This window comes from Monodelphis domestica, chromosome 1 (assembly GCF_027887165.1).
Source record: "Monodelphis domestica isolate mMonDom1 chromosome 1, mMonDom1.pri, whole genome shotgun sequence".
NCBI classification, from domain to species: Eukaryota; Metazoa; Chordata; class Mammalia; order Didelphimorphia; family Didelphidae; genus Monodelphis; species Monodelphis domestica.
Window position 1 is genome coordinate 119,720,717 of NC_077227.1, and position 72,089 is coordinate 119,792,805.

General features: G+C 38.5%; 1 long non-coding RNA gene across 1 annotated transcript; it reads left to right on the plus strand.

The window, feature by feature from the left end:
• Positions 1-25,837: 25,837 nt before the first annotated feature.
• On the plus strand, positions 25,838-33,969 carry LOC130455541 (uncharacterized). The gene is made up of 2 exons (XR_008913587.1): positions 25,838-26,172; positions 33,726-33,969. It is a non-coding gene; the product is annotated as an uncharacterized LOC130455541 (long non-coding RNA).
• The last annotated feature ends 38,120 nt before the right edge of the window (positions 33,970-72,089 follow it).

Below are 72,089 nucleotides of genomic sequence, written 5' to 3' on the forward strand. Positions count from 1 at the left end.
GCAGATTCAAATGATTTTGTCTATTGAAGCTTGTGGACAAACTTCAAACAGAAAATATTCAAAATAGTCCCAAATTAGCAAGACTTTGAACATATCAATTCATCAATTTCCATTTTCAGAAAGGGAGAGGGTAATATTTCCAGGCACTGATTTTGGTTGTTATAGAGTGAAGAGGCAGATTGATGTAATGAAAAAGAATGTTAAGATGAAGGTAAGGAATTCTAGACCCTCTCTTCTATCATTTATTATATGAGGTTAGATAAATCACAGCTTCTGATCTTTGTCTTCCCATCTGTAAAAAGAGGGAATTGTGCTAGATAGGCTTAGCTCTCTGTTTTGGCTCTAACATCATTTTTGTTCAATGGTTCATCAAATGGGGCTGGAACTGATTATTCATTGTTCACTTTTTGTTTTCAAATAGGACCAAGGACATTATAGGGTGATATTTTGACTTGTGCATGAAATGGACTTAAGTGAGGCAGAGCTGCAAAAGTAGTTAGCCTCATTTTCACTTTCAGAGAATTAAAGTCCTGTGGCAAGATAAAAATCAGAATGACTAGCCGTGGTTCCGCTTACAAGAGATGATTTTGGCTTTTTTGATATCTGACCAAGCTCTAAGCCAGTGGTTGGCAAAGTATTAGCACTCATGTTGCCCCCAGCACAGGTTGCTGCTCCATTGCCCCTTTTCCCAGTGCCCGAGGACATTTTTTGCATGCCCTGCCCCTCTACCCAGCCACCCAAAGCAAGCACTTCATCCCTCAGCTCTCTCCGTTAATGGAGGGGGCTCAATGACAGCTTCAGTTTGCCCTTTGGGCACTCAAACTCAAAAACCTTCACCAATGCTGCCCTAAGCACTCCTCAGTGCCTGCTTCAGCCACCTTCCTGGACATTTGGAACAAATTGTGCTCCTCTCCTCCTTCCCCTTGGGCAAGTCTTCACAAGCTTGGGACAGACACTGGTCTCTCCAAAAGGTTTGAAGCCACTGATTACCCTCAACCTGGTTTGGCTCATCTGCCCAGATGGTTTTACTGGGGTGTGGCAGCTGCCATACTTCGGCTTCTTGGGGTCATTGGTGAGAATTGCCATGTAATGGACGGACTAGCAGTCCTGAAAAGGGCTGTCATCCCAGAGATGACAGTCTTCTCTGAATAGCTCATATACCCCAGCAGTAAGGGATTAGAGACTACTTAAAGGAACATTCTTCCCTTTTCTCTTCCTTTCTGGTTTGGTTCTCCATCCCCATTTCCCCCCAACCCATTCTGCTTATGGTTAGCTGCTGGGACCATATATGACTTTTGTAGTTTCTCAGTTAATCAAATGGAAAGAAATGCCCCACATGCCACTTTTCCCTCTGAAAGACGATGTCTAAATGAACATCATCCTTTAACCTCTGATTTGTTTCCCTCCCCACTTGTCCTCCTCCAACTCTAAATCTGCTTTCCAAGCTTGCAAGAACCTCCCACAAGGACTTACCATGCCGCTTCTGCCTTAGTCAGGAGAAAACTGTGTAGAGATATTGGTGACTTGCTGATAAACCCAATCCTATCAACTCACAAGAAGGAAGACAAAGAGGAAAGAACTTCTACTCTCGGGTAGAGTGTACTTAATGACCACCAGCCTGCTATTATCACTTGTCCAGATCTTTGAAGTCTAATTGATTCTTTTAATCCATCAACCAAAAAATATTTATTAAGCAGTTGTGCTAGGTTCTGGGGATAGGAGCACAAAAAGTGAAACGTTCTTTTTTATTATGAGCTTATATTTGAACAGAGACAAGTTCATCTAACTATAACTGTATATGTTTATATAATTTGGGGATATAGACTTCTGGGTCATATGATGAACAAGACGAAGGATTAGGCATTTTCTCTAATTTCTCAAACCTCTCCAAAACAAAAAATTATTCACCAAAGATAAAGACATGACTTTGGAATCCAAAAAAGCAAAGGCAAAAAACTGAAACATGAAATGAAGTCTGAGTTCATTCAGCACCCCTCCTCCACACTTTCCAGGAATGATAGTGAAGCTTCACAAGCTGATCCAGAACCATCTGGAATTACAACAAACTCCAAACCTATCCCTGGGTCTCCCCTCCTTCTTTCCAGGCTGTGGACATTGATTCTAGAACTGGACAGCCAGCCAGCTCAGGAGCCAATGACTTTCTAGCACCAAAGTAACAGCTTTTTCCAGAAATGGACCAGAAAACTGAGGAACTGAGGAGTAGGATAGTACATCACAGGACACCGTGGTGTGGTGGTGGTGGTGGTGGTGGTGGTGGTGGTGGTGGTGGTGGTGTGTGTGTGTGTGTGTGTGTGTGTTTTGGGGGAGGAGTGGGACTAAGCTAAGTCTGAGAGACAGTACTCAGTATCTGGCTGGGGACAATCCTCTCCACCCCAGTAACTCGGAGCAGAAACCTCAGCTGGTGAACCATGAATGGCCCCGTATTGGAGAAGGTTGAGATGCTTTGAGATCAAGTCCCTGAGAAAATTACTGTCAGAGGAGATAGTCTCAAAAAAAAAAAATAAGCAATTGGTGAAAATCAGGAAGGAAAAACCCAAAATTATCTATGATTTTGGGAAGAAAACTCAAAGACTTTGAATATAGGTACATAAGTCAATAGGGAAAATATTAATAATAGAAGAAAATAAGGATTCTAGAGCTAGTAAATGAATTCAGGAACCTGTGAGTAAATATTGCAAAACAAGGGAAAATAATATGACATTTGATGAGAAAGAAGACCCTGTGAAATGTGAGGAGAATATAGAACTATAGCACCCAGGTCCCGGGTGGTTCAAAAGAAAGAAGAGAATGATGAAAATAGAATTTATAGCCTGCAGAGCAGAAATAATGAGCAGAATAGAAAAAATAAAATCTGCAATGTTGTTTTACCAAAGAAACAAAAAAGGAAATTGATTAGGAATGTAAGTAGGTAGAAATGAAGGGCAATTTGGAAGAAGAGAAGTAAAAAACAATATTAAGTAGTAAGGGTTGTCCTCTCTGTGTAGCATGGGAGTAGCATTGTATGACTTTAAGGGAGATAGAATAGAAGTCTCTTGCTGTTTTTAATCTCTACTCTTTTCCAAGGAGACTTTCATTCATACCAAGATGAGGAGACAGGAGTTTGGGACCAGAATCTAGGCTCCTCTTCTCTCCTCAGAGTTGGGAGTATTTGGCTAGAATTATATGTATCTACTCCCTTAAATATTGTTAGTCTAGGGGATATGATTTTCAGGTTCAAGTTAAGCATCTGGTTCATTAATCGGGAGACCAGGAAGACTCCAAGTTGTATATCCAAGTTTTGACTTCCTTCCCATCAAATACTGGTTCCACAATGAACACACATAGCAAATAGCAAAGAAACTCATATTTCCCTGTCAACCGGAAAGTCATATCAGAGAAGGTATACATATGAGAATATATACCATGCAATACAGAGAGAAGGAGCTTTCCCATTTGGAGTAAGATAGCTCAGCTTAACCAAGAGAGAAAGGATCTCAGATTTCTCCTCAAGGGGAAGTATCCCCAAATCTCTAGGGTAGCAAGCTGGACATAAGGACCCAATAGAGACTGCCAACTCCTCCAACTCCAACTCCAAAGCTTCTTCCCAGAGTAATTTCTTTTGGCAACCAGAAGTGAAGTTGGCATCTTTCATTTTCTTTCTTGAAGCTGGAAACCAGAAGTGCCCAAAGTGATTGCAGACGAAAGAGCCCAAAGAGACTCAATGAGAATTGAAGAGCCTGGCACTCTCCCCTCTCCTGCTCTTGCCAAATCTGCCCTGCCTCTCATTGAGGTGGAAGGCATTGATTGCTACCAGCAAGGAGAGAATTCCATACCAATGGGCTTTAGATGGGACACTGGTTACAATGAAAAGAAAATATGCTCAGTATGCAAGCAAAACCTACTGATTTTTTAAGACAAGTTGTATAGAGACGTTTATAGATCTCCCAGAAGAGTGTGATGGGACAAAAAATCCTTAACACCATAATGCAGGAAATAGAGAACTGCCCAGAACCTTTTAACATAAAAAAATTAAATATCCATTGAAAAATTGACTCCAGAAAAGGACCCATGGCTGAAGATTCCATGACACATGGTGGTTAAATTGAACAATTCAGTTCAGAAACACATTCTGTCATTGTACACAATAACAGCAATACTGTGGAATGATCAACTGTGATAGACTTAGTTACTCTAAGAATTATAAAAATCTGGGACAATTCTGAGGTACCTATGACATAGAATGCTATCCACCTCCAGAGAAAGAGCTCTTGGAGACTTAGTGTAGATAAAAGCATATGATTTTTCATTTTAGTTTATTTGGATTTTTATTTGGGGGTTTTAGTTTTTATGATTATTCTCTTACAAAAATTAATAGTATGAAAATATGTTTTGCATGATAACACATGTACAACCCAGTTTGAATTGCTTGCCAGCTCCAGGAAGAGGGAGGGAGGTGATTTGGATAATGCAACTTTAGAAAACTTATGTAGAAATTTGTTATTACATGTAATTTGTAAAATAAAATATCTTTATAAAAAAGAAACAAGTTCTCTAAGTGATCAAGAGAAAGACCTTCAAGGACAAACGAAAGGAAATTCAAATAATGCAAGACTATTCTTCACCCACCAGAAAATATAGGGGTAAATGGAATAATGTTTTCCAAAGAGTAATAGACCTCAAAATGCAGCTCAGGTTGACATCCTGTAAATGTGATTTTTAAACATAAGAGAAAAAAGATGGTCATTCAATAACAAAGAGACATTTAAAACATTTTTATTAAAAAAACAGCAACAAAGAGATTATTTATTTCTCAAACACTATAAAAAACACAAATAAATGCAGGAGGGATGAATAAGTGCCATATCCAAGGATAGTCACAGCAAAGAAATCAGTAAGAGACCACTTTCTAAATGTAAAAAAGGAGAAAGGGATCAAGGTGGAAATCTGATGGATATAATAATGAAGAAGCTGGCATTCTGAGTAGAACCTGGCAACATCTTGGCTCCAGGAGAGCCAATGTTTTTTTTTTCTTGTTTTTTAACTTAATTACAACATGAGAGGGTATATGAAAGTGGGGAAATGAGGAAAAAAGAAGAATGTGTGATGTGCCTGAGTCACATCAAGGACTAGCAATGAGGGAAGATGACCTCAGCAGTTTCAGTAAGAGAAGAGCCTACAATGGAATAGGTGAGAAGGAGAGGGGAAGTAGGGGTAAAGGAAGGAGACCTTGCTTTGGTTGTGGAAGAGGGTTCCACTGATGAATATTCTTATGGGTAAAGAAAGATAGTCTGTGAAGGGAGATAAAAATATTGCATTGTGAGTGGTCTGACTGATTTGGTACTGGAGAAGTCTAGTCATTCTATCTGGGCATGGATGGAGTTCGAACTCCTGGCAAAAACTGGCATCTGATAGGGGTGGGTATAGATAAGTGTTGGGTTGCATCTTCAAAGAAGTGGTGGCATAGAGAACATGGAACATTGTTCTCTCTGAGACCCACCTGCAAGAACTGGAATTTTTCAGAGTGAGGTACCATGGAAAAGGGGAATCTGAGGCAAGTTCTACAAGGTAGTTACAGAAACTGCCTAAAGGAGAGAATCTAGAATGGATACCTTAAGAGTTTTGGTTTGCAGGAGGAATACAGAGCAGAAAGAAAGAAAAGACAGATAATAAAGAGAGAAAGGGGTACAAAAATGAAATTTAAAAAATTAACAGACAAGACTTTAGCTGAAGGGAAGGAAAGGGATGAACTATTTGCTAACAGGGGGAAAGAGGAGAAGAAATCAAATTAGATAAACGTATGAGAGTAAAAAAAAACCCCAATAAGCAAAACTCCAAGATGAAAAGAGTAATAAACAAAAGGACAGTATCAGGGGTGAGAAGAAGAGAGCTAGTAGGAATAGTGCCACCTTAAAAAAAGATTAGGGTACAGTAACTGAAGGAACATAGTATTGTGTTTGTAGCAGAAGAGAGAAAGTATCATAACTTAAAAATCTAATATCAGAGACATAGAGAAAAATGTAAACTTAACTCTTATAACTTTAGATGAGATTGGATTAACAATCCAATAAAATGAAAAAAGTGACAAATTGGATAAGAAAACAAAGCTCTATAACAAGTTGCTTATATGGTATGTTAAAAAAGCAGACATACAAAATAAAACTGAGAAGATGGAAAAAACTTACTACATATAGACTGAATCAAAAAAACTAGAAATGCAATTATACTATCTGATTAAGGGAAAATGAATAGTTAAAAAATAAAAAGGGATAACTAAGGAAATTAAATTCTACTGAAAGGAATCATAGACAACAGTAATAAACTTATAAAGAGAGGCAGAGTCAAGATGGTGGCTTAGAAGCAGCAGAAGTTCAGACCTCTGGAAACCCTTCCTTACTGATTACAAACTGAATGCAACTAGGGGACTAAAAATCAAACTTAACAACAAGTCAGAGCCAAGGAACCCTCTTGCTGGACTTAATTCAAAAGGTATGCCCCCCGAAAAGCCAAAATCCGAGAACACTCGGGGTTAAGGGGAAGGCAGAAGGAAGATCCCAGGACCCCTTCCCCTCTACCCCCCCCCCCAAGAGCACTAAGCCTCCAGTGGCAGCGGGAACCTCTGGGAGGGCAAAGGCATTAGTCTGGAGGGTGTACTTTAAGGGCAGGACTGTGCTAGGCTCAGAGCAGGTGGTGGGGCAGGAGCTGAAGAGGGAGCTTAGAGCAGGCAGCTTGGTCAGAGGGGCAGAGACCCTCCATATTGCTCTAGCCTTCCAGGCGGTTTTGGCCTCAGGACACATCCAGCCCAACCCAGCTGAACTTAATCCCATCAAAAGTCTTCAGAAGTCAGGGAAGCCCAAACTCCAACAACCCACCCTCACAGAGTTCTGGATGTTAATTTAATCCAACAAAAAGCCTCCAGAGGACAGGGAAGCTCAAACTACAACACCCCTCCCCCACAGACTGCAGGGAGAGACCTTCTGTTAAAGCTCCAAGAGGGGAGACTGACAGAAACCCCCAAAATCAAAAAAATGAGAGGAGCAAGAGCACAGACAAATATGGGGAGCAAAGTAGGGGTAAACATGAGCAAACAACAGAAAAAGAAGAAAGAAATTACTATAGACAACTTCTGTACAGATAACTAGCAAAGAGTGAATGAAACAGAGGGGGAGGGATCAGCAAAGGAAAAATCAGAAATTCCAACAAATTGGATACAGGCTTTGGAAGAACTCAAAATGCAACTCAAAACACAGTTAAGAGAGGCTGAAAACAATTGGGAAAAGAACTTAAAAACTAAGATAAGTCATCTGGAAACAGAAAATGGTGTCTTGAAAGCCAAAATCAACCAGTTTGAGAATGAGGCAAAGGAGATGAAAGATGAGGCAAAGGAGATGAGAGATGAGGCAAAGAGGATGAAAGATGACCTCCAAAGAAAATCAGACCAGAAGTAGAAGGATGACCAAAAAGCCAGGATGAATTCCAGTCTTTAAGAACCAGAAAATAACAACTAGAATTAAGTGACCTTACAAGGCAGCAGGAGACCATAAAACAAAACCAAAAGAATGAAAAAATTGAGGAAAATATGAAGCATCTCATTCACAAAACAGAAGATTTAGAAAATCATTTGAGGAGAGACAGTTGAAGAATCATTGGTCTACCAGAAGACCATGGCAAAAGAAAAAGCCTGGACATAATACTATAGGAAATTATTCAAGAAAACTGCCCCGACATTCTAGAACAAGAGGGAAAAATGGAGATTGAAAGAATCCACAGATCACTTCCTGTACTTAATCCCCAACTGATAATACCCAGGAATGTTATAGCCACATTCAAGAACTATCAGACCAAAGAAAAAATATTACAAGCTGCCAAGAAAAAGTCATTCATATACCACGGTGAGTATAACACAGGATCTGACTGCATCTACAGTGAAGGATCAAAAGGCATGGAATATGATGTTCCAGAAAGCAAGGAAACTAGGTCTACAACCAAGAATCAACTACCCAGCAAAACTGACTATATTCTTACAGGGGAAAGTATAGTCATTCAACAAAATAGAAGAATTCCAACAATTTGTAAAGAAAAGACCAGACCTGAACAGAAAATTTGATATCCAAGTACAGAACTCAAGAGAATCATCAAAAGGTAATTAAAAAAGGGGAAAAAAGAAAAACAAAACAAAGCCAACAAAAAAACAAAAAATTTTAAAGAGACTCAATAACTTAAAATGATATGTATCCCCATAAGAAAAAAGGTCATTGGTAACTCTTAAAAACTATTGTTATCACCTGGGCAGCTAGAAGAATTACACTTAATGGGAACAGTGACAAACTGAGGATGAAATAATAAGACATAAATAGTTATATAGATATATGTATGCATAAATACATATACATGTGTGTCTATATATACATATATACAACTAGAGCTAAAAATAGAGGTTAATAGTAAAAGAAATGGGAAAAGAAACAAAAGGGGGTAAATTTATGTCACAAAGTAGCTCATGGCAGGAGGGAGGAGAACATCAATACACTGGAAGGGTAAAGAGGTTGGAGATAGGAAATACTCAACTCTTACATGTGTTGAAATTGACCCAAACAGGGAAAAACAATCCAAGTTGGGACATTAATACATTGCTGGTGGAGTTGTGAATTGATCCAACCATTCTGGAGGGCAATTTGGAACTATGCCCAAAGGGCACTAAAAGACTGTCTGCCCTATGAATCATCCATAGTACTGCTGGATTTGTACCCTAAAGAGATAATAAGGAAAAAGACATGTACAAAAATATTAATAGCTGAGCTCTTTGTGGTGGCAAAAAGTTGGAAAATGAGGGGATGCCCTTCAATTGGGGAATGACTGAACAAATTGTGGTATATGTTGGTGATGGAATACTATTGTGCTCAAAGGAATAATAAAGTGGAGGAATTCCATGGGGACTGGAACAACCTCCAGGAATTGATGCAGAGTGAGAGGACCAGAACCAGGAAAATGTACACAGAGACTGATACACTGTGGTACAATAAAATTTAATGGACTTTTCACAGGCCACACTTGCCCTGGCCACCCACATCTCCAGTAAGTCTCTGCTGCCTGCTGATGCTGGAGGCCAGTGCCTCCAGGACCCAGGTGGGCTCTAAGGCTCTGGGCTGACTGCTTGCCTTGCACCGTGGGCATGTCCATGGGACTCCCGCTTCCTGCCAGCTCCGAAGGACACACTCTCTGCAGAAGCTGTGCCCGCAGTCAAGGGTCACTGGCTGGGTGAAGAGATCCAAGCAAATGGAACAGGTCAGTTCTGACCTGAGGTTCTCAGTCATCTCACTGACATCCATCTCTCTGGGACTTGATTTCTCCATGTCTTAGCAAGACGATCTCTCTCTCCAGAGGCTCCAGCTCCTAAGTGAGTAGCTCTCAGGTAAGTAGTACCTTGTCCTTCATCCCTTTTTATAGCCCCCAAGTTCACACCAAGAGGGGCTTTGACACCTGGGTTCACACCAAGAAGGGCTTGACACCTGGGTTCACACCAAGAGGGGCTTTGACACCTGGGTTCACACCAAAGGGGGCTTGACACCTGGGTTCACACCAAGAGGGGCTTGACACCTGGGTTCACACCAAAGGGGGCTTGACACCTGGGTTCACACCTTTGGTCCCCTGGCCCTGCTCTGTGGTTGGTGTCAGGGCATCATTCCCAGGAGGCTGAGAGGGCCTGGCCCCTGCTAGTGCCCTACCCTGATCCCTCCCCCACCCCCTGGCATTGGGTGTCTACCTGCCTTCCTTTCTCTGTGCCCTGAAACAAGGAGAAGGGTTCCTTTGGTACCTGCTTTCTTTGGGGGCCTGAAAAAGTTGGCAGTGGGGCTGAGGTCCAGAGGAGTCTGGGGCCTTGGGTCTATAGATGCAATTTTCAGAGCATGGGTGCTTTTCCTCAGGAGCACTTTATCTTTTTACCTTCAGGCATTAGGATGGTTTTGGGCATGGGTCTTTGGTGCTCCACATCCTTTCCCTGCCACCCCTGGCTCCCCCTGAATCAGGAAGCTCTTTGGTATCCCTTATGCAGGTGCTCTGGGAGAAATCACATGTTCATATTCCTAATGCCGTGGAAGAAGAGAGGTGAAGAAAATCCCGGGATGGAAATCAGGTGGCCAATGCTAGGCTTCCCTCTGTATTCCAATGCCATCAGTCCTCTCTCTCTCTCATGATGGAAAGCCTTTCCTACCCTGAAGTCCATGGGGATGGCCTTGCTTGACTGTCTTGCCAGGGAAGAGCCCTGTCGTTGCTTAGAGAGTATATGCTGGTTCCCTGCTCATGGCTTTCCTTGCTCTTCTGACTTCACTCTGCAGCAGTTTGTGTCAGTCTTTCAAGGTTTTCCACAAATGTTCTGGGTCTCCATGTCTTCGAGCTCAATTCCCATCCTGGCACAATGTCATGGCACCACTCAGTTCCACCATTCTCCAAAGTGGCTCTCCATTTCCAATTGTCGTTTTCCTATCAGCACCAGAAATGCTCCTCAAGTTTCTAAAGAAATAGATGCTGAGAGAGGCAGAGTCATGATGGTGGCTTAGAAGCAGAAAAAGTTCAGACCTCTGAAAACCCTTCCTTACAGATCACCAACTGAATGCTCCTAGGAGACTGAAAATCAAATCTAACAGGAAGACAGAGCCAAGGAACCCTCCTGCTGGACTCAATCCAAAAAAAAAAAAGCCAAAATTTGAGAACACTCAGGTTTAAGGGGAAGGCAGAAGGAAGGTCCCAGGACCTCTCTACCACACCCCCACTTAAAGTGCTAAGCCTCTATCAGCATTGGGAACTTCTTTGCAGGCAAAGTTGTGTGTCTGGAGGGTGTACCTTGCAGGCAGGGCTGTGCTAGGCTCAGAGCATTGAACACAGGAGGCAGGGAAGGAGCTGAAGAGGGAGCGTAGAGCAGGCAGCCTGGTCAGAGCAGCAGAGATCCTCCATATTGCTCCAGCCTTCCAGGAGGTTTGGTCTCAGAGCACACCCAGCCCAACCCAGCTGAACTTAATCCCATCAAAAGACTTCAGATGTCAGGGAAGCCCAAACTCCAACACCCCTCCCCCACAGACTGCAAGGAGAGACCTTCTGTCAAAACTGCAAAAGGGGAGACTAGCAGAAACTCCAAAACCAAAAAAATGAGAGGTGCAAGAGCACAGACAAATACGGGGAGTAAAGAAGGGGTAAATATGAGGAAACAGCAGAAAAAGAAGAAATTACAATAGACAGCTTCTATACAGGCAACAAGCAAAGAGCAAATGGAACAGAAAGGGAGGAGAGATCAGCAAATGATAAATCAGAAATCCCAACAAATTGGATACAGGCTTTGGAAGAACTCAAAATGAAATTCAAAATACAATTAAGAGAGGCTGAAGATAATTGGGAAAAGAACTTTAAAACTAAGATAAGTCATCTGGAAACAGAAAATGGTGTCTTGAAAGCCAAAATCAACCAGTTTGAGAATGAGGCAAAGGAGATGAAAGATGAGGCAAAGGAGATGAGAGATGAGGCAAAGAGGATGAAAGATGACCTCCAAAGAAAATCAGACCAGAAGGAGAAAGATGACCAAAAAGCCAGGATGAATTCCAGTCTTTAAGAACCAGAAAATAACAACTAGAATTAAGTGACCTTACAAGGCAGCAGGAGACCATAAAACAAAACCAAAAGAATGAAAAAATTGAGGAAAATATGAAGCATCTCATTCACAAAACAGAAGATTTAGAAAATCATTTGAGGAGAGACAATTGAAGAATCATTGGTCTACCAGAAGACCATGGCAAAAGAAAAAGCCTGGACATAATACTATAGGAAATTATTCAAGAAAACTGCCCCGACATTCTAGAACAAGAGGGAAAAATGGAGATTGAAAGAATCCACAGATCACCTCCTGTACTTAATCCCCAACTGATAATATCCAGGAATGTTATAGCCACATTCAAGAACTATCAGACCAAAGAAAAAATATTACAAAAATATTATTTGTATTGTAATACAAATATTACAAGCTGCCAAGAAGTCATCCATATACCATGGTGAGGAAAACACAGGATCTGGCTGCATCTACAGTGAAGGATCAAAAGGCGTGGAATATGATGTTCCAGAAAGCAAGGAAACTAGGTCTATAACCAAGAATCAACTACCAGGCAAAACTGACTATATTCTTACAGGGGAAAGTATAGTCATTCAACAAAATAGAAGAATTCCAACAATTTGTAAAGAAAAGACCAGGCCTGAACAGAAAATTTGATGTCCAAGTACAAAACTCAAGAGAATCACCAAAAGGTAATTAAAAAAGAGGGAAAAAAGAAAAACAAAACAAAACAACAACAACCAAAAAACCAATTTTTTAAAGAGACTCAATAAGTTAAAATGATATGTATAAGAAAAGAGGTCGTTGGTAACTTTTAAAAACTGTTGTCATTAACTGGGCAGCTAGAAGAATTACACTTAGAGGGAACAGTGAGAAACTGTATAGGATGAAATAACAAGACATAAATAGGTATATAGATATATGTATACATAAATACATATTGTGTATATATATATATATATATACATACATATATATACAACTTGAGCTAAAAAAAGAGGTTAATACTAAAAGAAATGGGAAAAGAAACAAAAGGGGGTAAATTTATGTCACAAAGAAGCTCATGGTGGGAAGGGGGAGAACATTAATACACTGGAAGAGTAAAGAGGTTGGAGATAGGAAATACTCAACACTTACATGCATTGAAATTGACCCAAAGAGGGAAGAACAATCCAATCCATTGGGGTAGAGAATAGATTCGCGCACTACAGGGGAGTAGAAGGGTAACAAACAGACTGGTGGGAAGGAAAGCAGCATAAGGGAAGGGAGAAGGTGGGGGGTAGTTTTAAAAAGACTTCAAAGAAAATAAAGGGGGGAATAAGAATGTAGGGTGGGAGAAAAGGAAGTAAAATAAGGGTGGGGACTAGGGGGACTGATTAAAATCAAACATTGGTGTAGAAGGAAATAGTGAAAGAAGAAAAGGTAGGACTAAGAGTATAAATCAAAATGCTGGGAAATACAGAACTGGTAATCATAAGTCTGAATGTTTATGGAATGAACTCACCCATAAAACACAAGTGAATAGCAGAGTGGATTAGAATCCCAAACCCTACCATATGCTGTCTGCAAGAAACACACATGAGGAAGGTAGACACACATAGGATAAAAAGTAAGAGGATGGAACCAAATCTATTGGCATCAATTGATAAAAAAGAAGGCTGGAGTCACAATCATAATATCTGACAAAACCAAAGTAAAAATAAATCTAGTTAAAAGAGGAAGGTAATTACATCCTGATAAAAGGCAGTATAGACAATGAGGAAATATCGGTACTCAACATGTATGCACCAAATGGCATAGCATCCAAATTTCTAAAGGAAAAACTAGTGGAGCCCAAGGATGAAATAGATAGAAAAACTATACTAGTGGGAGACCTGAACCTTCCTCTATCCAAACTAGATAAATCAAACCAAAAAATAAATAAGAAAGAGGTAAGAGAAGTGAATGAAATCTTAGAAAAATTAGAGTTAGTAGATATGTGGAGAAAAATAAATAGGGACAAAAAGGAATATACCTTCTTTTCAGCAGCACATGGTACATTCACAAAAATTGACCATGTATTAAGGCATAAAAACATTGCAAACAAGTGCAAAAGAGCAGAAATAATAAATGCAACATTCTCAGATCACAGTGCAATGAAAATAATAATTAGTATGGGTACATGGAGAAGTAAATAAAAATTAATTGGAAATTAAACAATATGATTCTATAAAACTGGTTAGTCAAATAACAAATCATAGAAACAATTAATAAGTTCATTGAAGAAAATGACAATGATGAGACATCCTTTCAAAACCTATGGGATGCAGCCAAAGCAGTACTCAGGGGAAAATTTATATCCTTGAGTTCATATATTAACAAACTAAAGAGGGCAGAGGTCAATAAATTGGGCATGCAAATTAAAGAAAACTAGAAAGTGAACAAATTAAAAATCCTTAGATGAGGACTAAATTAGAGATCCTAAAAATAAAAGGAGAAATTAATAAAATTGAAAGTCAAAGAACTATTGATTTAACAAATAAGACTAGAAGCTGGTGCTTTGACAAAACAAATAAAATAGACAAAGTACTGGTCAGTCTAATTTAAAAAAAGGAAAGAAAAATACCAAATTGACAGCATCCAAGATGAAAAGGAATACCTCATCTCTAATGAAGAGGAAATTCAGGCAATCATTACAAACTATTATACCCAATTATATGGCAACAAATATGGCAATCTAGGTGATATGGATGAATACTTACAAAAATATAAATTGACTAGACTAACAGAGGAAGAAATAGATTACCTAAACAACCCCGTATCATAAAAAGAAATTGAACAAGCCATCAAAGAACTCCCTAAGAAAAAATCCCCAGATCCAAGTGGATTCACAAATGAATTCTATCAAACATTCAAAGAACAATTAACCCCAATATTATATAAACTATTTGATAGTGTAAGCAAAGAAGGAGTCCTAACAAATTCATTTTATGACTCAAATATGGTACTAATCCCAAAACCAGGTAGGTCAAAAACAGAGAAAGAAAACCAGAGAACAATCTCCCTAATTAATATGGATGCAAAATCTTAAATAGGATACTAACAAAAAGTCTCCAGCAAGTCATCACAAGGGTTATTCACTATGACCAGGTAGGATTCAGACCAGTAATGCAAAGATGGTTCAATATTAGGAAAACCATCCACATAATTGACCATATTTAAAAGCAAACTGATAAAAATCACATGATTATCTCAATAGATGCAGAAAAAGCCTTTGATAAAATGCAACACCCAATCCTATTGAAAACACCAGAAAGTATAGGAATAGAAGGGCCTTTCCTAAAAATAATAAACAGTATATATCTAAAACTATCAGCAAACATCATCTGCAATGGGGATAAACTAGAGGCCTTCCCAATAAGATCAGGAGTGAAGCAAGAATGCTCATTATCACCTCTATTATTTAACATTGTGCTAGAAACACTAGCAGTAGTGATTAGAGAAGAAAAAGAAATTGAAGGTATTAAAATTGGCAATGAGTAGACCAAGCTATCAGTTGTTGCTGATGATATGATGCTCTTCTTAAAGAATCCTAGAGAATCGACCAACAAGCTAGTTAAAATAATCAACAACTTTAGCAAAGTCGCAGGATACAAAATAAAGCCGCATAAGTCATCAGCATTTCTATATATCTCTAACCCATTTCAGCAGCAAGAATTAGAAAAAGAAATTCCATTTAAACTTACCATATACAATATAAAATACTTGTATGAATTTTAAAACTATTCCACCTTATTCAGACCATACTTTAGAAGATGTGATTTGGCTATCTCCTGATTATAACAATGAAGACACTCTCTTTAGAAGAATCAGAAATGTCTTCTAGTACTTTACATTACTCCACCCTACTTAGACATACTTTAGGGGAAGATAAAGTTGTAATCTACTAATTGAATATTGAAGGTACTTAGTTCTCACCTTATAGTGAAGCTAGAACTTTAAGCTAAGTCTATTTTTAGACCTTCATACAAAAAGGTGTTAAGTAACTATAAAGGTTGAATTAATCACAAAAAGGTCAAGTAACTGACAAATGGTAAACTTAACAAAGAAGTATGAAGTAACTCAAAAGATATAAACTAATCAAAGAAGGTGAGAACTAAAAGTATCAGCAGTCCTGGAGAAAGACTTTGATGTGATTGGTAGATGTGAAAATTTAGAGATGGACAAACAAATGTGAAAGGTCTATATATTTGGGATTTTTTCATCTCTCAAAAACTCTTTCCCCAGAAAGTTGGATCTGGGTGATCACTTCCTGTAAGCAGCCTGGGCCCCAGTTCAATCCTGGAACTCAGCCTGGAGGAGCTCACTCAGACAGCTTCCTTGATACAGTCTTGTGGTGAGTGATAAGACTGACTTCCTTTTTTCTTGGGCTCAGGGAGGCCCCTTTGGCCAAGGCCTTTAACTCCTGACTAGCTCAGCCTGAGCCCCAGCAGTTTAAATTAACTCTTTTTCCTCTCCCTCTATTCTCCTTAAATTCCTTCCCTCTATATGAATTAAATTACCATAAATTTCCAGACTGGCTTGGGAATTTTATTTGGAGACCATTTAAATCTAGATTTAAAGTCACAACTCTAAATTCATCTTTACACTTAGGAATCTATCTTCAGAGACAATCACAGGAACTATATGAACACAACTACAGAACACTCTCCACAAAATTAATACTAGATCTAAACAATTGGAGAAACTTTGATTTCTCATGGGTAGGAGCTAACATAATAAAAATGACAATCCCGCCCAAATTAATTTACTTATTTAGTGCCATACCCATTGAACTATCAAAAAACTTTTTTACTGAATCAGAAAAAAACATAACAAAGTTCATTTGGAAGAACAAAAGATCAAGGATATCCAGGGAAATCATGAAAAAAATGCAAAGGAAGGAGGCCTTGCAGTCCTAGATCTCAAACTACACTATAAAGTCATCAAAACAATTTGGTACTGTCTAAGAGACAGAAAGGAGGATCAGTGGAATAGCCTAGGGGTAAATGACCTCAGCAAGACAGTCTATGATAAGCCCAAAGATCCCAGTTTGGGGGACCAAAACCCACTACTTGATAAAAACTGCTAGGAAAATTGGAAGACAGTATGGGAGAGATTAGGTTTGGATCAATATCTCACACCCTACACCAAGATAAACTCAGAATGGGTGAATGACCTGAATATAAAGAAAGAAACTATAAGCAGATTAGGTGAACACAGAATAGTATACTTGTCAGATCTTTGGGAAAGGAAATACTTTAAAACCAAGCAAGAGCTGGAAAAAAATCACAATGTAAAATCAATAATTTTGGTTACATCAAATTAAAAAGTTTTTGTACAAACAAAACGAATGCATCCAAAATTAGCAGGGAAGCAACAAATTGGGAAACAATTCTCATTACAAAAAACTCTGACAAAGGTCTAATTACTCAAATTTATAAATAACTAAACCAATTATACAAAAAATCAAGCCATTCTCCAATTGATAAATGGGCAAGGGACATGAATAGGCAATTTTCAGTTAAAGAAATCAAAACTATTAATAAGCACATGAAAAAGTGCTCTAAATCTCTAATAATCAGAGAAATGTAAATCAAAACAACTCTGAGGTATCACCTCACACCTAGCAGATTGGCTAATATGACAGTAAAGAAAAGTAATGAATGCTTGAGGGGGGTGTGGCAAAGTTGGGACATTAATGCATTGCTGGTGGAGTTGTGAACTGATCCAACCATTCTGGAGGGCATTATGGAACTATGCCCAAAGGGCATTAAAAGACTGTCTGCCCTTTGACCCAGTCATAGCACTGCTGGGTTTGTGCCCCAGTGAGATAATAAGGAAAAAGACTTGTACAAGAATATTTATAGCTGTGCTCTTTGTGGTGGCAAAAAATTGGAAAATGAGGGGATGGATACCCTTCAATTGGGGAATGGCTGAACAAATTGTGGTATATGTTGGTGGTGGAATACTATTGTGCTCAAAGGAATAATAAAGTGGAGGAATTCCATGGAGACTGGAACAACTTCCAGGGAGTGATGCAGAGCGAGAGGAGCAGAACCAGGAGAACATTACACACAGAGTGATACACTGTGGTACAATCGAATGTAATGCGCTTCTCCATTAATGGCAATTCAGTGATCCTGAACATCTTGGAGGGAATTATGAGAAAAACCACTATCCACATTCACTGTGGGAGTAAAAACACCGACGAAAAACAAATACTTGAATATATGGGTCGAAGGTCTATGGTTGGGGATGTAGACTCTAAATTAATATCCTAGTGTAAACAACAACATGGAAATAGGTTCTGATCAAGGACACAAGTAATACCCAATGAAATTGCGTGCTGTCTGGGGGAAGGGTGGCTGGAGGGGAGGGAGGGAAATAAAGTGAGTATTGTAACCAAAAAAATAAAATTAAAAAAAAAACACAACCCAAAATCCTTTAGCATCCAAATTCATAAAGGAACTATTATCTGTGCTATATAAGAAGACATAATGACATCACAGTGACAAAATTCTTCAATATCCCTCTCCATTTTAGAGAAGATAAGCAAAAAGAAAAATATAGAATGGAACAAATTTCTGGAGAAACTAGAATTAAAAGACTTACAGCTTCTAAATGAGACTGCATCACATGGAACTTTTACAAAAATCAGTCATATATTAAAGCATAGAAACATTGCAAACAACTGTAAAAAAGGCAAAAATAGTCAATGTCATTTATGAACCATAATACCATAAAAATGGTAATTGGTTCATGGACCACAAACAGAAAAAAACCCAAATGAAGACTTAACAATAAAATCCTAAATAATGCATGGATCAATGAACAAATCATGAGAACAGCAATTACATAAAAGAAAATGATAAGAATGAAACAACAAATCCAAATTCCTCTGGGGTAAAAAACATATTTCTAACAAATATACATTTTGATAAAAATAGAAAAAGAAATGATTAGTTAATTGGATATGCATTTTTAGAAGTCAGAAAGCCAATAAATAAACAAACCAAAAATTAACACAAAAGAGGAGATATTAAAAGTTAGACGGGAAATAGATTAATTGGAAAAAAATTCCCATAGAAATGATAAATAAAACTAAAAGATGGATCTTTGAAATGACTAATAAAATTGATAAACTCTTAACTCTTGTTCATCCTTCAATTTTGAAGACAACAAATGGCATTACATGATGATGTCCTGACTTGCGTATAAATTGAATTTAAGTGAGGCAGAGTTGCACAGAGTCATCAATCTCATTCTCCCTTCCAGAATCATGGAAGTTCTGTGGCAAGACAAAATACAGAATGACTGGAGATGGCTCAGGATGGCAGCTATAATGTGATAAAGCTTCAAATGCTCCATAGGACCTACTTTAGCTGCCTTTGTGGGTGCTGGAATGAATTGTTCTCATACAGTGGATGAGCAGCCCTTAAAAGGGGTCAGTGGCAAGCCCTCACACCAGAGACGCTAGCCCTCCCTGAATACTCCACACCCCCAAACCCTTAACTTATATAATTAAAAAGAAAAGAGTAGAAAATGAAATAAATAAAATAGCAAATAAACAAGGTGAAAGAAAAATAAATTTAAAATAATCAGAACATATAATGTAGTACCATTTGTTAACAAAACTGAGATCACAGAAGAAATAGAGGAATACCTTAAAATATATCAAACTATCAGAAGGCCATCTAGAGAGCTTAAATAACATAGTTTCAAAACAGGAAATAGATATTGCTATAAAGGAACTACCAAAGAAAAATCTCCTGATGAATTCACAGGAGAATTAGTACTAATACTTCACAAGTTATTCTAAAAAATCGAGAAAGAAAGCAACTTACCAGGATCCTTTTATGAGAAAAATATAGTTCTAATACTTAAATCAGGGAAAGAGGAAATAAAGAAAAATAACTACAAGTCCTAAATATGACTCAAAAATTTTGAACAAAATCCTGTCAGTCAACATTGATTTAGAAAAAAAAACATTCATTATGAATAAGTGAGATAAAAATATTTTTCCTAAAAAATTGGAAAAATAACAAATATAATAAACATATCAAAAACAAAATATTTCAAATAACATGATCACTTCAATATATGCAGAAAAAGCCTTTGGCAAATTACAAAACTCTTTTATGATAAAAATCCTACAAATCCCGAGTTTAGAGGACCTCTTTTTTGATATCTTAAAAAGAATCTACTTAAAACCCCAAACAAGGATCATATGTAATGGGAATAAACTAAAAGCTTTTCTACTAAATACAGGAGTAAAGCAAAGGATGCTCACACTCTTCACTATCACTTGATACAGTCATGGAAAAACTAGCAACAGCAATAAGATGAGTGAAATTAAAGGCATAAAAATAGTGAAAAGGAGCTTGAACTATCGCTATTTGTTGATAATATGTTGCTATGCTTGAAAAATTCTTGGGAATTAGCAAATATACTAATTGAGACACTTGGTAGCTCTAGCAAAGTTATAGGTTAAAACATAAATCCTTAAAAATCAACAGTCTTTCTACATAATAATCACATAATATAAGAAGTAATAATAGAGAAGGGAAATCCATTTCCAAATAACTTCAAAATACATAAAATATCTGGAGATATGCCTACTAAACATAGAAAAGACTTGTATAGGTTAAATTACAAAGCACTTCTTAAAGAAATAAAGAACAATTTAAATAACTGTAGGTTTTTTCAGTGCTCAAGAGTAGTCAATGTCAATATAATTAAAATGGCAATATTACCAAAATTTACTTATGGTTTTAATATACCAATCAAGTCACCAAAGGGATACTTTATAGTACTTATTTTAAAAATACAAAATTCATTTAGGAAAAAGCAAACTAAAATATCAAGAGAAATGACAGAAAATATAGAATAATAAAAGAGCAATAGCAGGGAATTCCAGACCTGAAACTTTTTTATAAAGCAGCAGTCCTCAAAACCATCTGATATTTGTTAAGAAATGAAATGAATAAAGACGAAGACTAGATAAGGGAGCATGAATTAGAGCAGAGCTTAATAATCCTGTAGCTGATAAAATAAAAACATAAATTATCTAGGGAAAATTTGATAAAAAACTGCGGAGAAAAATGAGAAGCAGTCTGGTGGAAATTAAACAAAAACCAACACCTCATGCCATATTCTTCAATACATTCTAAATGAATATGCAACTAAAATATAAAATGTAAATAAAAATAAAACTCACAGCTATGGGTAGGAGATACAGTTTTCTTCTTTTTAAACTCTTATCTTCTGACTTAGTATCAGTTCCAAGACAGATCAATAAGGGCTAGGCAATAGGGGTTAAGTGACTTGCCCAGAGTCACATAGCTAGTAAGTGTCAGATCAGATTTAAATCTAGGTTGCAGTTCCAGGCTCTAACTACTGTGCTATTTAGCAACTCCAGGAGATATATTCTTAACCAAAAAAGATAGAAGCAATTACAAAAGATAAAATAGGTAACTAGAATGATTTGAAACTTAGAAGCTTGTACACAGACAACATTAATGCATGTAGGCTAAGAAGGGAAATGATCAAATGAGAAAATGATCTTTGATAATTATTTTTAATTGAAAATTTTTATTTAATTAATTTAGTATAGTTTTCCATGGTTTCATGATTCATATTCTTTCCCTCCCCTCTTCCCTCATAGGTAACAAGCAATTCCACTGGTTTTTATATGTGTCATGATCAATTATATTTGATAAGGTTTTTATATCTAAGCTATATAAGCAATTACTAACTATATACAAGATTAATAGCTATTCTCCAATGGTCAAAGGTTATGAGCAGTCCTCAAAAGAATTGCAGAGTATTCCCAACCACGTTAAAGAATGCTCTAAATCACTAATAATAAAAGAAATGCAAATCATAATAATGACAACTCCTCCTATTCTTTGATTGACAAAAATGAAAAAAAGAAGTCAACAGTCCATATTGGAGGAGTTGTAGAATGATAGACACAATCATACATTGTTGGTGAAGCTGTGAAATGGCATACGGGCATACCTTGGAGACATTGCAGACCACCACAATAAAGCAAATATTGCAATAAAATGAACTGCATAATTATTTTGGTTTCTCAATTCACATAAAAGTTATGTTTATTATACTATAGTCTCTTAAGTGTGCAATAGTATTATGCCTATAAAAACAATATACATACCTTAATTTTAAAACACTTTATGGCTATACAACGCTAACCCTCTTCTGAGCCTTTGGTGAATCACATTTTATTTTTTGCTGCTGGAAGGTCTTGCCATGATGCTGATGGCTGCTGACCCATCAGGGAGGTGGTTGCTGAAGGTTAGGTTGATTGTGGCAAATTTATTAAAATAAGACAATGAAGTTTGACACATGGATTGATTTTTCCTTTCACTTGAACAGTTGAAGGCCATGATAGAGTTATTAATTAATTGACCTAATTTCAGCAGTGTTATGTCTTGGGACATTGGGAGACCCAAGGAGAGGGAGAGAGATGAGGAACAGCTGATAGGTGGACCAGTCAGAACACATTCTTTATTGATTAGTTTGCCATTGCTTGTGGGCAGTTTCTGGAGCCCCAAAACGATTATAACAATTACACTAACATCAAAGATCACTGATCATAGATCACCATGAAATATTATAAGAATTACCAAAATATAACATAGAGACACAGGAGCATATGCTGTTGGAAAAATGGCGCCCACAACAGACTTTTTCAATGCAAGGTTGCCCATCACAAACCTTCAATTTGTAAAAAACAAATAAAAAACCAATGCAAGATCTGTGAAGCACTATAAAGTGAAATGCAATTAAATAAATGTGCCTGTATGTATATATATATATACATATATAGTAAAGCAATTTAGTATTATGCAAAAGCAACTAAAATATCCATACCCTTTCAGCCAAAGACTATTACTAAGCTTATACATGAAGGAAGACACTAATAAGAAGAAAATCCAAGTATACACCAACATATTTGTACCAGTACTTTTTGTGATAGCAAAGAAATAGAACCAGTGTAGATGCCCATCAATAGGGGAATGGCTCATCAGATTGTGGTACATGGAGGTGATGGAATATTACAAAGAAATGATGTGTGTGATGAACACAGAGGAGTAGAGACAGATCTGAATGAAATCAACAGAGCCAAGAAAATGATAAGCACAATAACTACAGCTGTATAAATGGAAGAACAACCGCATGCTAAAAAATCAAAAGCAAATGCCACAAAAGTATAAAAATTCAAGCAGGACCCCAATGATGACTGATGAGAGTCCACCCCAACTCAACCCTTGGTGGCAGGACCCACAAATGCTGTACATTGCGCTTGTCTTCAAGCTTTGTCAATGTGCCAATCCATTGTTCTGATTTTTTTCCCTAAAAATTTTTATTTAGTGGTTTCAATTGTGTCCAACTCCTCATGACCCTGGTTTTCCAGTTCATTTCACTGAGAAACTGAGGCAAAAAGGATTAAATGATTTGTCACACAGCTAGTAAATTTTTAAGGCCAGAATTAAATTCAGGTCTTGTGACTCCAAGCCTAGAGTTCTATCCACCATACCACCTACCTATGGTGATATTTGTACATTAATTGAAGTTCAGAGGTGGAAGTGGGGACACTTCTCTTACCAAAATATATGTAAAAAGGAGGGCCAGAATGGAATAAAAGAGAGAATGCAGGCTTCAGAATCAGGAAGACCTAGCTTCAGACCATACTGGTTTATTTGACCTAAATCACCAAACTTCTCACTGCTTCTCACTCTAAAGACTACATATTTCATATTTGCTTATCTGACAAACTGCTTTTTCATCCAAGGAAGTTTTATCTCTTAAAGTTTCTTATACCAGGGTCAAGGGATTTTTTTGGTTTTGCTTTTTAAATAGATCAGTATGTCCTCCCTTCAGATTGAATGTAAACTCCTTGAGAGAAGGGACTATTTAGTTTTTGTCTCTATCATTTGGTACACAATAGGGCTTAATAAATTCTTGTTGATTAATTCCTTCCTTTCTTCCAAATTTATTAATGCCTTTTGTTTTCATAATATATTTATTTCTGCTTATCCCAACCCTTCCCTTTATAACAGAGAAAAACAACTAAATGAAATCAATGGACTATGTGTGACATTCTATCCCTTTAGTCCTTTGCCTCTGCAGAAAAGAAAGAGAGAAAGGTGACTTTCCTTATCTATTCCCTGAGAGTGGTCTTTTAATTATTCATTTCATTTTTTCTTCTAATTCTCTTTTCACTTAATGGAGTTATTATGTATATTATACTGTTTCTGCTTAATTCATTCTGTATCAGTTCATCCAAATCTTCCCATATTTTTCTGAATTTCTCATGTTCATAATTTCTTACTGTACAAAAATATTCCAGGATACATGCTTCATTTCCAATTCTTTACTACAATGAAAAGATCCACCATTTTGATGCAGGTTCTCATTACCTCAAATCTAGACTACTGCAATACTTTGCCTGTGGTCTCCTTGCTTGAAGTTTCTCTCCACTCCAGTCCAGTTATGAAGCTGAGCTGTCTAAAATTGCAGATCTGACCATGTTACCATCCAAAAAACTCCAGCAGTTCCCTCTCTCCTCGAGGATCAAATATAAATCATTTGTTTGACTTTTAAAGCCCTTCATAACATGACCCTTTCCAATTTACCTTTCCAGTTCTGCCACATACTCTGTGACCCAGTGATTCCCATTCTTGCTTTTTTTTTTTTAACTAGATATTCCAATTTTGACTTCAGATGCTTTCACTGACTGTCCCCCAGGCTTGGGATCTCTCCATCTTCATCTGTTTCCAGACTTCCCTGGCTTCCTTCTAATTTCAGCTTAAATCCCACCTTCCAGAAAAAGCCTTTTCCTTAATGCTAGTGCTTTCTCTCTGTGATTAGCTCCCATTAACCAGTGTATATCTTGTTTGTCTATAGCCCAGTTTTGTTTTCCCTGTTGTTACACTTTGAGTTTCATGAGAACAAAGGCTATTTTTACTTTTCTTGGTCTGTCCAGAACCTAACACAGGGCCTGGCACATAGTGAAGGCTTAATAAATTTTTATTGATTGCTATGAATATTTTGGAAATCATGGGACCTGTCTCGTCTATTCTTTGGATAAGTCCTGTACTGACTTTTGCTTCTTTTAATGTCCTGGATGTGCTGCCTGGATGTGCTGTATGGTGGGATTACTGGGTCAAAAGGTATGAATATTTTAGACAACTTTTCTCCATAATTACTAGTTTTGGTCAGATAGCTTTTCAATATTGTTGATGCTCTTCTCAGGTCCAACCTTTCTTTTTGTATGAGCGAAAAGGAAAGAAAAAATCAAACTATTCATACAACAAAATAGGGCTTCTTGCCTTTACCTCCATTGAGAAAATTATTTTCTCCTTCAGTTTTCTTTCCTTTCTCAGAAAAATCACTCCTCCTCTTCTCATCTATTAATTGAATTCTTTAGCTGGAGCTGGATGTATGGTGAATCTTCATAAAATACTTGTTTACTTTTCTTTTGGTTGCTACTAGCAATAATTTTAACTAAAACAGTTTGCATTTAAAGAGACCATACTCCTCCCTATGGAAATGATCATCATGAAGAAATCTTGAGCAGCAAATTGAAACATGGTTTTAATTAGGTTCATTACACGGGATGTCACTGATGCAGTTGTTTGGGGTATAATCTAAGACTCTTTCTTTACAATAAAAACCTCAGTATTTATGGAAGGAACCAATCAGGTAACTCCTTGGTTACCATGTCTGTAGAATATTTAGAAAATTAGAAAATACCACAGTGTGTGGGACTCAGATTTCACCCATGCCAGCATCCAAGGATGAAATTATTTGGAAGATTCAGGTCACTGGTTAGAGAGAGCACTGCTTTGATATTCTGAGTGTTAATATGAACTGAGAACATCCATTCAAACTATTCAAGTTTTCCTCTAGAGTAACTGGAACTCCTAGAGTTTATGTTGGTTACCCACATTTGTGTGAACTCACTTTAGTCTGCAATGTGCAATCTCCACCTTTCTAAGTTCCTGATTCCAGATAACCACCTGGGAGCTGTATAGTGGTGCTGGTGCTGGTGCTGGTGCTGGTGCTGGTGCTGGTGGTGGTGGGATGTGGTGTAGCATTTCACTTCTTATTACTGAGGGACTTGCATTGTGAGATAATGATGAGTCCCCTTGTTGGTGACACAGTTAGAAAAGCTGATGACTCAGTGGATGCATACAAGGGAGCTGCTTTCCCCTTCTTGACTTCTCTTTGTTCTGACTTTCCTTGCCTAAGAAGGCTGAGGGATAGAGGATGATGCCCTTTCCTCTACCCCAACCCTCTTCCTCTTTGGAGCATGGGCTTACACTAGGGTTGAGTTTGCACCTGGAAGTTTGTTAGACATCTCTAATTTGTGCTTCATTTATTGAGAAGGTGATAAAATATAGTTTTCAAGATGGATTTCAAGGTAGAAGCAGATTGGCAGCAAGTATCAGAGAGGATCTATTGAAAGACTGGTCCAAGCCATTTCAACAAAGAACATGTACTTGGAACTTTTTGGACAGTGCAGATCTGAGGTGAAATGTAAATTGCCTAATCATCAGTACTGCAAACTGCCTTATTATTATATAAGGCAGGGATATATTGGGGCCAGCTCTTGAATGCCAACTGTTAAATTTTCAGCATTAACATTTATATTTTGGAAGCTGGCAAATGCTATAAATCTACAAAAATGAGAAAAATTGCTAAGAGTGCAGTTTAAACTTAAAAATATGTCAGGAATCCATTTTTTCATAGGTGGTATTAAATATTTACCACTAAGGCAATGGGATTAGGGTTGAATGTTAGCTTCCCAGTAGATTTTAAGAATTGCTATAAGGTGTCACTGAATATTTTTGTGTTAATACATGATTGTGAGTCTTTTATGTTTATATCTGTCTTTTTTCCTGGGTTATACATGTATTACCATAAAAACATATTTCCATGATGTTCATTTTTGTAAGTGAATAATCGTTAAAGACCAAAATCCCAAAATGTTTAAGTCTTTCTTGCATGTATAGGAACAAATTATGTATCCCTTAACTGATACATATTGAACAATTTTAATTCCTTACCTTTTATCTTGGGAGAGGTGCTAGAAATGAGTCTCAGGCAATGGTGGGGAATTTAATGAACGGAAGAACATATGAACCAGGAACCTAACCCTTCTCATTAAAGTCAGGATTTATCAGGGCTGAACCCTATCAAAACATGTACTTGGGAACAGAACAAGGAGTAGGTAAAGTATCTCTGACCCAATACATTTCACCCCCTTATACTCATGGGAAAGTTAGGTACCATTTCTCTTCAAGGACTTTCTCAGCTTAAAGGGTCTGCCTTCTTCCCTTTCTGACCCAAATGGTCTCAGTGTTGCACCCTTTGCCCAGGTAGGATTAGCTAACAGGTCATCCCTAAAGTCCCTGTTGGCACTGAAGGAATTGCCCATTGGGCCAGAACTCCAGCATTCTTCTATTGAATTTTAACATTTGGACGTGCTTTTGCCATTAACAATCCTGTGAAGTAGGTAGACCTTTCTCTGTAATCCAAGATTGGTCCAGGATCCCACCAACAACGTGTCTATGGTACATCCTTCCCCTTGCCCAAGGAATCTCAAACCAAACAAGACTAGATACAGTGAGTGATACAGAGAGCAGCACCTTGTGCTGCTTGTGCTGCCATGTTGATTTATACTAAATTAATTCATTCTGATGATATTCGGTAAAATGGACCTTCTTGGTCATGACAGAATTATAGATTTGCCTTGTAACATTGTAGGTTTGGATTTTTAGAGCTGGTATCCGAGAAGCAGGTTTTGGATTTTTTTCTTCAACAGTTATTGGCTTCCAGTCAGAGTTGGGATGAGGCAGTTAGAGGCATCTGTAGAGAAGTTTAATGGAATAGTTGGTTGCTTGATTCATTCATTCATTCATTCATTGTAGCCAAGATGGCCCTGCCATTTTAATGTAACCATCCTAGAACTTGGCCAACATCAGAAAGGTGTGGGTCCAAGTCCCACAGACAGAGTCCAAGTCCACATCAGAAGCAAGCAGCTCTAGAGCTTCCATTAAGCAATGTTTCCAGTGTCTGTGCTCTATCTTTTTCTTATTGGATTCTCATTTGAATCCTTTTTTTTTTGGCTCTTTGAATCTTCTATCACTTGCATAATTAGAAGTCAAACACAATTTTCTGAGGGTCATGTAAGTAACTGGTCAATGAGTGAGTGACTCATTGTCAGTGACGAGACCAATGAGAGTGTTAGTGAAATTTGAGAGACAGAGGTTAAGGCTGGGAAATAGGGTGTGTAGATTTTATTTCTAGTTTTCTCTGCATGTGTGGACCTCACCAAGTTTTTTTCTTTTTCTTTTTTTTTAAATAGGAGTCTCTCTAGTACCTTATTCCAAGAAAGCATCATGGAAATTTGATATATGAAAAGGGATTTAAGATAGAAAGATCCAAGATGCTGCATAAATTAAAAAATAATTCAGTTTGGTCACAGTCTTGGTCATGGTGCCACCATTCTGTTTCCTAGATTCTGCCTCTAGTCTCAGGGTAGCATAATGAATAGAGGGCTGCCTTCAGGCTTTTGGAGTCATGATAGTTCAAAGGTTAGCCTCTGACACATAGTTTTGTAAATTTAGAGCTACAAGAAAGCTTAGCCCTTCCCCTATGAGCACCAAGATGGCACAGTGGATAGAGCCTTGGTCCTGAAGTCAAGATGGCTACCTTCATGAGTTCAGATCTGACTTCAGATACTTTCTAGTTGTATGACCCTGGTCAAGTCACTTAATCCTTGTTGCCTCAAATCACTCCAGTATCTTTACCAAGAAAACTCCCAAATGGGGTCACAAAGAGTCAAAAACGACTGAACAACAACAACAACAACAACAAAAATCCTATTCCCCTCAGTTTATAGATGAGGGAAAATGCTTGCCTAAGGTCCCACAAGGCAGTCACTGGGGGATATGTCCCTTGATTCCAAACAGAGCTCTGCTCATATGCATTCCACTGCCTCTCCGGAATACTGACCGTGTCATCCTAGGCAATTCCTTTAACCTCTCAGGCTACTTGTCTTAAGCCTGTTAAACTGCTGAATAATTTCTGATCTATGTTTGAAAAAGTAGTGTTCTCTCTTGAAAATCCAGATACCGATGAAATCAAAGAACCCCAAACTAAACCAGAATGAACTTCCCCATTATTTGGGCAGAGAAGTGTGCAATGAAGGACTTTATATTTGATCTTTGAGGTAGTGGAGAGCCATTGGAATGTGTTGATAAGTAAAGAGTAATGCAGTCATAGCTGTGCTTTGGGAATATCACCTTTGACAGTCCTATGACAATGCTTTGGACTGGGGAAGAGACATGAAACAGGGAGACAATTAGACACCCAGGTGAGAGGGAATGACTACCGGAACTAGGGTGGTTGCCATGTTTAAGGGGGAAGGTTTGAGAGACGTGGATATGGAATTTTTTTTTAAATCCTTACTTTCTATTTCAATAACAACTCTAAGACAAAAGGATAAAGGCTAGGCAAAAAAAGTTGAGTGACTTACTCAGGGTCACACAGCCAGAAAGTATCCGAGACCAATTTGAATCTAGGTCCCCCCAACTCCAGATCTGACACTCTATCTACTGTGCCGCTTAGCTGGATACAAAATTTATGAGATTTAGCCATCTGTAAGATGTAGAGAATGAGAGCGAGGACTTGAGGATGAGCTTGAGGAATCTTAGGAAGGCATCTTAGAGGTGATCAAATACAACCTCTAGGTGAGGAAATTTGTTCCCAGGATGGTTAATTAGCTTGTCCTGGGTAATGCAGCCAGGAAGTGTCTGAGGCAGGATTTGGACATGGGCTTTCTGAGACCAACTTCAACACTCTATCCATTATATCATCTAGCTGCCTAGTGGTTAGAATGGTGGTGGTACCCACAATAGAAACAGGGAAACTAGGGAAACGGATGGGTTTTGGAGAAAAGATGAGTGTTGTTCTCTGAGATACCTATGGAACACCCAATTCAAAATATTGAATGGGCAATTGATGATGTATAATTGGAGCTTAGGAGGGAATGACAATGTATAGATACAGGAATTATTTGTGTAGAAATAATAAGTCACACCACAGGAGCTCAAAGAAAAAGAATTATGACATTTACCACGTGCCCAGAATTATGCCAGGCTCTATAGGGGTATTATGAGCAATGTAGTCTCTATTGAAAGAGAGCTAATGCCCATGGAACAATTAATGGATTATATACTCATAAGACTGTATATAATTAAGTACTAAATTGTATGATATAGAAAGACCTCCAGTCCTGTGGTTAAGGGGAAAAAAAGATCAATTCATTCATTCATTCAACAAATGTTTCTCAGGCATGTATTATGTGCAAGGCATTGTTAGACTCAGGCAACTATACCATAAGGCAAAATGTAAATATTATGAGTGGTACATGTGTTGTCATTGCTAAAAAATAATGGGACTCCAAAATCTCCTAAAAATAAAAATTTGGGACAATTCAACGGTCAATGGAGAAACATTTGGTAGGCATATATAAGCTACAATAGATTACTGATGATTTGTGTATGTACTCCATGGTGTAGTGGCTATCCACAAGGAACTCTGGGCTCATATGAACCTGGGTTCCAACTAGGTACCTTGATCTTCAAGAGGGTCAGATTTTATTCGACTCTACCCCCATACTGAAGAAAATATTTAAGGAAATCTTATGCTTCTTAAAAAAATTAATAAATATGTTTGCTTGTTACATTAAAATATCCAGTTCTCTTCCTCCCCTTCCTCTTCCCATTAGAGAAGGCATTGGTTGGCAAAAAGATATATATATATATATGTCTTATTTCTATTTATCGATTCTTTCTCTGGAGGTGGACATATACAAATCATTCTTCAAACAATATGCCTATTGCTGTATATAATGTTCTCTTGGTTCTGCTCATTTCAGTCTTTATAATTTCATGTAGGTCTTTCCATGTTTGTCATTTCTTATGGTGAAGGCGGTATTCCATCACAATCATATGCCATAACTTATTAAGCCATTCCCCAATTGATGGGCATTCCTTCAATTTCCAGTTCTTTGCCACCACAGAAAGAGCTGCTTAAAAATATTTTAAAACCAAGAGGTTCTTTTCCTTTATCCATGATCACCTTAAGAAGTAGTATTGTTGGGTCAAAAAGTGTACACAGTTTTATAACTCTTTGAGTATGACTCAAGATTGATCTCCAAAATGATTAGATCAGTTCATACTTCTACCAACAGTGTATTAATATCCCTATTTTCCAACATCCCCTCCAACAGTTGTCATTTTGCCCTTTTATCATTTTAGCCAATCTGATAGGTGTGAGATGATACTCAGAGTTACTTTTATTTGCATTATTCTAATTAATAATGATTTAGAGCATTTTATATAGCTATATATAGCTTTGGTTTTTTATACCAAAACTGCTCATATCTTTTGACTATCAGTTGGGGAATGCTTCATATTCTTATACATTTGACAAAGTTCTCTATATATTTTAGATATGTGATATTTATCTGAAAAGTTACTTCTTTTAATTATTTCATATATAAAATGCCTTCCAGATCTTTTGCCCCCTTCCCACCCCATTTCTTTATTCTAGATGTGTCATAGGAATAAGCTGGTTCCTTCTTAAAATGTGACATTAGGATTGGAAGCATGGCATAATAGGTAGAAAGTTGTCCTTAAGTCACTAAAACCTGAGTTCAAATCTCTGAACTGTACTGAAATGAAATCTTAACTGGGTCCTCATTAGGTAGTCCTTTCACTTCCCACCCCCAATCAACTTCCTCTCCCTCTTACAATAGCTCTTCCAAATGTTTTATCCCTTCTTAAACTCCCCATTATTCTCCTTACCCCTCCTTTCTTAGCTGAGAACCTCGCCTCATATTTTACTGGAAAAGTTGAGGCCATTTTCTTTGAGCTCTCTTTTCTATTATCATTTCACAACATCCAGAAGTCTTCTGCCACTCCTCCATCCCTCTCTCACATGGAAAAGTGGTATAGAAATCCTTCTACATGTATTATTGATCTAATTCCATCCCATCTCCAGCAAATGCCTCCCCACTCATCCCCAATCTGTCCCTTATTTTTAAGTTCTTCCTACTATTTACAATCATGGTCATATCTTCTTTACCCTCAATAACCCCTCATTTGATCCATTCATCCCACTAATAGAACATCTACAATAGATGCTTGTGCTTTCTTTTATCTCATTGTCTTCTTAACTATTTGTAATTTGACTTCTGACCTCACCATTCAACTGAAACTTTGCTTTCCAGAGTTATTGATGATCTCTTAGTTGTCAAATCTAATTATCTTTTCCAAATCGTCACCCCTCTTGACCTCTTTGCATCTTTTGACAATGTTGATCATGGTCTTCTCATTGATATACTTTTCCCTCTAGGTTTTCATGACATTACTCTATTCTAGTTTTCTTCCTATCTGACCACGTTGTCTCTGTCTCCTTTGCTAGATCTCCTTCCCATCCATACTCACTAAAGGTAGGTGTCATCCATGTTTTTAATCCCTCTTCTCTGTCCCTCTGTTCTATTTTGCAAAGTGATCTCATTGTCCCCCACACCTTCAATTATCATCTCTCTACCAATAATTCTCAGATCTCCTATATTGTTTTTTAGCTATATTTGACTCCTTTGTGATCCCATTTGGGGTTTTCTTAGCAAAGATTCTGGAGTGGTTTGCCATTTTCTTCTCCAGTTCATTTTACAGATGAGGAAACTAGGGCCAACAGGGTTAAATGACTTGCCCAGGATCACATAGCTGGTGTTTGCAGCCAGATTTGAGTCTTCCTGACACCAGGTTGCACCCTACAGATTTACTCATCTATCCATCCCTAATGTCTCCCTGGACTATTGGTTATGAATCTCCAACTACTAATTTAACTGGACTTCCCATAAACTCAACATGTCAAAAACTGGAATTCATTATCTTTCTCTCCCAAATTCTCCTCTCTTCCTAATTTATCTCTTACTGTTGAGGATGCCACTATCTTCCAATCACTCGCTTTCAATCTAGATATCAATATTAATTCCTCACTTATAATTTCAGATCCACCAGTTGTCAAGTCCTATTGTTTCTTCCTTTGCAGCATTTCTCCTATATGCTGCTTCCTTCTTTGCTTTGATACTGATATATGCCTTTATCGCTTGATGCTTGCTTGGACCATTGCGGTAGTCTATTGGTTGATATCCCTGATACAAATCTTGCCTCCCTCTATTCTATTCTCCACTAAACTACCAAATTAGATCTTCATTAAGTGTAGTTCTGACCATATTCTCTCTTCCCTCCTCCCTGCCATTCAGTAAACTCCTGTACCTCTCTATTACCTCCAGTATATAGTGCTCCATAATCTGGCTCTTTCCCATCTTTTGAGTCTTCTTACACCTTCCTCTTCTTCTATGTCCTCTGTGAACCAGTGACCCACATCTTTTTGTTGTTCCTCCAACAAATAGCACTCCATTTCCTGGCTCAAATCACTTTCACTGGCTGTCCCCCATGCTTTGAATTCTCTCTTCTCTTGTATTATTGCATTTCCATTGTGTGCCATGAACAAGCCACTTAACCTTTAAAAGCTCCAGGCAACTCTCTAAGACTGTAAACTGCAAGAGCTGTCAGTCTGCATCATGCAGAGTTTTCACTCTAGGAGTTCTCTATGTTGAGGAAATTATAGGTCCAGATCCTCTTATGAACTCCTTCTGGCCTTAAATATTGGAAGTGGTGACAGAGAGGAGTGGGTGAATCTGAAAGACATTTCAAAGGGAGAAACAAGGAATCTTGGGCATAGGCAATATAGGAATAGAAGGAGTGGGTGGAGATAAATTAAGACTTTTAAACTTGAGAAACAGAAAAATGTTGGTACTAGTGACAAAAATAGGATATTTGATGTGGGAAGCACCTTGGGGAGGTGGCCTTGGGAGAAGCCTGACCTGGGAGGCATGAAATAAGTATTCTAATCTTAGGTCTTCTGTTATATTTTAAAATAGAGGAAGTTGAACAAACTGTCTACAATCCCTTTTGTACTCTAATATTCTTTCATCTCATAGGATCATCGATTTATAATTGGAAGAAACCTTTAGAAGTCACCTAGTAGATAAGAAAAACAGAGAGGTGAAGGAACTTGCCTACTGTCACACATTTGAAAAGCCAAGATTCTGCCCAGATTCTTGACTCCATTCAGCCATGGAAACATTTCGCAACTTTCCATCAAGCACCTCTTTTCTCATCTTGGTGGTATATGTCACTCTAGGAAAAATCAATGAAAACTCATGGAGATGAGGGTTTTTTGGACTGGTCTTCACTGACTTGCCTGTCCTTGATGTGATATATTACTCTTGCTATTTTAATTAAGAGGACCAAAATACTTTTGAGGCTATTTCACAATACTAGCTCAGAGTGCTTAATAAGTCATGGCTTATAAATAATTCTGGGGAGGGGTATAACACAGACCCATTGGACACTAATATAGCAGAGCCAACAAAGGCAAACGTCTGTAGAGTATCTCTAGATGAGAGATCACCAAGGTCAAGAGAGTAGAGGGTGATGAGGAGGTGCCACTTGAGTGGAATTTATTATTATGGTAATAATAACTTTTATAGAGTACTTAAGGGTTTATAAAATATTTTAATACAAAGCAAACAAGGGAACTAGCGGGGCAGTGACATTCCTTGGCTATATTTTGGAGTTTAACCCTGAGTTGCTTTTAAAAATAACCAGCACAACTCATCCAAAGGACCCACTCTTTTCCAAATTCTAACCTTCTGCAAGGGTGGATTTTATTAAATTTATTAATATATATAATATATAATAATCAATATTAATTATTATTTTAATTAATTTATTAAATTTTTATTGATTTAAAGATTTATTAAAGATTATTATATTAAATATATATACATATATATTAAAGATTTATTAAAGAGCTACTGTGCACTAGCTGAGCCTTAATTAGGGTGGCACATCCAGAATTTTTATCCAGGAGCCAAACATCCAGAGCAATGAGCTTCCTCACTTTGGTGGTTCAAAGACTGTTGCCACTGGAGCTTATGACTTACAGTCTACTACTGACTGTAGCCCTAAAAGGGTTAAAGAAGAAGGCAGGTCTGGGCCAGAGCAATGGAATGGAGTTGTAGGCTGCTGGAGTCTGGAAAGATAGGGAAAGGGGATGGGCTGTATTGCTCTTGGTCTAATGCTAGCCCTCCATTGTTCTTTGCACCTCTGCTGCCTTATATTCACTACATTTGCTGTAGGTAGAATCATTGGTTCTGCTGCCTGAAAACCTTAACTCAAAGTCAATTTGTATGTGATTATCTGTGTTAGTGGAGAATTACTGCTTCATCCTTGATGCCTACATGAGAGGAAAAGTTGGGGAGGGCGAGAAGAAAGAGAGAGTCTGGTCTTCTGGCTTCTAGCTTTGAGACACAAATTATTCTAATCCAGACACTCTTCAGGTCTAATCCAGACACTCTTCAGGTCCCTGAAGGGAAAATGAGTCTGAGAAGAAGCTGACATATAGAGGAGCTGGCACCTTGATGGGGCCCCTCTTCCCAGCCCACTACTCTACAGATTATGGGGAATTTCTAGATGAGAGATCACCAAGGTTAAGAGAGTAGAGGGCGATGAGGATGGACCTCTTATAGGAGGTGCCACTTGAGTGGAATTTATTATCATTACAATAATAAATTTTATAGAGCACTTTAAGGTTTGTAAAGTATTTTAATACATACATTTACATTTTTACCTACATTATTTCATTTGATCCTCACAACATCTCTGTGAAGTAGATAAAATTATTATCCCTAGTAACAGATGGGAAAACTGAGGTTGGAACTTAAGTGACTTATCCAATGTCATATAGTTCATAACTATCTCAGACAGATGTTAAATTCAGTCCTTCCTGACTCCAAGTTCAGTGTTCTATATGCTATCACGATGAATTTATGGATGAGAGATCACTAAGAAATCAACCTGAAACAATGAAGAGAGTGCCGTAGAAAAGGACTTGTGCCAAAGGTTGCATACATTCAAGTCTCTGAGCTCCTATGGCTTCTGTAGGACAAAAATGTGAATAAGACCATCAGTCCCTGCTGCCCCCAATGAGCTTATCATAATAATATATATTGTATCTATTAGTATATATTAAAATATTTGTAATAGATATTACACATCAGTAAGAGAGACAAGAAACACACACAAACCTACTCGTGATCTAGAGAGGTATGTAATAAGTGACAAAAAACCTGCCATGGGAGCTTGGAGATGAGGGAAATATCACAACTAGAGACTTCTGCCATTTTGTCGGAAGACTCGGGTTTAAGGGCAAACCCTCATTTTTGTTAACTTTGTGGTTTAGGGCAAGGCACTTGACTCTTCTGCACCTCCATTTCCTTATTTGTAAAATTGGGTCGATAATACATGTATGACTTTAGCAGCTGTGCAAGTATGAAGGATTTTTGTTATTTCCTTTCTGGTTGAGTGGCTATGGGAAGGCTTCTTAGAGTAAGGAGAGTTTGAGCTAAATGCTGAAGGTTAAATGGGGGTTTGATGAGCGGAGAAGAGGGGAAGAGAACATCACCCCAGCCAGAGGAAGTAACATTAGCCAAACTGTAGGAGTAGAAAAATGCAGAGTTTACTCATTATTTGATAGGCAGTATAAGTTGGTGGAAAGGTAGGTTCCTTTTTTTATTTTTTTTGGTGAGAAAAAGAATTTCCACTAAATAATCTTTTCCACTTGATGAAGCTCCTTTGAGAGCAAGATAGATGCTTTTTGTCTTTGTTATCTCTCCCCAGCACATAGTAGGTGCTTAATAAGCTCTCTTTGTTTAATAGGTTTATCGATCCTCCTGATTTCTGGAGCATTGGGATCCCCAAATCTGGTATGGAAGACAGAGGGTCTCATCCTTTGCCAATTCCCCCTCCCAGGCCACACCATCCCCAGATGCTGAGTGGCTTCAGATGGACACTTCTAGGGGGGAAAAAAAGATTTCTAATTCGGATCCAAAAGAGAAAGCTGCATTCCAGGAGGATCGCTCCTTCTTTGAGATGACTGAGACAATTCTGCAGTTCAGCTGGATCCTGCATGGCTTTCTCTCTAGTTCATAAATCTTTCTTCACGCTTACAATTGAGGGCAGGACTCAGAGGTGACAGCATTGTTAGACAGAGAGACAGAAGAGACAGCTTTGAAGAGTCAGTCTATTCATTGGTGCGCTACCTACCGCTGTGCCAGGCAGCAAGGGGGAAGCACACCTGTTTAATAATATGCCCATTAGCAGGGTAGGTGCTGTAATGATTGAGCCCCAGGGCAAAATGGCCTTTCATCATAGTGAGGATAGCTGACCTTTTCACAGCTCTTTCTACATGTAATTTTCAAAGCCTTTTTCTTCCAACATTGTAAGGCAGATAGTTTGAGTATTATTAGGCCCGTTTTACAGCTGAGGAAACTGAGGCTCAGAGCTCTGATTTGCCCATAGTCATACATATTAGTAAAGGGAAGAACTGGGACTCAGAGATTTAGAGGTGAAAAGGACTTTATTGTTGTTGTTCAGTCACAGCTGACTCTGTGGGAGCCCATGGACCATTACTTTCCATGGGTTTTTTTGGGAAAAGACACTGAAGTGGTTCACCATTTCCTTCTCCAGTGGATTAAACAAACAGAGGTTAAATGGCTTGTTTATGGTCTCATAGCTGGTAAATATCTGAGGTTGGATTTGAACCCAGGTCTTCCTGAATCCAGTGCTCAATGCTCTATCCTCTGAGAGGCCTAGCTTCCTCGAAAGAGACCTCTGGGATCATAGATTCCCACTTTTTCATTTTACAGCAGAGGAACAAGAGGCTCACAGAGGTATGGTCACTTGGTCTCCAAGGCCCAGGCTCTTTCCTCTAGTCCACACTACCAATCAGTGAATGCTTCTCTCTTTCTACAGGGAAAGACTTCTTTAGCTCTGTTTCTGAATATAATGAAAATGCCATTGGCCATGTTGAGCCCCAAGGACAGAAATTCCTCAGGTAGAGGATTCCATTAGCAGTTTGTCTACAATAATGCCACAAGGTATAATTAAGAGTCAATGTGCAGGCTGGGTGGTATAATGGAATAATATTGGTTTGGGATACAGAAGACCTGAGTTCAAATCCCAGCTCTGCCTCTTAGTACCTGTATGACCCTGGGCAAAAGAATCGTTGTAGGTCTTAATGTCTTCACCATGAAGTTGGATTGGACCATCTCTAGGAACCCACTGTTACTGTGCTGGACACTAGAGATTCAAATAAAAAAAAAATGAGACTGATCCTGTCCTCAAGGACATTTAATGATAAGAAGAGAAGATGCCATGTTGGCATCAATATCGTCGATACTGACATCTATTTCTTCTGCATGTCTATATCCCCTGTATTTACACTATCTATATCCATCTACTGTCAGATCTCATTGGCACCTATAGTGTCTCCTGTTGACCTAGATTTATTAATCTTTACTGATATTTTTCTAAGTCTATGTCCATATACCCATGTATATATAGGTAAAGGAGATAGACTCAGAAATAGGAGACTGATGGGAGAGCAATATTAATGGGGGAAAGACCTCCTGTCAAAGCCTTACAGTTGACCTAACCTTGAATAGACCTAGGAGTTCCAAGAGGTGGAGGTGAGGAAGAAGAATTAAAATTTAATTTTAATTTTAATTTAATAGATTAAAATTTAATATCCAAAACACTCCAAGTATTATATTTAATAAGATTTATTAAATAGTAACTTGAAGCAAAGAGGAAAAATAAAAGGCTAGAGAAACAGAGAGAGCTCAACCAGTCACGCATGCGGGAAAAAGAGAGCGAGAAGGTGGAGCCACAAAATTATATACACATGTAACAAATGCAAACATGAGGAAACAAAGGGAAAGGGATGCTGGGAGATGAAGTCCAAGGGTACAAGATTTTCTAATTACACAGAGTCTTCCTGACATGGAACCCTTATCATGGTTTGAGACAGTTCAGTGGTGCAGTGGAAAGAGTGTTGAGCCTGGACTCAGGAGGACCTGAATGCAAATCCAACCTCAGACACCGACTAGTTGTGTGGCCTTGGACAAGTCTCTTAATCCTGTTTGTCTTAGTTTTCTCAGAAATAAAATGGGAATGGGTTGGCTAGATGACTTAGTAGATAGAAGGACCGGTCTGGTGTCAGAAAGACTCATCTCCTTGAGTTCAAACATATTCCATGACACTTTCTACTAACTGTGACTCTAAGAAAGTCACTTAACCCTGTTTGCCTCAGTTTCCTCATCTGTAAATGAACTGGAGAAGTAAATGGCAAACCACTCCAATATCTTTGCCAAGAAAGCCCCAAATGTGGTCACAAAGAGTCAGACATTACTAAAATGACTGAACAACAACAACAAAATAGGAATAATAATGTTAGCATCTTTCTTCCAGGATAGTTGTGGGAATCAAATAAGGTGATAATAATAATAATTACTAATATTTCTATAGCACTTACTATGTTCCAGGCACTGTACTAAGCCCTTTATGATTATTATCTCATTTAATCCTCAGGTCAGTAGCCAAGCAACAAGATGGTAAGCCAGAGCTTGTACCCTTTGCCTTTTGGTTCAAAGGAAAACCACACACATTTGACCTATACGTCTCTGGATGTGAATTACTGTCGCCATTAGAACAACCCTTCTTACATCCAAAGAATTGAATATGTCAAGAATTTCTATTAGGTTATGAAGCAATGAGGTACCTCAGAGGCGAGTACACCTCAAAGACTGAGCATCTCATTCTCTGCTTGGTGTCTTTTTTTCTTTTCTTTTCTGTTTGTTTGGGATACCATAAACTTTGCTTTGGGAGGCAGATGCTGGTTTATTAGGAAGCTCTTCTCTCTTCATTCCTGTACTAGAATGGATCTTAGATACTATTAGGTCATGGTTTGACTGTTTCTCAGTCATATCCAACTTTTTGTGATCCCATTTGAGGTTTTCTTGGCAAAGATACTGGATTCATTTGCCACTTCTTTCTCCAGCTCCTTTTACAGATAGGGAAACGGAGGCCAGCAGGGTAAAGTGACTTGCCCAGGGCCACACAACTGGTAAATATCTGAGGCCAGATTTGAACTCAAGAAAATGAGTCTTCCTGACACCAAGCTTGGCATTCTATCACCTTTCCCCTTGCTTTAGAACTGGAAGGGACCTCGGAAGCCATATGGTACAACTCTCATTTTACAGGTCAAGAAACTAAGGTTCAAGGCAATCCCAAGATCCCATAGATAGTCAGCATTAGAGAGGGGGTGGGATTTGAACTCAGACACAGTGTGTTTCCCCTTGTACTACCTCTTTCCAACAGTTCAACTCCCTAATTTTAAAGGTAATGATAAATGAGACTCGGTGAGAAGGGGCTTCTTTCGGTTCCCATGGAGAGTAGGTAGGTGCAGAGTCTTTCTCACCATTTTCTGAATTGTTTTACACAAAGAGCTGAGTTCAGTGGCTCCATGGATAGAAAGACAGACCTGGAGATGGGAGCTCCTGGGTTCAAATCTGACCTTAGACACTTCCTAGCTGTGTGTCTCTGGGCACTTAACCTCTCTGCCTTAATCCATTGGAGAAGAAAAGGGCAAACCACTCCAATATCTCTGCCAAGAAAACCCCCCAGACAGCAAGGTCCAGGGGATCATGACAAGCTGGATGTGATGACTAAACAATGGAACAACAATCAGGATTCACTCTCCAGGGCCCTAACTAGGATGGAGTGACTAGGGCTGTGCATCAGGGCACCATATTTAGTGAGAACTAACAGTACTTACTGTCCATTAGTGGCATAAAAAACAATAGAGCTTAGCACCTAGTTAGGAATAATAATAAAAATTGAAAATCAACAGCTGGTGGACTGGGATGAATTCTTTTTCATTCTCCTCCTCGCCCTATTCCTGATTTTCAGACTTCAAAATCATGCCTTTGCTATCATCTCATCCTGAAAGTCCCTCAGTTCTGGGAGCCTCCTCATCCTGGACCAGCTAAGTCCCCAAAGGCCTTCTCAATGTGGACTGTCTCTACAAAGGGCCCACTCTATTTTTCCCATTGGTGGGTTCCTTCCATTTTGCAGAGGGGCCAAAGCCAGCCTTAATTTCCTTCCTGGCTCTATCGCTGACTTAAAGACTTCAAAGACCATGCCTTCAAGTTGGGTATCTTCATCTCCATCCCCTTCTTCCCTACTTTCACTTTTCAGCTCCTTTTCCCTTATTTTATTACAGGATTTGGGGTGGCTGTCTTTTTGCTTGTATTTGTATCTATAGCATAGTGCCTGGCACAAAGTAAGGACTTAATAAATGCATATTTTCTCACTTTTCCCCCCTGCTCCAGCAGCAGCAGTGTCCCATAGTCTCTGGTCCTCTCCTCTCCTCCCATTTCTTTCCATTTGCCCTGGGAGTGGGATGTGATACTTGCCCAGGGCACACCAATCCCTAGTTATTGCCAACCTTGCCCTCTTCACACTTTTCTCTCAGTTGAGTTGTTTTCTACAGATATCATTTTGGATTTGACCACAACAAAATCCACAGCTTAGCACTAAAGAATTTCTGCTCCCTGGCTTTGTCTTGCTTTTCTAGCCCTTTCTTACACCATATCCCTACATGGATCCTCCCTTCTCTCTTTTCTTATTATGTCCCATATTTTCATCCTTCCTTCTGTGTCTTTGCTGCTTTCTTTGATGATGCCAGAAACCCTCTACTCTTCTTTCTCTTTACCTGTTGAAATCTTATATATCTGCTAAGTCTGAGTTCAAAATGTCACTGCTTCCAAGAAATTGTTGTTTGTTTGGGTTTTTCTGATTTTCCTTCATCCAAGCAAGAATGATATTTGCCTGAGTGGTCTTTCTTAGCATCTTATTTGTACCTTTCTTATACACTTACCAGGTTCTCTTTTGTGGAATGATTATTTGTTTCATCTCTATTACTAGGCTGTTAGCTCCTTGAAGGCAGGAGATGTATCTAATTTGTCTGAATCTTCCCAGAGAGCCATCCTCAGAGATGAGAAGACGTGTGTTCAAGTTTTGTCTCTGATACAGACTGGGCGGTGAATTAACTGTTCAGTCCCCTAGGAAAGAGGTGTCAAATAGACAACCACATGAGACCAATAACGCCCCAAAGTACAATCTGAATCAGATTAAAATATAATGTATAAAGTTTAACATATTAAGCAAAATGATATTTATTTAATCAAACATATTTATAAAATATGTACTTAATAAAATATTTGATGAAATAATATTTAACAAAATAAATATACAAGAAAACAGATCATATTAATATGTGTTTTACAGAGCTGTGTGCAGTCTCCAGAAAGTCTTCCTTATGGTTCTCATTTTTATTTGAGTTTGACACCACTACTTTAGGCAACTTTCTAAGACTATAATTTGGAGAAGTTACCCATGCATTGGCAGAGAAAGTTAACTCACCTGAGAGTTCTCTAAATCAATGAAACTGAAGGTCCAGTGCTTATCTTTCCTCCCTTAGTACTTAGTACAATGCCCCACATATAATAGAAACTTACTAAACGTCTGAATGATTGAATGAAGAACTGACAAAAGGTGGTAATAAAGATCCCATTTTCTGATCCTGTAATGATCACAGGAAAATTAATTGTGCACAGGGGCTTAACAAATATTTCTGGAATTGAATTGAATTTTGCAAAAGCAGTGAAACTTTCCAAAGGGATTTGGAAGCTTAACTTTGAGCATGAAATATATGAACAACCATAGCAGAAGGACGGTCAAGGGACAGGAACATGTGCTCCCTTCTGGAGGCCAGGAAATGATGAGATGTTTCAAATAATAATAATTTTAAAAGAAACAGACAGCAGGAAATGTTGGTGCTGCAACCTCCATCTGTTGTGTTTGGGCTCTGCTCACTATAGAGGACATGAACCCAGGAGATCAACTCCACGTGAAGGGAGTTAGTGCCAAACCCAGAGCTAGAGTTGGGGTGAATCCAGCCACACGGGGCTGTACTAGATGTACTCGACAGTCATGCAGAACCCCCTAGGAAGAGACAGGGGAATGACTAAAGGACATCTTCATTAGCCCAGCCATACTTGGACACAGGGGGATCATTTCTGCACCTCCCATATAAGTTTTTTCCAGAAGATTTTTTTCAACCCTATTCAATGCATTAGGAAGTGTAGGGGCTACAACCATTTCTTTTTAGGGTGGATAATGAATGATTGGATTATCTAATTATTTCTCCTGTATTTTATGTTTTTAAATATTTTTATATTTTATTTTTAAATATATTTAAATCTTTATATTTTTAACATATATTATATTTAAATATATACATGTATTTAAAATAGATATGTTTATTAAATATATGTAAATATGTATTTATACATTTCAAATATATTTTATATTTAAATATACATTTAAAAGCCCTACCTTCTTCATACATACATGTATATCCACATACATACATATGTATACCTATATACATATATATGCACATATATATGAATAAGTAGATACTTGTATTTCTATTTTTAATGTTTCAATTCTTCTACTATTGGACTTGTTTGTGTTGCACTGATAATGACTTACAAAACTGATTATCCCAAATATCACACATTGAAACAGGGAATGGTAATAATGGGGTCTCATTCAGAAACTTCATGTGGGCTCGGGAGGACCCTCCTCACAGACTTTTCTTTTTTCTGAGACAAGGCATTTCACTGCATTTTGGAGACCATTGAATGATTCTACCCCTCTAAAGATGAGGAAATTGCATTCCAGAGAGGTCATCATTATTTTGTGAACTTGAGTCAGATAATGACCAAGTGAGAATTAGATTCTAGATCTCCTGATTCCTTATCCAGTGTTCTTCTACCCCATCACACCAGGGAAAAGAAAAGGGGACAAACATTTGTTAAGTGCCTACTACATGTTGGGGGCTGTGCTAAGCACTTTACAAATATTATTAGAGCTTCACAAAAACCTTATGAGGAAGGTCCATTATTTTATCCCCTTTATGAATGGGGAAACTGAGGCAGAAAAGGGTTAAGTGACTTGCCCAAGGTCATATGTAGTATCTGAGGTCAGATTTGTACTCGTCTTCTTGACACCAGGTCCAGAACTCTATCTATAGCCAGCTGTCTCTACCATTACCCCCTAATAACTCTCTCCCCACCAACCCTCCCACTTAACGCATGATGTTAAAGCAAATTAAATTCAATACAGTGAAGACTGACTACTTGAAAAACACGGTGAAAGGTGTGATGGGAAAGAAATAAAAAATGAATAAGACTGAGGCTCTGTCCTCATGAAATTTTCTAGTCTCAGGAGAGATTGCAGGCTCTTCTCACTCCAAGTGCCAAGATCCTGGGAAGACAAATGATGATGTAGCTTTGCTGAGCCTGAAGGAAGGTTCTGGCTTCAGTGGATCCCATCCACTTCAGGTCACTCACCATAGAAACTGTGGAAAGACAGATCTCCCACCTGAGGGCACCTTCTTGACAACCTTGGGTCATTTGAATTACTCTACCTGAGTGCTTAATAAGACCAAATCTGCAAACATGTGTGGCTCTGGATTAATAGGGAGCAAGGACACAACTTAATTGGAGAAAGGACACAACTGTCTCCAACGGTGAAATAGGAAGAATTTCGGAGTGGGGAGAGAGGTCATTTTGGCCACTCTATCTAAAAATTGTCAGTCTCACTGAGCTCCACTGTGGGATTTCTGTGCTGAAGTTAAGCTCCAAGTCACACTAAAAATTTCTTTTTGCTCTGGATCTGAGAAAAGGGATTTTAGAGATCATACATTCTTTATTTTTTAAAATTTTTATATTAATTTTTTTTGCCAATTACATGTAACAAATTTCCACACAAGTTTTCCTAAGTTTTATGATCAAACTTCTTTCCCTCCCTCCCTTCCATTTCCCCTCTGGAGCTGACAAGAGATTCAATCTGGGTTCTATATGTAGGGATAATACATCCTAATTCCTTTATTTTATAGGTAAGGAAATTGAAGCTCACAGAGGGTCAAGGTCACAAAGCGTATAAAACAGGACCAGACAGAGTGTTCTTTTTGGCCTCTCTGGCTTTTTCTCTGGTTAGTTGGACTATTTAAGGGGCTATTTATTTAGTACAGTGGAAAGAGATCCTGAGAAAGTCACTTAAACCTCTGTTTGCCTCAGTTTCCTCAATTTACCAACCTTTGTCAAAATACTTTCTCTCTCATCCCTGGTTTCCTTATTTATAAAATGTGAGGATTAGACAGAATGGATTCAGAAGTCCTTTCTAGATCTATAGCTATTATTCTATGGTAAAATAGGGGTATGACCAAAAGATAAAATTGGCCAGGTGAACATGGCAGGCTGGCAAAAGAGGAGGTGCTCCCTTCACCCTTCTGGTATCCATCCTCTCCTTTGGAGTTTATGTGGACTCCTGGCTCTGATCTCAATGGCCTCCACATAGACCCAAAGGATGAGGAAGAGCCTAGAAGTTTGGACTTGGAAGTACGGCCAGAGCATCTGTTACTTTCCGGATGGGCACAAGGGAACGTAAGGGCAGATGGTAGAGCAGATCGTCTGATATGAAAGAACAGATGAGACACAAGAATTGTCAGCTGAGTTCATAGCAGAGTTCAAGGTTTAGTCTATGTAATCAGGGGTGGGACAGATGGAGAGTAAAAGAGTAAGTTGGGGGAGCGCCTCTGGGCTCAGTGTCTGTTACTGTGGGCTGGCTGCAGCTGAAGGTTTATGCGGGTAGCCTGACTGCCCAAGTGCCAACACAAATGCTGTTGGATGGAGGCCAAATGGGTGGACAAGCTGGTGTCTAGGGGATCCCACCGCGGCCAGGTATAAGGGACCTGACCATGGAAAACCATGTCAGATGGACTGGGACACCTGGGCTGAACTCTCTGTTGGTGAAAGTCTGGGGGCACAGCAGAATTGGCAGCAAGACTTCCCAGATGCCAAGCCAGGTAACTACTGAGAGAGCATTTACTGTCTTGTTCATGATTGGGTCCAAAATGTTGGGAAGAGTAAACCTCTCTATAAAAGGTAAATGGAGGCAGCTGGGTAGCTCAGCAGATGGGGAGTAAGGCTTAGAGATGGGAGGTCCTGGGTTCAAACATGACCTCAGACACTTCCCAGCTGTGTGACCCTGGGCAAGTCACTTAACCTCTATTGCCTAGCCCTTACCACTCTTCTGCCTTGGAACCAATACTTACAATAGATTCCAAGATGGGAGGTAAAGGTTTAAAAAAAAGCCCCAGTAAATAGGTTCTGTTATTAGAGTTAAGGAGCAAAGGAAGAGGGAATGTGACAGACCTGGACAATCCTCAAATGTAAGGATGGAACAATGTCCACTCATCCCATTTCCTTCTTCTTCACCCCCACCCCCAATCTCCGTCATATTCCCCCCTCCCTAGTTTTGGAGTGACAGAACCATAGAATCTTTTTTTTTTCTTCTCTTTCTATATATTTTTTTCATTTTTTTAAAACATTATTTTATTTGGCCATTTTCAAACATTATTCATTGTAAACAAAGGTCATTTTCTTTTCCTCCCCCCCTCCCGCCACCCCTCCCATAGCTGACACGAAATTCCACTTGGGTATCAGATGTGTCCTTGATTTGAACCCATTTCCATGTTGTTGGTATTTGCATTAGGATGTTCATTTAGAGTCTCTCCTACATCATACCCCCTACACTCCTGTAGTCCAGCAGTTGCTTTTCCTCGGTGTTTTTACTCCCATTTGTCCTCTGCTTGTGGATAGTGTTTTTTCTCCTAGATCCTTACAGACTGTTTAGGGACATTGCATTGACACTAACGGAGAAGCCCATTACGTTCGATTGTACCAAAGTGTATCAGTCTCTGTGTACAATGTTCTCCTGGTTCTGCTCCTTTTGCTCTGCATCACTTCCTGGAGGTCTTTCCAGTCTCCATGGAATTCCTCCACTTTATTATTCCTTTTAGCACAATAGTATTCCATCACCAACATATACCATAATTTGTTCAGCCATTCCCCAATTGAAGGGCATCCCCTCATTTTCCAATTTTTTGCCACCACAAAGAGCACAGCTATGAATATTCTTGTACAAGTTTCTTATTATCTCTTTGGGGTACAAGCCCAGCAGTGCTATGGCTGGATCAAAGGGCAAGAACCATAGAATCTTAGAGTTGTTCGGTACCTGAAAGTCCATTGTGCCTTGGGCAGGAATCCCTACACAACATCCCTGGCAGTCTCTTCTTTGGAATGTAGGGGGCAAGTCACTATCTTGTAAGATAATGAAAACTTGAGGTGTTTTTCACTTGACAAATTGCAGTTCCACGGTATGGAACATGACCATCCCACTGGATTTAGACCAACGGTCCCAAATCCCCTGGGCTTCTTAGACATTTTATTTACAACTGCAGATATTCTAGTGAGAATTTTCAGCTCCTGTTACCAGTAATTATTTTACTCAGTTCATTAAGCTTCTGTGAAGTGTGCCTGCTATCTAGAAAACCAACTGAGGTGGCTTGATGCTGAGTTAAGATAAGACATGGTCTTCTGCCTTCACTAATCACTCAAGTGGCATTTATTAACTATCTAGTATGTTCTAGGCATTATGTTAAAGCCTGGGGATATAAATGCACAAATAAAGCAGTTCCTTTCCTCAAACAGCCTATATTAAAGAGGAAAGAATAAATAAGAAGATGAGTCTAATAGTAAGATAAGACATGAACCCAAATAACTATATTATAAATCTTATACAATGAGTTCATTAGGGAATTGCAAAAAAAAAAAAGTGAGGACTTACAAGGGAAGGACTTATTACTAAATGTGGGAAGATCAGGGAAAGCTTCCTGAAAGCATTTATTTGTTTAAGTTGGGGCTGAACGGGTGGGCTAATTCTTTTTTTTTTTTAAACATTTTATTTGGTCGTTTTCATACATTATTCACTGGAAACAAAGATCATTTTCTTTTCCTCCCCCCCCCCCCCCGCCTTTCCCTCTCCCATAGCCGAGGCATGATTCCACTGGTTATCACATGTGTTCTTGACTCGAACCCATTTCCCTGTTGTTGGAATTTGCATTAGAGTGTTCATTTAGAGTCTCTCCTCAGTCTTATCCCCTCCAACCCTGTAGTCAAGCAGTTGCTTTTCATCGGTGTTTTTACTCCCACAGTTTATCCTCTGCTTGTGGGTAGTATTTTTTTTAGATCCCTGCAGATTGTTCAGGGACATTGCATTGATACTAATGGAGAAGTCCATCACCTTCGATTGTACCACAATGTATCAGTCTCTGTGTATAATGTTTTCCTGGTTCTGCTCCTTTCGCTCTGCATCACTTCCTGGCGGTTGTTCCAGTCTCCATGGAATTCCTCCACTTTATTATTCCTTTTAGCACAATAGTATTCCATCACCAACATATACCACAATTTGTTCAGCCATTCCCCAATTGATGGGCATCCCCTCGTTTTTGGCCACCACAATGAGCGCAGCTATGAATATTTTTGTACAAGTCTTTTTGTCCATTATCTCTTTGGGGTACAAGTCCAGCAGAGCTATGGCTGGGTCAAAGGGCAGACATTCTTTTATCGCCCTTTGGGCATAGGTCCAAATTGCCCTCCAGAATGGTTGGATCAATTCACAACTCCACCAGCAATGAATTAATGTCCCCACTTTGCCACATCCCCTCCAGCATTCATTACTTTGCATAGCTGTCATGTTAGCCAATCTGCTAGGTGTGAGGTGATACCTCAGAGTTGTTTTGATTTGCATCTCTCTGATTATAAGAGATGTAGAGCACTTTTTCATGTGCTTATTAATAGTTTTGATTTCTTTGGCTGAGAACTACCTGTTCATGTCCCTTGCCCATTTGTCAATTGGAGAATGGCTTGATTTTTTGTACAATTGATTTAGTTCTTTATAAATTTGAGTAATTAAACCTTTGTCAGAGGTTTTTATGAAGATTGTTTCCCAATTTGTTGCTACCCTTCTGATTTTGGTTACATTGGTTTTGTTTGTACAAAAACTTTTTAATTTGATGTAATCCAGATTATTTATTTTGCATTTTGTAACTCTTTCTAATTCTTGCTTGGTTTTGAAGTATTTCCCTTCCCAAAGGTCTGACATGTATACTATTCTGTGTTCGCCTAATTTTCTTATAGTTTCCTTCTTTATGTTCAAGTCATTCACCCATTTTGAATTTATCTTGGTGTAGGGTGTGAGGTGTTGATCTAAGCCTAATCTTTCCCACACTGTCCTCCAATTTTCCCAGCAGTTTTTATGAAATAGTGGATTTTTGTCCCAAAAGCTGGGATCTTTGGGTTTGTCATATACTGTCTTGCTGAGGTTGCTTGCCCCCAGTCCATTCCACTGATCCTCCTTTCTGTCTCTTAGCCAGTACCAAATTGTTTTGATGACCGCTGCTTTGTAATATAGTCTGAGATCTGGGACTGCAAGATCCCCTTCCTTTGTATTTTTTTTCATTATTTCCCTGGATATCCTTGATCTTTTGTTCTTCCAAATGAACTTTGTTATGGTTTTTTCTAAATCAGTAAAAAAAAAATTTTGGAAGTTCCATGGGTATGGTGCTAAATAGATAGATGAGTTTGGGTAGGATGGTCATTTTTATTATATTGGCTCGTCCTACCCATGAGCAGTTGGGTGGGCTAATTCTTAAAGAAGAGGAAAAGCTCATTTTAAATTTAGGGAACAATGTGAAAAAACGCATGGCGATAAGAGTACCTTGGAACCTGCTTAGGAGGCAAAAGGTGGTCCATTTTGACCATACAGTAGAGTGCATGCTGTGGTACAGTAAAGTGACCTAATATTAGAAAGACTGGATGGTGGAGGGCTTTCAATATCAGGCATAGGAGTTTGAATTTCCTCAGAAGTCATTGTGGAGCTTCTGAAGATTTTTTAGCAGATACTTGACAAAAATAAATCTAGGAATTAGAAGCATTATTCTTTTTAAAAAAATCATAATTTATTTATTTATTTGTAAATTTTTATTTAGTCAATTTAGAACATTATTCCTCGATTACAAGACTCATATTCTTTCCCTCTCTCCCTTTGTGACAAGGAAATCATTTTAAAAGACTGATATATATTAATTTAAGGTCGCCAAGGAATTCCTTAATGAAAACTCAAGTCAGCAGTCAACCTTTTATGGAGTTTAATTACAAACAGGAGGAAGAAAGGTATTAGAGAGAGACAGACAGACAGACAGACAGACAGACAGACAGAGAAAGGGGAGAGAAGGGAATAGGGCTTAAATACCCCCTCTGTTTAGGCTGAGCCAAAAGGCCCAAGCCCTTAGACAGCTGAGGCAAAGAAAAAAGACTAGTCCCTATCACTCACATGACCAAAATGGAGAAACAGTCTCAGGGGCCTCCACCTCCAGCCTTCTTCAGAGCAAGCTTCTCAGAGCACAACCTCTCAGAGCAAAAACTCTCCAACCACCTCAGTCCTCAGACCCCTCTATCTTTAAGGAAACCATCCAAGTTCCCTCCCCTCAGTTCTCACATCTACCAATCACTGTCCATGTCTTCCCTGTGCCAATGGTGGCTCTAGCTTAACCCAGGACCGCCCAGAGGTCTGTGGCTTTGCACATGTCTGTTGAAGGTCATATTCTCAAATAATTAAATCTTGATCCTTTGCTGCAGCCCTTCCTAAATCCTGTTACCCTGAGCAGGGTGGAGATTGTATTTTCCAAGACCTGGTTCTGTCATTCCAAGTATCTCTATTGTATCAATTCTAAAATCAATCATGACTCAAAGAACTTCCTGTTCTATGCTTAAGCATAGGTCAAAGCCCTTTCCATTGTTCAGCAAAAGGTTTCTGTCCTAAAGTAATCTTAAGTAGGGAGGAGAAGGACCCTCCCATGCCAAGGGGGGGTTCACATTCCAATAGACTATCAGTAGGAAATTTTTCAAGTATGAAATTTCCCAATGGTGAAATTTCCAACATTTATAAGTCTAAGAAATTTTAAGGTTTATACCTTCCACCCCACCCTTCCACTAGCCAACATGCAATTCCACTGGGTTTTACATGTGTCCTTGATCAGAACCTATTTCCATGTTGTTGGTGTTTATATTAGGATGTTCATTTAGAGTCTACATCCCCAATCATATCCCCCTTGACCCATGTAATCAAGCAGTTGTTTTTCTTCGGTGTTTTTACTCCCACAGTTTTTTCTCTGAATGTGGATATTGCTCTTTCTCATAATTCCCTCCAAGATGTTCAGGATCACTGCATTGCCACTAATGGAGAAGTCCATTATGTTCGATTGTACCACAGTGTATCAGTCTCTGTTTACAATGTTTTCCTGGTTCTTCTCCTTTCACTCTGCATCACTTCTTGGAGGTCATTCCAGTCCCCATGGAATTCCTCCAGTTTATTATTTCTTTGAGCACAAGAGTATTCCATCACCAACATACACCACAATTTGTTCAGGCATTCCCCAATTGAAGGGCATCCCCTCATTTTCCAATTTTTTGCCACCACAAAGAGTGCAGCTATGAATATTCTTGTACCAGTCTTTTTCCTTGTTATCTCTTTGGGGTACAAACCCAGCAGTGCTATGGCTGGATCAAAGGGCAGATAGTCCTTTATCGCCCTTTGGGCATTGTTCCAAATTGCTTTACAGAATGGTTAGATCAATTCACAATTCCACTAGCAATGTATTAATGTCCCAACTTTGCCACACCCTATCCAGCATTCATTACTTTCCTTTGCTGTCATATTAGCCAATCTGCTAGGTGTGAGGTGATACCTCAGAGTTGTTTTGATTTGCATTTCTCTGATTATTAGAGATTTAGAGCACTTCTTCATGTGCTTATTAATAGTTTTGATTTCTTTAACTGAAAATTGCCTATTCATCTCCCTTGCCTATTTATCAATTGGAGAATGGCTTGATTTTTTGTACAATTGATTTAGCTCTTTATAAATTTGAGTAATTAGACCTTTATGAGAGGTTTTTGTTATGAAGATTGCTTCTCAATTTGTTGCTTCCTTTCTAATTTTGGTTGCATTGGTTTTGTTTCTCCAAAACCTTTTTAATTTGATGTAACCAAAATTATTTATTTTACATTTTGTGATTTTTTCTAACTCTTGCTTGGTTTTAAAATCTTTCCTTTCCCAAAGATCTGACATGTATACTATTCTGTGTTCACCAAATTTATAGTTTCCTGCTTTATATCCAAGTCATTCATCCATTCTGAGTTTATCTTGGTGTAGAGTGTGAGATGTTGATCCAAACCTAATCTCTCCCATACTGTCTTCCAATTTTTCCAGCAGTTTTTGTCGAATAGTAGATTTTGGTCCCAAAAGCTGGGATTTTTGGGCTTATCATAGATTGTCTCGCTGAGGTCCCTTACCACAAGTCTATTCCACTGATCCTCCTTTCTGTCTCTTAGCCAGTACCAAATTATTTTGATGACCACTGCTTTATAGTATAGTTTGAGATTGGGGATTGCAAGGCCACCTTCCTTCACATTTTTTTATGATTTTCCTGTATATCCTTGATTTTTTGTTCTTCCAAATGAACTTTGTTATGTTTTTTTCTAATTCAGTAAAAAAGTTTTTTGGTAATTCAATGGGTATGACACTGAATAAGTAAATTAGATTGGGTAGGATGGTCATTTTTATTATGTTAGCTCATCCTACCCATGATCAGATGATGTTTTTCTAATTGTTTAGATCTAGTTTTAATTGTGTGAAGAGTGTTTTGTAGTTGTGTTCATATAGTTCCTGTGTTTGTCTTGACAGATAGATTCCTAAAGATTTTATACTGTCTAGGGTGATTTTAAATGGAATTTCTCTTTCTAATTCTTGCTGCTGAGATGTGTTGGAGATATGTAGAAATGCTGATGACTTATGTGGGTTTATTTTGTATCCTGCAACTTTGCTAAAGTTGTTGATTATTTCGATTAGCTTTTTAGTTGATTCTCTAGGATTCTTTAAGTAGACCATCATATCATCTGCAAAGAGTGATAACTTGTTCTCCACATTGCCTGTTTTAATACCTTCAATTTCTTTTTCTTCTCTAATTGCTACTGCTAGTGTTTCTAGTACAATGTCAAATAATAGAGGTGATAATGGGCATCCTTGTTTTACTCCTGATCTTATTGGGAAGGCTTCTAGCTTCTCCCCAATGCAGATGATATTTGCTGATGGTTTTATATATATACTGTTTATTGTTTTTAGTAAAGTCCCTTCTATTCCTATGTTTTCTAGTGTTTTCAATAGGAATAGGTGTTGTATTTTGTCAAAGGCTTTTTCTGCGTCTATTGAGATAATCATGTGATTTTTGTTGGTTTGCTTGTTAATATGGTCAATTATGCGGATAGTTTTTCTAATATTGAACCATCCTTACATTCCTGGTATAAATCCTACATGGTCATAGTGAATAACCTTTGTGATCACTTGCTGGAGTCTTTTCCCTAGTATCCTATTTAAGATTTTTGCATCTATGTTCATTAAGGAGATTGGTCTATAGTTTTCTTTCTCTGTTTTTGCCCTGCCTGTCTTTGGAATCAGTACCATGTTTGTGTCATAAAGGGAATTTGGTAGAACTCCCTCTTTGCTTATTATGTCAAATAGTTTGTATAATATTGGGATTAGTTGTTCTTTGAATATCTGATAGAATTCATTTGTGAAACCATCTGGTCCTGGGGATTTTTTCTTAGGGAGTTCTTTGATGGCTTGTTCAACTTATTTTTCTGATATGGGATTGTTTAGGTAATCTATTTCTTCCTCTGTTAGTCTAGGCAATTTATATTTTTGTAAGTATTCATCCATATCACCTAGATTGCCATATTTATTACCATATAATTGGGCATAATATTTTTTAATGATTGCCCTAATTTCCTCTTCATTAAAGGTGAGGTCTCCCTTTTCATCTTGGATACTGTCAATTTGGTTTTCTTCTTTCCTTTTTTAAATTAGATTGACCAGTACTTTGTCTATTTTATTTGTTTTTTTCAAAGTACCAGATTCTAGTCTTATATGGAGTGTCTATGCTGCTGTGACTAGGCTGCCTCCTCTGTGCTTCTCCTTGGGCTGCCTCTCAGCCACCCACATCAGAGCCCTGAGTGTGGCATAATTTTGCCCACAAGGTATGCCCTCCATGCTAGTGCCCTTGTTGGCCCAGAGATTCCAGCCACTGCTAAAGGCTCAGTACTGCGGATGAGGGAGGGATCCTGGGACCATCTTTCTTCCTTCACCTTAAATTGTAGTGTTCTAGAATTCAGGCTTTTGGGGGGTGTGTATCTTTTAAGTTGAGTCCAGCAAGAGGGTTCCTTAGCTCTGTCTTGTTGTTAGATTTGATTTTCAGTCCCCTAGGAGCATTTGGTTTTTAATCTCTGAGGAAGGGTTTTCAGAGGTCTGAACTTTTGCTGCCTCTGCACCACCATCTTGACTCTGCCTCCCCTAGAAGCATTATGCTACCAAGGGAATGAAGCATGGATTTAAGGAGGGAGAGAGTGCACAGGAGACCAGGTGGAAAGTTTTTGCTGTAATCTAAGTGGGTAATGGGCAGCTAGTTGGCACAGTGGACAGAGCACTAGGCTCAGGATCAGGAAGAGTCATCTTGAATTTGAATCTGGTCTCAGACTCTTACTAGCTATGTGACCCTTGACAAGTAACTTAACCTTGTTTGTCAGTCTCTCATCCATAAAAATGAACTAGAGAAGGAAATAGCAAACCATTCTAGAATCTTTGCTAAGAAACCTCCAAAATGGGGTCATAGAGAGTTAGACACAATTGAAATGATGGAATGACCACAACAAAAAGTTGGATAGTAATAGGGACCTGTGTTAGAAGGTGACAGTGGGAAGAGAGCAAGGGACAGATCCAGAAAATGTTGTGAAAGGAACATTGATAGGGTAAAAGAAACGAGGGGGAGAGAAAAATAAACATGGTACTATGATTTTGAACATTGGAGAAACTGGATGAATGGTGGTGCCATTTGCAGAAATAGTTAAAGCAGGAAGAGGAGCTGGTCTAAAAGGAAGAATTACAAAGGCTTGACACGTTGAATTTGAGGTGTTTGTTAAACATCTAGGTGGAAATGCCTTATTGTTAGTCAAGGGTACATATCTGGAGTTGAGGGGAGATGAAGGCTCCATGTGTGGTCTGAAGAGGCACCTGCACAGAGGTGGGACTTAAATCTATGTCTGTGAATAATATTATCATGGGAGGTTGAAAGGGAAGGTAGCCACACCTTGGGTTGAAATAATGGTGTTGGTGGTTTGATCTCAATCTAGGGAAAACCTGTAAAGCCAGGAACTTGTAAATGTTTTGTTAGCTATATTTCAATGTAACTGATTTCCAGAGTAATCAAATTTATTTCATTTTATGTTTTTCAAGACATATGTATATATATATATATATATATATATATATATATATATATATGAACAATAGACATGTTTCTTTGTTCCTTCCCTTATTCCATACCACCCTGGGAATCTCAGGTCTCCAAAATACATCTCAGGTCCCTGTGCTGGGGAATGACTCTCTAGTTTCTAATTTCATAGTAATTAAAAAAAAGTCCAACAGCTTGGAATAAACAGTGCTTCTAATAACCAGGGTGGAGAGGTCACCTCAGAGGTTTGAGATTGCTCCCTGAAGAGCACATTTGGAAAACATTTGAGAAAATGAAACATTTGTGATGGGACAGTGAAGACAGGATAGGCTACTAGGGTTATCACATGCTATTTGTTGACATTCAACTCTTGGCCACTTTCCAACAGCAGAGTAAACACAGATGACTCATTGTGTAAGAGATGGGGGATTTCTCTTCATCACTCTCCAGTGCAGGCTAATTGCAGAAAATATAAGTTTGCTGCCTCAGATAGGAATGATATTTCACAAGGGAGAAAAGAATCCTGGAGAGCATTCTCTGAGAGTGGTTAGAGGATTATAGCCATTAAAAAAAAGGTCAAGAAAAGGATTTTGGAGTGAGTAGATTTGTTATTCTACATCCTTCCCATCTCACGGCATTCTATTAATGTCTTATCCCTGGCTCATGCTCAGTAAATGTTGCTGGGATTGGTAGGGTTAATATTGGTATAGCGAGTATACTTTGGCTCATTATTTCAGAGAGACGCTCGCTCCTGTACCTTCCTTTGGGGGATTAGAGGGAGTTCTCTGAGAGGCATTTCCTCTTTAATTCCAATAGCTTAATCCCCCATCAGTAGTGTCCTCTTTCCTTAGGTATCAGTGACTAGACTTCTAGTTCCACCTAACTTTGAATAATAAAAATGACATTTATTTCAAAGATATAGGGAAAACAAAAGTATAAACATTTCCCCCTAATCATTCAGGGCCCCCTCTAGTTTCTGAGGAGGATTAGTTTCTACATAGCATTGGTCCTACCATATTCAAGTCCAAAGGCAGCATAGTTGTTGTTCAGTTGTGTCTGATCCATTGTGACTCCAGTTGAGGTTTTCTTGCAGAGATACTGGATTGGTTTGTCATTTCCTTCTCTGGCTCATAGATGAAGAAACTGAGGCAAGCAAGGTTAAGTGACTTATCCAAGGTGACACATCTAGTAAGTATCTGAGGCTGGATTTGAACAAGTCTTCTTGACTCTGAGATTTATGTTCTGTCTACTAAACCCACCATATAAATTCCTATTTCCACTACTGCCAGTCTTGTTTTTGAAGTTCACTTCTAAATATCACTCTGCTTCTCAGGACATTAATGCTAAGCTGGTTGAAAAAAAAAAGTAGTAGGATGCTATGAGATATTCCCTGTTCCTTTCAAAATTTACAGGGTTTAAATATTTAATCCTTTCATCAAACACAGAAAAACTAAAACAATACAGAAGGATAAAACATTTCATTGGGTCACTTATTGGCCTTAGCAGGGAGAAAGGTCATGGCCTCTCTTTCACAGCATTGACTCTCACTAGATGTCATCTGGGAAGGAGTCAAACTATGAATGAGTAGCCAAAAAGAAAGTAATCAAGGAGATTTTGGTCATTAGCGTCTTCATGAAGGCACTGCAAATTCTAATTAAGCAGCCAATCCAAAAAGCTTCTCCTAACTATATAGTTAATAGACCAGAACCAACAAAGAAAGAATGTCTACACATACTGTGAGTCCTTTCCGAGTCTCTTCCATTATGTACAATCATAATTCTCTTAAAAGCAGGTTTTCTGCCATTCCCAAATGGGGAATTTGCACCAGTCAAGCTTGATAATTCCCCCTGTCCACCAGAGCAGAGGGTGGACACCAAGCTCTCTTTACACTGGGCAGGGTAGCACTAGGTTCTTCTCTTGATATGATGACATCCTACTTGTCATTCCAAACAATTATCATTAGTCTATACAGGTAGTTAGGAGTCTATAGAGAAGAGGGAATTTTAGGGAGGGGGGAGAGAGATGGTAGCAAGAATGCCATAGTTATACTGGAACCCAAATCTTCTCAGTTGATCTAGAAGGCCCAGTAATAAGTCGCTTGCAGAGAGCTTTAGTGAAACTCAAAATAAAGGTAGTGCTTGAAGCAAGGGATGGGGGTTAGTTGCACAGTATTGATTCTAAGACAGAAGGCAAGGGATTTATTAAAAAAAACAAACACCTTTTCTAGCTCCATCCAATAGCATGGGAGTAGAAACGAAGAAGGTAAATGATGGGAGTAATCAGGATTTGATAAGTTGTGAATGGTACCAGGACAAGGCAATCAAAAGTAGAGGATAGAGTAGAGTTGAGTTGTCTTTCTAAGGAGTCAAGATCAGGAAAGGACAGGATAGCCAGAGTAGGCACCATGGCATGGCAGAATGCATTGGATAGGGAAATTTCAGGTCATTCATAGGTTTGATAGGAGTAAGGCATAGAGAAATATGGAATGATGGGAGACTATGATTGGATATAGAGATTTTTTTAGTTATTAATTGTGCATAGGGAGCACTCAAAGATGGTGGCAAGATGCAGCTATCTTTGTGTGTGAGATGGAGTAGAAGAATAGATCAATGGAGTAAATTAGATTGAGGAATTAAGATATTAGGTTAATTGAGGGAACATCACACATGTGTGTTGAAAACCCTTTGTATGACTTAAAGGTTGGGGTATAGAAGTCTAGAATCATAGATTTAGAGCTGGAAGAGACCTTAGAGACAAAATCCATGCCCTTCTACCTAGCAGAGGAGGGAACAAAGGCAGAGATCAGTTAGCTGACTTGATCAGTTTCACATAGTGTCTTAAGATAGGATCTGAGTCCTGTCAAAGGGAATTCTTTATTCTCTTTGTCTATTTTAAGTTAACACTTGGTTAACACTAACTTAAGTACCCCTACTTAGTACTGCACCAGACTGTGAAGTGTGAATCAGACTTTCTTTTAGCACCCCTATTTAGTATCTCACCAGACACTAAATAAAGTCATTTGCTAAAGTGGGTAACAACTCAATCAGACAGGAAATTGTGAATCCTTTTGATAAGAGATTATATCTACAGAGAATGAGAAGTGGATCCCACAAGACACTATCCCCTGGGCAGTGCTAGACAATTTGAAAGCTGTGATTGGCCCCTGTAAAGAGGGGAAAAGGACAGGAAGTCACTATAAAAACCCTGAATTTATGGGACTAGAGGTAGGTTTCAGAAATTGTGCTCAACCATTGATCATCCTTGACAGGTAGTTGTCTTCAGATTGAACTGCCTCTTGGAGGGAACTTGGGTGAATGAATAGCTGGCTTTCCTTTCCTGACTTCTGGAGAGAAATTAATTCTGGTGCAGGGTTAATAAGTTGTACCAGGCTGAGTTGAGCACCAGAACAATATTTAGTGTGATAGGCTAAATATCTTCTCTACCCTATTTTTGTATTTCTCAACTTTCACTCACTCCACCTATTTTGCAAATAAAAACTATTGAAAATCATTTTGACTCAAGCTATAGTATTTTAAATCAGTGACCACCATATTATTTATAATTTTCATATATTTTAGTCATACCCTTAATTGTAATTACTTATAACCCAAATCATCCAGACTCCAAGTCCAGTGACATTCATTGTGCAAAGCTGACTACTACTGTGAATCAGATCCTAAACCCATTAAGAAAGGAAAGAGAATATCCAAAAACATTGTTATATAATAGCTTATGTGATCTGGATTGGGTGATAGATTCTGAACCTCAAAGGAAGAGAGGTTATTAGGTAATGAAGGCAGAGTAGAAATCTGGAAGTGACAGGGGGTAAAGACTAGTCTTCTATCTTCAATTCTATCTTCACGATCAATAAGTTGAAGGCTGTGAGAGAAATTGCAATGAGTACTAGAAAGGAAGACCTGATGAGCAGTGTTATCTGGAAAGGGCCAGGTTTCAGTGAGAAATAGAAGGTAGGAGCATAAGAGAAAGGCATGAAATGAAGGGGAGTTTGTTAACTATAGAGGGATAATTCCAGAGGGCTCAGTGGAAGAAGATGGATAGGAATGAAATGTTGGAAGGGGTTAGCATTGAGGTTTATGAAGACGAGAGCAAAGAGAGCTTGGAGAGTAGGTTATTCTTTTCTTAATTTTATTTTTGTTGTTATGAAAAACACACTTCCATATTGGTCACTGCTGTGAGTATACTCATACATAACCCAACCCCCCCAAATAAAGTCATAAATACACTGATGTGAAAGATGACTCCAACTGTTCTTTCTCTGGAGATGGATAGCATCCCCCAGCCTGTCTTTCAGCATTGTCCTAGATCATTATATTGCTGAGAGTGGCCATGCTTTCACAGAAAATCATTGTACAATATTGCTTTTACTGTATAAATTGTTCTCCCAGTTCTACTTATTTTCCATAGCATCAGTTCATGTAGATGGATCCAGTTTTTTTTTTCTGAAATCATCTTGCTTTCATTTCTTACAGCACAATATGTATCGCAATTTGTTCAGCCATTCTGCAGTTGATGAACTCAATTTCCAATACTTTGCCACCACAAAAAGAGCAGCTGTAAATATTTTCATTCAAGTAGGTCCTTTTCCTTTTTAATGATCCCTGTGGGATACAGAGCCAGTAGTGGTAATACTGGATCAAGGGTATGCACAGTTTGGGGCATAGTTCCTTTGAGCATAGTTCCACATTGCCAAAGTGGGTTATTCCATAGAAGTCTAGGATTCAGTATTACAAGATGGAAAGAAAAAGAAGGGTAAGAAAGGGTTAACCATTGGGGAATGTGGTCAAGCAATGTCAGTGGAAGGGGAAGAGCCCTGCTGATAAAGGCTGGTGAATTATGTGTTATCTCTGTTCTCACATCATAGTAAAGACCTGGTAGTGTGGAAAGATGGGAGTGGAATGAGGCTTTCTCTTGCTTTTGGAAGTAGTAGCCTCCTAATCTTGGTAGGATGGGAACTTAAGTCAAAATTTAAAAACTATTTATTAAATTGAATTGAATACCAGAACATGCTTGATATCCCCAAAGCATCCTAAGATACTTTTGCTTATTGCCTCCTCTCTGTCTTCTCTCTGGGTTGCAGGCAGAAGACTATTATGGAAGAAATTGTATTGGGGAATGAAGATGAATGGAATTATTCTTACTCAAACCATTCTAATTCAGTTTTGCTTTTTTGTTTGCTTCAGTAAGTGAATTTCAATGAAAATGTGGTGTATGGGGGGGGGGGCGCTACATTTTATGAAGCATTTTGAATAAATGCAGTATGTCCAAAGAAGGGTTACCAGGATGGTGAAGGTACTTGAGAGAACTAGGTGAAGTGGAGGTGAACCCCTCCACTACAGTGGGTGAAAAAATTGGAAAATTTGATCCTGGAAAAGAGTCTGGGAGGAGGTTATGTGAAAGCTATTCTCAAGTATTTGAAGAACTGTCCTATAAGAAACATATTATATTGTTTTGCCTAGTCCTAGAGGTAGTACTTGGAAGAAGGGTGGAAGTTGCAGAAAGACAGGTTTTGGCACAATACAAAAAATACATTTCTAATACTGAAAGTTGTCTTAATCCTGAATGATGTATGAAACCACTGGAGTTTGTTGAACAAGGAGTGGAGGATTACTTTGGCAGGCAAATGGAAGATGGAATGGAGAGAGACTTGAGGCAGGGACATCTGCCAGTTGGCTATTATAAGAGTGCAGGCATGGGGTGATAAGGACCTGCACCAGAGTGGTGGCAGAGTTAAAGGAGAGAAGAGGGCATATGTAAGATATTTTGAAGGTAAAATTGATAAGACTTGGCAACAGGTGAGATTCAAAGGGGTAAGAAAGAGTCAAAAGTAGAGGATGATACCTATGTGGAAAGCCTGAAGGAATAGGAGGATGTTGGTACCCTTGACAGCATGAGGAAAATTTAAAAAAGGGGGAAGGTTTGAAGGCAAAGATAGAGTCCAGTTTTGGACATGTCAAATTTAAGATGTCAACAGAACATCTAATTTGAGATGTCTAACAGGTAGTTGAAGTTTCAAAATTGGAAGTTAGGAGAGAGATTCAGGATGGATAAGGAGATCTGAGAATCATCATCATGAGAACTGATGACATCACCAAATGAAATAGTATAGAGGAAGAAGAGAAGAGAGCCAAGTTCAGAGCCCCAGGGATGTCCACTAAAGATGGTATGACCTAGATGAAGATCCATCAAAGGAAACCAAGAATTGGTAGACAAGAAAAAACAGAGTGTCTACTCAATATACTTTCAGCAATTTTTTTTTTAGCATGTAGCTGGTCCCAATGTGCAAATTAGATTGTCACTTCTCCTTATTTTGTGATCAATCCAATTACTTTTCTAGCCATACTTGTTCTATCTAATATAATGTCCTTATTTCATTTTTGAGTGCAAGTCATTATTGGTGATATGCTGAATGAAGCCTTATCTGTTAGCATCATGCATCTTTCCATTGCCCTTTGGGTTATTTATCATTCTAATTCTTATGAGATCATGGTGTTCTATGATTTGCAGCTAAAACACAACCCAGAGAGAATATTGGTGTGGAATTTTGCAGCAGTAAGTCCATTGGAATAATTGAAATCACTGTGTGAGTTTTCAAAATATAGTCTAGCCCTACATCTTCCTACTCAATCCTGGGCCCGATTTATTGCCATCTAGAGCACTGGTCCAATAATAAATAAATAAAAGAATAGATAGATAGATAGATAGATAGATAGATAGATAGATTTGACAAGTTACCTATCTAGTAGAATGCCAATTCACCATATTTGTGCTTTATTCTTTATATTAATTACATAGTCAAACATTACCCAATATCTCTGGGTACCTGTCCATCTGCTTTGGTGATCAACTCTTATTCCACAGCCATCATGACCAGGGAACAATGGAGTCAAACAAATGCAGAGAATAGGCAAGGGTCTGGTGGTGGGAACTCCCAAGATATTCCACATTTAAGCTAATTACTAACGACTGCGCACAGCCACCCAAGGACAATGCAGCTCAGGGAGGGAAGGCTTCCCACCTCCTGAGAACCATGGAGAATGTGGTACTTCCTCATCAATCCCTTTGAATCTGAGTTGAGTACATAACCATTAGTACATAAGCATGAGATGTCATAGGACTTCATATTTTTTTTGTGACTAGGATCAGGTTAGTAGCTAGCAATGTAATATGGTGAGAAAGTGCTTCTGAACTAAGAGGGAAATCCAAACCATTCTTACTGCTTTGTTAGGATCCAGAAGGCCTAGTAAAAATTATACATTTTTGGAAACACCAAACTAGATGGCATATTTGGCAGCAAGAGTAGGGAATCTGCTGCCTAGTTTAGACTTCATACCCAATTTCTTAGTATAAGCACCAACAAATCAAATTAGACATAAGCAATAAGGCATGAATTCTCCTTGGAACATGTGCTGAATCTTGGAAAATGAGGGTTATACTATCACAGCACACAACTATAGTGATGAATCATTGCTTTAAGAGATGATAATTTGCACTGGGTAGTACATGCTAATTTTGTGGAAAGTATCATTTGAGTGTCAGCCTGGCAGAGAGGAGAGAGAGCCAGCCTTGGAGCCAGGAAGATCTGGGTTCAAGTGCTGCCTCTGATGCCTCCTGGCTCTGTGACTCCTGGAGGAGTAAGTCATTTAACCTCTCAATGTTCTAGACAACTCTTGAAGTCCTTAAGTGGTAACCTGTATTGGTAGATGGAGTTTATTTCTCTGTGAGTTCTCTATAACAATGAAAGCACAAGTTTAGTCCCTTTTTCTATCATTCTGGCTTGCATAGTTAATTATCAACATCAAGAACACTGGGCTTAAAATCATAAATTTAGGGTCAAGTCCTGACTACTATTTTCTAGCTAGATTACTATGGATATTTCATTTAACTGCTTGGATTCCTGACTTCATTTATAAAGATATTTATACTATCACAGCCTCAAAGGTTTCATTATAGAGAAGCACTGTGTAAATATTAAAATGCTATTCAAAAGAGTTGTTGTCATTACCACTAACATACTTTTTGTAGTTAGGGGAGCCAGGTGGGGTAGTGTGATAGAATGCCTTTAAAGTCAGGGATACTCATCTTCCTGAGTTCAAATCTGGCTTCATACACTTACTAGTTGTATGATCCTGGGCAAGTCACTAAACCCTGTTTGCCTCAGTTTCCTCATTTGTAAAATGAGCTGGAGAAAGACCTGGCAAACAATTCCAGTATCTCTGCCAAGAAAATCCCAAATGAGTCACAAAGAGTTGGATATGACTGAAATGACTCAACAACAAAAACAACATAATTATGTTAGATGAATAGTCAGGGGTGACACTGAAGTTTTAATCCTAGGTGACTAGAAAGGTAGTAGAACCCTTGACGCTTCAGTATCTTTGCCAAGAAAATCCCAAATGGGTTACAAAGAGTTGGACATGTCTGAAATGACTCAACAACAAACTTTTCATGTTCCAGTCAATGGAAATCTATGGGAGAAGCAGGGGAGAGAGGAAGAGAATGAGCATTTATTGTGTCTACTACAAGCTGGGGACCATGCTAAGACCTTTACAGGGAGTCCTTGACTTCAAAGAACTTACAATCTAGTTGGAGCATAAGGACACACACATGGACATGATTAACAATATTAGGTACACCTTGACTGGAATTGACAATATGTGTTTTGTCATTTCAGAGGAAAGAAAAGTCTCTCTTTTGACCAATAGTAGGTTCTGCAGTGAGGTGAAGTGATGGAGCCAGCACTAGTCCAATACGCTTGACTCATCCTTGAGGTTCTTTCTGCTATACCATCCCATTTCCACATGGGGGTCATGAGTGGCACCCTTTTTTGTCCAGCTTCTGGATTTGGCTTGTTGTGGTCAGGAAGGAAAGCATCATAAAGAAAGTGGAAGGATCAGAGAAACTGAGGATTTAGATGAGTGAAGAAATAGGAAAAGGCATTACAAGCCAGAGGAATGGCATAAGCAAAGACTTGGAGGAAGGAATGTATGTGGTATGTCTGAGGAATAATGAGCAGACCACTTATTATGGGTCTGTCCCCAGTTAGCTCAGTTGGTACAAACACTGGGCTAATTGATGCTGGTTCCCATGTGAGACAGTTGGCTTTGCTTTAGTCCTTGGTCACAGACTGCACAAGAGTCCCCATCAGCTGACTTCACAAATGTGAGCCCTTAGTCATATGAGAAACTGGACAAAAGAGTGTGCCACTCATGATCACCACATGGAAAACAACAGGATGATGTGGTGGAAAGAGCATTTCATGGCAAGTTGGGAGTTGAAGGAGCATAGTGCTGGCTCCATTAACTCAGCCTAGCTGGGGCAAGTTCTCTCATTTCTCTAGGTTTCATTTACCTCCTCTCTAAAATGGAGATGGGGAAGTCTATCTGGTCTCTTGGGTCCCCTTCACTTTCAATGTTCTGATTCTAAACAACAACACAGGTTTTCACATAGAGATGCCAATTTAGAAACAAGCATCACCGAGGGGATCTCACAGGGCATCTGATTCAACCCATATCTAAACACAAATCACCTCTGCCAAATACCTGTCAAATGGGTATCCAGCGTTCACTTAGAGACTTCTTGAATGAAGAGAAACACATTAACTCCCAAGGCAGTTCATTTTGCTTGAGTTTATTTAGGATTTTCAGGAAGATTTTCTTACATAAAAATCTAAATTTAACTCCTTGTAACTTCTACTGATTGCTCCTAGATCCACCTTCTGTGGCAAAACACAAGAAGAGGTTTGCTCTTTCTTCCATGAGCATTTATTAAACACCTACTGTGTGTCAGGCATTGTACTAAGAGCTAGAGTTACAAAAAGTGTAAAAACTGTCCCTGCTCTCAAGGAGCACACAAGAAACACGAACAATATATATTCAGGATAAATTGGAGATGTGCAGTCTTTGGGGAAGGTAGAATTTTATTTGGAACTTGAAGGAAGCCAGGAAATCTAGGAGATAGAAATGAGGAGGGAGAGAATTCTGGGTATGTAGGTACATTTGGTGAAAATGCAGAGTTGGGAAATGGGGTGACTTTTGCAAGAAATAGAAAAGAGGTTAGAATTGCTGCATAGAAGAGTGGGGTGGTGGGGAAGTAGAGGGAGTAAGACAAGGTTTTCAAAGGGCTTTGAACAACAAAAGAGAATTTTATATTTTATATTGGAGGTGATATGGAGCCATTGGAGTTTATTGAATTGGGTGGGAAAGGGCAAAAGTGATATAGTCAGACTTGAGCTTTAGGAAATTAATTTAATAGCTGAGTGGAGAATGTATTAGAAGGGAGAGAATCTTAAGGGAGACCAACCAGCAAGCTACTTCAATAGTCCAGGTGTGAGGTCATGAGGATCTCCATCAGACTGATGATGGAGTCAGAGAAGAAAAAGGGGGAACATTCAAGAGATAATACCAAGTAGAATTGATAAGATATGGCAGCGGATTGGATGTGGGGTAGACTGAGAGAATAAGAAGTCTGGGATAACACCTAGGTAGTAAACAGAGGAGGCTTGGAGGATGTTGGTATGCTTGATGCTAAAAGTAAGTTGGGGAAAGGGGAAGGCTTAGGGGGAATGATAATGAGTTCAGTTTTGTACATGTCAAGTTTCTGGTGTCTACGGACATTTAGTTTGAGATATTCAAGAGACAGTTGAAGATTTGAGCCTGGAGGTCAGAAGAGAGGTTGGATGAGTAGATCTGGGAATCAATAGCATAGAAGTTACTTATAATTGAATCCAAAAGTGCTCATAAGATCACCAAGAGTGAAATAGTATAGAGGGAGAAAAGGACTCAGGACAAAGATCCAGAAAAGAATTTTGAAAAGGAGTAGTTAGAGAGGTAGGAGGAGAACCAAGAAAGAGTGGTGTCACAAATCTTAGTAAGTAGATAGAATCAAGGAAAAGAGGGGATTGATAAATGTCAAAGACTGAAGAGAGGAACAAAAAGATAAGGACTGAGAAAAAGTCATTAGATATAGCAATCGGTAACTCTGGATGCTGTTTCTGTTGAATGAGACAAGCTTTAAAGTGAAAAAAGAAGGTGAGAGGAAGGAAAGGAAGTGGAGGCATCCATTGTAGACAGCTTTCTCAAGGGACTGTGGATTTAGAAATGGCAGGGTGTGAAATTTAATCATTCACAACCAAGAAAGAAGACAGAATCAGGAATATTTAGAATGAAATGAGTGTTTTTTAAAGAAACACATACTGTTTCAGATGCTTAAGTTAGAAGGGACTTTGAAGATCAAGTCTGCTAACCAAAAAAAAATAGAATTTTAAAATCTAAATCACTAATGATAAATAACTGTTATTTTCTCCCTAGGCACTGTTCTGACCTACTCAAGAATGATGCTTTATTTTTCCTTTTTAAAACCTTTACCCTTTGATAGGGAGAATTGGTTCCAAGGCAGAAGAATAAGGGGTAGGCAATTAGAGCCAAGTGACTTGCCCAGGGTCATACAGCTAGAAAGTATCTGTGGTCAGATTTGAGGTCAAATCTACTTGACACCAGATATGGAGCCACCTAGCTGCCCCCAAAATGACTCCTTCTTTACTCTTCCCACCAGGGGCAGTATATGGGGTTCCCCTCAATTGAGGGTATCTTTCACACCAATGGTCATTTTGAGCAAGCCCTACCACTCACACACCCCCTTCCCTGCACACTCCCCCCATTATTCGCCAAAACCAAGGCAAAAATATCATTCAATGTCCTGAGCATTTTTTTATCTTTGAATAAGCATTTTGAACTGTGTCTATCAACTTTTCCCATTGATTCTCCCTGTCTTCCCCTCTTTAACACAGTTGAAGAAACTTTCCTTTGGAATTGGGTTTTCCCAGAAATAATAAATACCCTATTGGTCTATTCTGCCAATAGCTAGAGTTTGCTTTGGATAGATGAATTATATATCTATCACATATCAAAAAGAAGGCCAACTGTGTTGTAACACACCAGGTAGCAGAAGTAATTGATTGATTCTCCAAAAAATTAGGCTCCATTTTGAGCCAAACTATGTTCATTTCAAGGAGTTCAGAGGATGGGCTGCTCTTAAAATATAAATGCCAGAGAAGAAATTGCAATCCTCTGTAGTTGTAGACTATATGATCCCTCAGCTCTAAGCTTCTATAATTCTTTTTCTTTCTGCTGTACATCAACAGTGAGCATGCATTTCCCTTCCATGTCCAGGAGCATTAGAGGTATGACACTGCTGGGATCTGAAAAATCTGTGTAAAACTTTTTGGCTTTTTTGTTCTTTTCCAAAACTTTAACTTTTTACTTATTTTAACCTTAAAAAGAAATTGTATATATTTGTGGTATTCAAAGATAAATTATGCTGATATTATATAATATTATGCATATATTTTATGCATTTCTAAGTTTTAAAACTTTTTTTCTGTCATCCACTGGCCTTTGTATGTCATCTGTAGCTTCTGTAAAGCAGTAGTCATCCTCCATTACCGAGAGACTACTACTACTAGCTTCTGTAAAACTTCTCCCAAATTCTCATTTAATTTCTTATGCCAAACAGCAATCGATTGAAATTGCAATAGGTAAAGTCATAATGTGGAAGGAATATTTGTAATTAGGAAAATTATGTTTTCTTTTGGTTCAGAATTTAAGCATGAAAACTGGGAAAAAGGAAAGCAAATTCTTCTGTACTATCTCATCTAGGCTTTAAGAATTACTCTGGAATAGAGGAAAAACCACTAGATTAGGAAGAGGAAGATAACGGGTCTAGGTCTGATTCATTGATTTCTTAGCTACATGCCCTTGGCTGAGTTTCTTCTCCTTAGAAGCTAAGGCAACTGGATGACACAGTAGAGTGCTGGGCCTGAAGTAATAAAGAACTGGGTTCAAATCTAGAAAGACACTTCCTAACTGAGCCTTAGGAAATCCCTGTCTTGGTTTTGTTAACTATTGGATTGTTGTATAACTGGATACTAAGATAAGATATATGTACTTCCCAGGATTGTTCTAGGGAATCACACGAGATTACAGCTATAAAGTGCTAAAGACAGTACCTTGTACACAATAGGCACTTAATAAATGTTTATTTACTTCTTCCTTTCCTTGGTTCTTTCCCTCTGCACTAGAGCTCAGTTTCTTCATTCCCAAAATAGATAGCATCATGAGTCTCTCATAGGGATTTTAGGAAGATCCAGAAGACTTCTAATCTAGTTTTTCATGTCCTCTGCCTTGGGAAGTTGGTATAGCTACTGATGAATAACTTTTCCAGCTTCTTCCTCAATTTTTGAATTCTGTACTCTGCTCCATCATCAATGAGCTGAACTGGTTCTGACTCTGAAAAGAAAAAAAAATCTCCATTAGATAGCTAGACAAGGCTGCTTTATTCCTTCCTTCCTTCCTTCCTTCCTTCCTTCCTTCCTTCCTTCCTTCCTTCCTTCCTTCCTTCCTTCCTTCCTTCCTTCCTTCCTTCCTTCCTTCCTTCCTTCCTTCCTTCCTTCCTTCCTTCCTTCCTTCCTTTCTTTCTTTCTTTCTTTCTTTCTTTCTTTCTTTCTTTCTTTCTTTCTTTCTTTCTTTCTTTCTTTCTTTCTTTCTTTCTTTCTTTCTTTCTTTCTTTCTTTCTTTCTTTCTTTCTTTCTTTCTTTCTTTCTTTCTTTCTTTCTTTCTTTCTTCTTATTTTCAGAAGGTATTTAGCTTGTTTGGCTTCCATATTGGAATCTTCTCTCAGGAGAATTTGCATTCTTTTTGGAATTCATTGTTAGGAGAATCTCTGGAGGGCCATACCCTTTAATTACAGAATTATTCAAATGCCTTTGTCTTCATCTCTGATTCTGAAATATTAATATACAAGATATCTTCTATTTCTTTTCTCACATAGTTTTTTTCTTTTTTTGCCACTCAATTGTTTCAGTTTTGTCTGACTCTTCATGACTTCATTTGAGGTTTTCTTGGCAAAGATAATGGAGTGGTTTGTTATTTCCTTCTCCAGCTCATTTTATAGATAGGGAAACTGAGGCAAACAGGATTATAAATGACTTGCCCAAAGTGTCAGAAGCCAGATTTCAACTCAGGGAAATGAGTTTTCCTGATTCCATAATCAGCACTATCCATTGTGCCAGCTAGCTGCCCCTCTCACACATTTAAGACTATATTTACTCCTTTGCTCAAGAAACTTTCACTAAGGTAATGTACAAACTCCTCAGTTTTATAATTTAAGGTCCTTCACAATCTGATTCCATTCTATTTTTCTAGATTTATTTCATCTAAGACTTCTTTCACACACTCTTTGTTCTAGCTCAGGAATCCCCAAACTATCGCCCATGGGCCACATGCGGCCCCCTGAGGCCATGTATCCAGCCCCTACTGCATTTCTGGAAGGGGCATCTCTTTCATTGGTGGTCAGTGAGAGGAGCACTGTCTGTGGCAGCACCGCAAACTGCTGTGGTGTCGCTACAGTACTACTTCTGGTGACATAATCCTTTGTGTGCTGCCTTAGAACGAGGTGCCGTGCAAAGGATTATGTGGCTGCACAATGGAAGACTGTCAGCATGGTGAGCGGCGATCTGGGGGAGGGGATTCTGCACTGTGTATACTGCTGTCCGGTTAGGGTTAGGGTTAGGTTTTTATAGACCAGCCCTCCAATGGTCTGAGGGACAGTGAACTGGCCCCCTGTGTAAAAAGTTTGGGGACCCCTGTTCTAGCTGAACAAGTGTACTTGATGCCTCCCAATGTAGGGTTCCATCTCCTACCTCTGTATCTTTGCATAAGTTGCCCATCAGGTCTAGAATTCTTTCCTTCTTCATGTCTACCATTTGGAATTTCTAGCTCCCTTTACAGATCATCACATTCTACATTGTACATGAAAACTTTATTGATCCCTACAGCTGCCAGTGCTCTTTCTTCTCCCTTTAGTTCAATATATTTTGAAATAGTTAAAATATATTTTGTAATTACATGTATCTCTTCCACATGGTGACTTTCCCCATCATGGTTTTGATATATCATGTGTCAGAATAAGAAAAAGATCTTCCCCTCCTTCCCAAAAAAAGATCAATGAAGGATTTAAAAATACACACAAGAGAACGGAAAATATTTAAGAAGGGAATGCAGACAAGCAGAACATATTCAAAAATTACATATTGAACTTATTAAATACTTGATCATAGGTGGGACTGACTCAGGGTCTACCTCTAGTAGTTGAGGTCTGATATTGAAATGAAATGAGACAATATTAGGTCATTTAACAATTCACCGGGAAAGTTTACTTAGTGGTAACAGTGGAAAGATATCCATTGAAAACACGATATTGCTTCAGCCAAGCATACTTTCTCTGTGTCAGTCATGCTTTGGTCACTGATCAGAGGTCTCAGAAAAGGAGTTACAGCCATTTTTGGCCGTTTGTATTCAGGCAACCAAAAAGTCACATCAACAGCTTGAACCAGTCGTTTTCACCAATCAAATCTCTAGAATAGTTTTGATACCTCGTCAGAAAAAGAACTAACCTAACATGTGTGAAGTAGAATTTTTAGGAAAAGCTAACACAACCAACATGTTGGGAACCCTAGGAAATATTCCTATCACATACTTTTATGGGGGCGGGGGGGGGGGGGAAGCAAGCTTTATATAACAGAGTGTCATGGTTTCACATATAACAACACCCTTTTTCTGGTCCACCTTGTATGTGAAAATGTTCTTTTTCTTAGTGTTTAAATTCAGAATTTTAAAAATAAATTTTTAAAAAATGTGTATTGAATTGAGTGGAACTGAATAAAATAGTGGGAATGAATGAACTTTAGAAACTCCCAGTGACAGCTTAGAAAGTAACATGTTGAATTTATTTGAAAGATACATATTTGTTGTTCACTTGTGTCTGACTATTTGTGCCCCATTGACCATAGCTTACTATGGAGTTTTCTTGGCAAAAATACTGGAGTGACTTTCTAATGAAACCTCCATATATATATATATATATATATATATATGTATATAAATATATATATGTATTTATAGATAGATTTATCTCTCTGTCTATAGATTGATATACAAGTTGTATATGAATAGATAGGTTACATTTTTACATTTAATTTTACATTTAACCCTTTTTTCTGTTCTACTTTGTATACAGAAATTTTGGGGGGGATGTTTGTCATACTCAGAATTAAAAAAAATTTAAACTCAAAAGTAGGCTTCAAATCACCAATAATAAGAGCAATAGAAAACAGAAAAATTTTGTATCTTCACCTTATGCCTATTAAATTGGCAAAGACAATAAAAGAAATCAATAGTTAATATTGCAGGGTAATAGAAAAATCAGACACACATATTGATGATGGGGCTGTGAACTGGTCCAACTCTATTGGAAAAAATTGTGGAACTATGTGAGAAAAGACATTTAATTTCTCATATTCCTTGATCCAGTAAACCCGCTCCTGGGCATATATCCCTCAGGAAGTCAATAAGGATAGTTGCTTTTATTCTTAAGAAAAATATCTTCTGAATTCCTTGATATGAGTCCAGTTTGCTCAAAGTGGTCATTAGTACAAAAGGCACCCTCGCTGGAGGGAGGCACTAGATATGACTCCACATTTGGAGAGACAGAAACTCTAGGATAGTTGGGAAAGCCAGGATCCAGGCAGGAGAGAATGGAAACAGGGGAGACCACCCCAGGACACCCAAGGGTTGATGTACTGTCAGGGTCCTTAGAATTCTTTTAAGTGGTCATAGTAAATAGAAAGAGAATATGCAAATAAATATAAAATAAGTAAATCTGATAGTTTGAGAGATAGGGCACTAGTGGTTGAGGGAAGCAAGAAAGAATTCCCAAAGAATTCTGTCTTGAGCTGCATTTTGAAGGAAGAGCAGAATTCTTGAAGTTGGAGGACAAGAGGGAATGTGTGTTCTTGGCATGGTGGAGAGCTAACCCAAAGGCATGGGAATGGGAGATGGAGTGCCCTTGTAGGAGGAACAGTGAGATAGCTAGTTTGTCTGGACACTGCAGTGTGGGAAGGTGGCGTATAATTGAAAATCTGTTACCCTAAAGGGGAACTACATTTCCGGAGAACCTATTGACTTCCTGTCATTACATACTTCCTATAGACAGGATGAAGGGAGTGGGC